Raw genomic sequence first — 72089 nt, forward strand, 5'->3', positions numbered from 1 at the left:
TACGCGACTTCAGCTACGCAAATAGCGTAGCTGAAGTCAAAGTACCTTAGTTCGGGCTACTCACCCGTCCAGACGCCACGGGAACGAAGTCTGCGGCTCCAAGGTCGACTCCGCCACTGCCGTTCTCGGTGGTGGAGTTCCGGAGTCGACCGGAGCGCGTGGGGAGTTCGAACTATCGCGTCTTGATTAGACGCGATAGTTCGAACTCCAAGAAGTCGAACTCACCGCGTCGACCCACACGGTAAGTATAGACCTACCCTTAGTAATGGAAACTTTAAAATAATACCACATGGAGCCTGCAGGAAGAAATCTTGTGTTTGCAAAATATAAGGGAACGGGTTGCAGAACAGAAATAGGTGAAATCAGAGAGATATGAAGTGGAAGACAGTAATTCCATGGAAAACAGAGAAGATGGAAATGTTATTTTGGACTCCAATATGGGCAGCCTGCCAATGAAGATTTCTGATAATGGATGTGAGGTTCTACCAACTTCATGCAAGGAGATGGATTGCAGCTTCCATATTTCTGGCAAACCGAACTTGAGAGAGTCATAAAGGAGGAGTTACAGTAGTCAAGCTGAAAGGAGATAAAAGCAGTAGTCTGTGAGTTTGTTATAAAGAATATTACATTCCTGATACATCTTGGTCTAGCTTTATACATTAAAAATAATTTTAATAGAATTTTTAGTGTCTAAAATGAGATATAGCATAAGCCTATATATGGTCATTAAAAGAACACTAGTGGCATGATTCAACACAGCATTACATCAGTGTAAAAAGCCAAAAATGCAAGATCAACGGTGAAATTGTCCAGTTAACTCACAGATATAATTATGCAAAACTGAGCTATGTTTTTCTGTGGGGAGGGCTGTCACAGGGTGACCAGCCCCATTAAGGGGAGATGGGGCAGCCAGCCCACCTGTGGCAAAACTAATTAGCTGCCTCCCAGATTGAGGGGGCAAGATTAAGGCGAATCAGATGATCGTTTAATGAACATTTGGGCCTTGCATGAGGGCTGAGAGAACTCAGTCTGACAGTAGTGGGTAGGTTTTGATGGAAGACCCTGAGAATGGTATGCCAAGGGAACCAGCTTGTGCTCTAACCCAAAGTGACTCTCAAAGTAGCTCAGGAAGGGGCTGGGAACAGGGCCCAGAGGATAGGTTGAAGACAAGCCCCCAAAGGGCAGAAGAACTTTGTTTACTGGGACTTTTTACTTGGTCTTTTGCTACCCTGGAAAGGGTTAAGTCATTTCCACCACAGAGTAGTGTGTGGAGAGCTAAGGAGTTCCACCCTGGGGAAGAAAACTGAGACAGGGAGTGGTGGCAATGTGATGCCTGACTAGCAGAGAGTGCTAATGGGCAGCCAGGAGCCCCTAATCAGGTCCAATACTGCAAATTGATCTACATGGGAAGATCCTTACACCAAGGTGGTGTCATATTCAAGCTGGCTTCATGTAGGCATGAAGATCTGCCCATGTGAATCTGACTGCAGGGACGAAGACGTGGTTTGTAGGGGCTCAGATAAATCTTTTATTCAGTGTTGGTTTCTGTGAGTCTTGTACATATTCAACTGGCAACTATAAATAAACACACGTTCACTCAGAAATACTCTCAGCTTCACTTTAGAACACAAAATTTAGATGACCTTTCATGTAACCATATGTCTGTAACTCATCTCTTTCCTAGCTGAAAAACAAGAAAACAATGTTCATGACCATTTTTTGTTTGATTTTTTTCATTGTGATGGCAATTTTTCAACCAGTTCAAAATAGTAACCAAACTATTGCCTGATATTGCAAGATATCAGAGTTTTGGTTAAAAACATGCAACAAAATACCAAATGCTAATCTAAACCCATCTGGACTCAATTTCAGATTTGTAATGACTAGTTTGGGGGTTCATTACAAAAATTTCCCACAGCTGGAAATCTGAATATTTTTGGTTGATTTTTAATTTCTGGATGCAGTTTATACAAAACAAAAAGTAGATAAAATATAAATAAAACAGCCTAGGCTTAACTACCAATGTCACAATGGATATATGGCCCCTTTTTATAATCTGAACATCATTGTTGTGTTTATTGCTTTTGTTTTTTTAATCTTGTTTCTTCATTAATTTGTGCTACTGTTTTATATTTTTATTTATATAAATGGAAAGCACCCGTGCACCCTCTAGTGGTTAACCACAAAACTGATAGCGAATAGAAAAGAAATGTGAAGATAGATATTTCTGTGTTTATTGTGCCACCTAGTGTCCACTGATTACTTTAACAGGTGAACTTCAATTGCCATTAATTCACTTTCCCCCCCATCTTGTATCTCTTGTCAGCTAAGCTACATTTTCCTGCCTTTGCAGCAATTGGAGTTCCATTTGTCAAAGTAGATGTGGTTGTCTTGTTACTCAATTTCTTAAAATTAAAAAATTAACTAACAATAGTCAAATGCAAATACTGCAGTGACAACAGCCAAATTCAAACAAACTCACTTCCAATATACAGGAGAGATAAAATATTGCCTGCCTAAGCAAAAGATACAAGCCATTAACACAATAGACAAGACGATTATGTGCCAACTCCGTTCATTATAATATTAGTGATTATGTGTTCTGACTCCCAAGGATTGCATTTGCTATTAGTTTAAATTTTAAACTAATGGCAAATGCAATTAAATGCAATCAAGACTGAGGTACAGTACGGATGGGGATTGTCAGCACCCTGATTAGCTGGCCGTTTCTGCACCGGGGGAGGTGGGGGGCTGCTCTAAAGGTATACCACCTTATAATGGTCCCTAAGAGGCCATCTAATCAAATGTGAATTGCCAGAACAGTGTTTTGTGGCCACATCGCTTTTCCCTTAAAGCCAGGGCTGTGCAGTAAAGGGAAGGAGGTGGATGCGTCACACAACAGAATAATCCTCAGAAGATTAAAGTGTTTCCGATCTTTTTGCGCAGGCACAGAAGCAACGAAGGGAGATCCAGCCGTTGTGATAACTAGTATTTATTTATATTACAGCGCTGCCTAGCGGCCCCAAGTGACCCCAGGGTATTGCACATGCACAGAGGGAGACGCTCCCGGCTAGCACAGCTCTACCAACCAGCCCGAGGGCTCGGGCTGAAACATCCAAGCCGCAGCCCTGGGAAGGGACGCACGAGGCGATCACTGCAGGAGCCTGCAGACTCGGATCTCCCGGGTCCCAGCCCGGGGCCCGAACCATGGGAGCGGCCGCCAGCCCCTTCTGCCGCGCCGGGCACCGCCCGAGCAGCGAACACTCTGCCCGAGGGGTGGGGCTGCGGGGATCTCCACGGGCTCGGGGCCCCTACGGGGGGGGGCAGCGCGAGCGACACGAGGCGGCCTGGGGAGGAAGCCACGCCCACTAGCCTCGGCGGCGCGGAGGGGGACAGGCCAGCGAGGGACGCTCCTTCCTTGTCGCCTCGCGCCTGCGCACTAGAAGCGCCTCGGCCCCGAGTCCTCCGGCTCGCCGTCCCTTCCCAGCATGCCCTGCGCGGAGCCTGCGCGCCCGGCGGGAGTTCGGGGAGATTCGTGGCGCTATGGAGGCGGCTGCCGGCGCTTCGGATGTGTTCGACGCCATCGTGATGGCCGAGGAGAGGTGGGGCTGGCGGAGGGGGAGGGAACGAACTTAGCCCGCTGCGGCTACGGGCGGGCGCGCGCCCCTCCCCTCCGAGCCGGAGCGCGAGCCCCCTTCGCGTGACGCGGCCGCAGTACGCTGGGCGGGGGCCGCACCGTGACGGGAAGCCGCCCTCAGCTGGCCGGAAGTAGCGTGTGGTTACGGTACCGTTCCGCCGCAGCCTCCGCTCCCGCGAGCCCGGCACGCACGCGCCGACTCCCTCCCCGCCGCTCCCGCGGCTGAGGTGGGGCTGCGCGCGGGGCTGCGGCCGGCTCCGGTGCAAGGTGGATCAATAACAAAGGCCTGGAAAGGCGGCGGAGCCCGAGGCTGGGGAGGTGCGTGAGAGCCGGCAGCCCTTGGCGTTTAAAGCTGGAGGCGGCCCCGAGCCAGGACCCCACCTGCCTGCTGCGGGGCCCCCGCAAACCGTGTTAAGCACAGCTGTGAAAAGCTCGGCCTAGCGCTCGCCCCATTGGGAAGGTGCAGTACGGAAGAGATTTGTCTTACTGTGTTGCCCTGGCGTGTGTGATCTGAAGGTCTGGTGAGGGGGAAACGTTCTCAATACCTAAAGCAGCAGCAGCAGCTCTCCCTTCCTCACCTACCTTACCAAAGCAGGGGAGTTTGTTTTTTAATGTAATAGGCTAAAGAATCATCGAAATTAAGATTTTATGTTAGTTTCTTTGCAAGTGTGGGCTGGAAAGAGAGCGTGCTGCACTGATTGGGATTTAAACTTTGGCCCCCATTATTGCAGACAAGATGGCTACCACCATCTATGTTACATATCTGAATGCTTTCTTTTAACACTAATTTCTGAGAGTCTCCCCTTTAGATTTTCCTTTCCCTTCCCCAGCCTTTCTACCTTAACCAAGACATCCGATATTTCAAAATACTACTGTATGCGGTGTAGTGGTAGTAATGCCAGTCCCAGGATATAAGAGAGACAAGGTGGATGAGGTAATATATTTTATTGGACCTACTTCTGTTGGTGAGAGAAACAAAGCATTTGAGCCAGAGCTGGATCATCTAACAGAAATTTTGTCATCTTTAAATTGTATTCTTTAATATATTAAACAACTCCTCTTTCACCAACAAGTTGGTCCAGTAAGTATTACCTCACCTACATTGTCTTTCTAATATCACTTTATATCAGTTAGTGTGGTGTAATTGTTACGCCACTTTGTCTCATGAATAAACCATCTGAAATTGCTTTGAAATATGTTGGAATTACGAAGACAATATTTCAGTAAAAATAATAAAATATTCAGTATTTTTATGGCCTAGTATTTCTGCATTATGCCTTTGCTGATATAAAAAATTAATCCTAATAACATCATATCTATTTTTCCCTTTACAGATTTCACGGTGAAGGGTATCAAGAAGGTTATGCTGAAGGAAGTCATGTTGGTGTTATTGAGGGAAGGAGGTATGGAGCACTACATGGTGCCAAGATTGGGTCCGAGGTAAATGTCAAAACTTTCTAAAAATCAATGTGTTGCTGAGATTAGATGGTGTTGTACTGAAGTAGTGCCTGAGCAAAGCATGTGACCTAAGTCTTGTATTGTTTGTATTTCTCCATGGCCTTCATTGCACGAACACACAAAAAACTGATTTCTAAACTGTTGTGAATCTACCATTTAATCCCATACAAAAACCTATATTAAGAAAACACGGCATTGCTTGATTAAGCACTTGAAATTCATAAGATGCCACAGTTGAGGTTGTACGTGCATGTGTGTTGTGCAGTCTTTAATTACATAATAACATCCTGTTCCTCAAATAAGACACTTTCACATTTTTTTCCTTCAATCCTAGATATACATGTGTTGTCTTTTACTACTATGCACTACTCTGTATTTCAGGCAACGTCTGTGAAATTCACTTAAAGGAGGTATTTTGTCACATAAGTGCCTAAACATGAAGCTTTAACATTCTCAGTATATGTTTGTGTTGTTTGTTTTACGAGAAAAAGAGAAAAATAAAAACATAACAAGGAGCTTTACTGTCAACATTAAAACTCTTCTGGCTGGTACATATTGGCAATAAGAGGATGTAACTTCCAAAATCTGGAGTAGTTTGGCTAGATGCCACCTGGGCATCATATTCTATGCATCTTAATAGAGAAGAGGAGAATCCCACTCCTGTGCATCCCAGGAGCTGTGCAGGATCTAGGTTCCCACCTGCATACCTTAAAAAAAGTGAACTGCCCTTTCTACTTGTTTTTCACTTTTAGCACACTTTGTACTGTAATGCTAATTTAACCAGACTACCGTACGGCCTACCTTATCTCTGCAGTTAAAGGTCCGGATCTGCTTGCACAGTCTCATTGAGATCAGGTGGATTTCTGTGCAAGATTGGGACATACATTTTGTGAAAGAATAACTCAATCAAATAAAAAACAACAGTTACCCTCCCATGCACTCAGTGAAGGATCCACCCCAATTCTCAGCTTTCTCCCTCTCAACATGTTAGGTGTAGAATGTTTACCAAAAAAAAATTGCAGTAATTATTTTATAATGTGAGCTATGTATTCCCCACCTCTTTTTCATAATTAAAAGAAAGCTTTAACCATTTTTGCTCAAATTCACTTTCAGGAATTATTCAGTTCCGAAGATCAGGGTTTCAGAAAACTGAGTGACAGAAAACTGGGCATTAGAATGAAGACTGTTATGGAACTGAAAGTGGTAGCCTTCTCTTTCAATATAATAAACAGTTAACTACACTAAGAATCTGATCTTTCAGTGTTGGCTGCAGAACTTTCTGATTTCATGTTATGGGCTTGCCTCGGAGGACTAAAAAGGACTACCGAAAGAGTGATAGTCAAGACAATTGTAGCCATGCAAAAGCTCTCAGAACTTGCTCAACCATTTTAAAAGATGCTAGATACAGATATCCTGTCAAATTTCTCTCTCAGCTATTTATAGGGAGTAAAATTTTCAAAAACACCCAAGTGGCTTAGGCACTTAGGACCCTAGGTATCATTGAAAGTCAGTGGGACTTAGGCTCCTAAATGCCTAAATCACGTTTGAAAATGTATGCTTTTGAAAATGTTACCCGTGTCTTAAGTTCAGTGCCATTATTTCGCCCTCTCCCCCCATGCAGCTGGATTTGTAATTATGAAACAGAAGTGTGGCAATAGAGGTACAAATTTCTGAGGGATCAATGCAGATGAAGTATGGTGGGGTGTTTTGCAAAACCGCACCTTCCATTGCAGTTTAAATTGAAGAGGTTCAGCACACTCTGATGCAAAACAGATTTTAGAAGTAGCATAGCAAGATGTTTCTATTTTAGTTTGTCATGTGCTAGTGATTAGCTAGAATGTATTTTTTAAAATTTATTGTTTAAATGAATACAGATAAAGGGGATTTTTTAAAATTGAATTCTTATAAATTCACAGATTGGATACTATCTTGGGTTTGCATTGACATGGCAGCGTCTACTTAACAGATCTGCAGAAGAAAAGCCCAGGTATGGTTTAAAAAAAATAGTATTTATTAATATTGCCCTGCATTTAAGTTTCTTTTCTCTAAGGAGAGGCTAAAATATTTTTATAGGTGCCCTAGCTATGGCCGGCATTTCTTTAAGAAATATACAGGAGGAACAACCGATAGTTTGTCTTTTTTCTTGGCATTACAAGAATCAAATTTGCCAACTGCAGGCAGAGTAGTTATTTTTTTTTTAAATGAAGCAAAGTAGAAACCATGACAGTATCATACCTTCAAGGATGCCCTCTTCACAGCTATGGTGCTGAGAAAAATATAAATTATTGATATAACTGTAGACATTATTTTTGAATGAAACTGCTAGTTGCAAGTGTACTGAGTTCTTACTGCTAAAGATTGAGGGTCAGAGTCTATGCAGCATCTCTTAGGTCCATTTCCTTCAGCCATGGCACACTCCCTACACTGAAGTTGTGATGGGGGTCCGAGTAGGATATCGTACTGCCCTCCTACACCATGCTTGCACTGGGAGAATTCTCTGCCCAGCTGTGGGGCAATATGCGACTGCTACGATCTGTGTGGGGCCACAGAGGAATGGCAGAATCCCTTCCTGCCTGTGTTTACCATTGCCTGTTCTTCTGCAGCATTTATAATTTCAGTGACAGGAGGAACGCAGAGCTGAAATCTTGGTTCTAAGGAAAGGAGTCTGTGGTGTTGGCCCACCCAGGGCTTCCTTTTAGTACATGACGAATCTGGTGAGGTCCATGATTTGGATCTGCTGATTGTGCCATCCATGAACCATGTAAGTTCTATACATCTAGTTGTATTTAGCCAGCAGTCTTAGATATTCAGGTCCTCTTAATATGACATGATTGACAGGCCTGCTAGATTTTTATAAATTTCCATTTATAAGAACATAACATAAGAACATATGAATGGCCGTACCGGGTCAGACCAAAGGTCCATCTAGCCCAGTATCTGTCTACCGACAGTGGCCAATGCCAGATGCCCCAGAGGGAGTGAACCTTACAGGCAATGATCAAGTGATCTCTCTCCTGCCATCCATTTCCATCCTCTGACGAACAGAGGCTAGGGACACCATTCCTTACCCATCCTGGCTAATAGCCATTTATGGACTTAACCACTATGAATTTATCCAGTTCTCTTTTAAACGCTGTTATAGTTCTGGCCTTCACAACCTCCTCAGGTAAGGAGTTCCACAAGTTGACTGTGCGCTGCATGAAGAAGAACTTCCTTTCATTTGTTTTAAACCTGCTGCCTATTAATTTCATTTGGTGACCCCTAGTTCTTGTATTGTGGGAATAAGTAAATAACTTTTCCTTATCCACTTTCTCAACATCACTCATGATTTTATATACCTCTATCATATCCCCCGTTAGTCTCCTCTTTTCTAAGCTGAAGAGTCCTAGCATCTTTAATCTTTCCTCGTATGGAACCCTCTCCAAAACCCTAATCATTTTAGTTGCCCTTTTCTGAACCTTTTCCAGTGCTAGAATATCTTTTTTGAGGTGAGGAGACCACATCTGTACACAATATTCGAGATGTGGGCGTACCAGGGATTTATATAAGGGCAATAATATATTCTCAGTCTTATTTTCTATCCCCTTTTTAATGATTCCTAACATCCTGTTTGCTTTTTTGACTGCCTCTGCACACTGTGTGGACATCTTCAGAGAACTATCCACGATGACTCCAAGATCTTTTTCCTGACTCGTTGTAGCTAAATTAGCCCCCATCATATTGTATGTATAGTTGGGGTTATTCTTTCCAATGCGCATTACTTTACATTTATCCACATTAAATTTCATTTGCCATTTTGTTGTCCAATCACTTAGTTTTGTGAGATCTTTTTGAAGTTCTGCACAATCTGCTTTGGTCTTAACTATCTTGAGTAGTTTAGTATCATCTGCAAACTTTGCTACCTCACTGTTTACCCCCTTTCTCCAGATCATTTATGAATAAATTGAATAGGATTGGTCCTAGGACTGACCCTTGGGGAACACCACTAGTTACCCCTCTCCATTCTGAGAATTGACCATTAATTCCTACCCTTTGTTCCCTATCTTTTAACCAGTTCTCAATCCATGAAAGGACCTTCCCTTTTATGCCATGACAGCTTAATTTACGTAAGAGCCTTTGGTGAGGGACCTTGTCAAAGGCTTTCTGGAAATCTATGTCCACCGGATCCCCCTTGTCCACATGTTTGTTGGCCCCTTCAAAGAACTCCTAATAAATTAGTAAGACACGATTTCCCTTTACTATTGCTCAACAGTTTGTTTTTCTGTGTGTCTGACAATTTTATTCTTAACTATTGTTTCGACTAATTTGCCTGGTTACCAATGTTAGACTCACCGGTCTGTAATTGCGGGGATCACCTCTAGAGCCCTTTTTAAATATTGGCGTTACATTAGCTAACTTCCAGTCATTGGATACTGAAGCCGATTTAAAGGACAGGTTACAAACCTTAGTTAATAGTTCCGCAACTTCACATTTGAGTTCTTTCAGAACTCTTGGGTGAATGCCATCTGGTCCCGGTGACTTGTTAATGTTGAGTTTATCAATTAATTCCAAAACCTCCTCTAGTGACACTTCAGTCTGTGACAGTTCCTCAGATTTGTCACCTACAAAAGCCAGCTCAGGTTTGGGAATCTCCCTAACATCCTCAGCCATGAAGACTGAAGCAAAGAATCCATTTAGTTTCTCCGCAATGACTTTATCGACTTTAAGCGCTCCTTTTGTATCTCGATCATCAAGGGACCCCACTGGTTGTTTAGCAGGCTTCCTGCTTCAGATGTACTTAAAAAACATTTTGTTATTACCTTTGGAGTTTTTGGCTAGCCGTTCTTCAAACTCCTCTTTGGCTTTTCTTATTACACTCTTGCACTTAAGTTGGCAGTGTTTATGCTCTTTTCTATTTGCCTCACTAGGATTTGACTTCCACTTTTTAAAGGAAGTCTTTTTATCTCTCACTGCTTCTTTTACATGGTTGTTAAGCCACGATGGCTCTTTTTTAGTTCTTTTACTGTTTCTTAATTTGGGGTGTACATTGAAGTTGGGCCTCTATTATGGTGTCTTTAAAAAGCGCCCATGCAGCTTGCAGGGATTTCACTTCAGTCATTGTACCTTTTAACGTCTGTTTAACTAACCCCCTCATTTTTGCATAGTTCCCCCTTTTGAAATTAGATGCCACAGTGTTGGGCTGTTGAGATATTCTTCCCACCACAGGGATGTTGAATGCTATTGTATTATGGTCACTATTTCCAAGCGGTCCTGCTATATATAGTTAACTCTTGGACCAGCTCCTGCGCTTCACTCAGGATTAAATCTAGAGTTGCCTCTCCCCTTGTGGGTTCCCGTACCAGCTGCTCCATGAAGCAGTCATTTAAAGTATTGAGAAATTTTATATGGTGTCTTTATCCCAAGTCTTGTGTATATAATTTTATTCATGTAATGCCTGTCTAACAGTGTATCACAGACACTTTGCAATACAACTAAAAACAAATCACTATAAATATACAAGATATAAACAATTAAAACCTATGTACAATCATAAATAAAATCAGTGTTGCTTCAAAAACTTTCTTAAACATAAATGTTTTTAAACTTGCTTTAAAATAAGCCACTTCTGTTGTCGTCTTGTCATAAAGTATGTGTGGTGGGGTAGGAATATTCCAGTACTGGAGCAACAGGTGCCAAAATACAGAATTTTTGTATTTCAGAAAATCTATACTTTAGAGTAGACCTAAGAGAGTGGGATGGTGTAAAGGGATATTTAAGAATCCCTCAATGAAGAGCCTTGGGCTATGTTTACACTTAAAACGCCAGTTTGGACACTCATTACAGCGACTGGAGGGGTTCTCCATCTCTCTGAGAGGCAGTAGGTAGGTTGACAGAAAAATTCTTCTTTTGATCTAACATAGTCTACATCTGGGGTTAAGCTGGCATAGCTATATTGTTGTAAGTTTTTGGTGTAGACCAGCTCTTAGAGATAATTTTAAATTCAGTTCACATTCATGTAGACAGCTAATGAAGTGAACACAACAGGAATATGGATTTTCCACCATCCATCCTGTGTTACCCAGTTAGCTCAGTAAACTGTAACATTCAACATTTGTTTAAATACTAGGTATAATTCTTGATCAGGGCTGACACTAAATTAGGTATCAGCTGTGATCATAACTGATTTTTACCTTAAGTGTGTATGAGGGGAATAGCTTATGTGGAAATACAGACCTCATATAGAACTTAAAGTATAATATTTCAAATGGGTTTTCTCTTGATAAGGTTTAAAGTAACTTTTCTCTGTCAAGATGAAGATTCCAGAAGATAAAGTTGTTTGAGCTATATTCCAGTTTCAGAACAGGAGGGTATTGAAATTGCCTGGTTGAAGAAATGGAGATGTTGAAAGTGATCATAAGTTTGAACTTATTTGTAATTTTGCTAAATGTTTGCTAAATTGGCTGTTTTAATGGTGCTGTTTTTAAAAAGATTTTTATATTGAACTTTTTGTAAACTGGTGACATAATGTCATCTTAAGACCTTGCTCTCAGATAAGACCATGCTAGCTTCCTCTAAAGTGGTCTCATGTATTTGGATTGTTTATATTTATTTTGGGGAGAGGAGGGGTTGGGAAGAATGGTCTCTCTCCGTAATACGAAACACAGAATATTTTTTAATAGGACTTTTCCAAAGTGATGCTTGCTAAGGGTGACCTAATTTGAACCTGATTGGGCCAAGTTTCAAGTTAAGTCTTGCACCTGATTTGTCTGGAAAGGCATTGCAAGGCAGAGCAAAGCAAAGTTTCTAAACCAATACAGTCAAAATGATTGGAGGGCAACAAAAACGATTAGGGGGCTGGGGCACATGACTTACGAGGAGAGGCTATGGGGACTGGGGTTATTTAGTCTGCAGAAGAGAAGAGTGAGAGGGGATTTGATAGCAGCCTTCAACTACCTGAAGGGGGGGTTCTAAAGAGGATGAAGCTAGGCTGTTCTCAGTGCTGGCAGATGACAGAACAAGAAGAAATGGTCTCAAGTTGCAGTGGGGGAGGTCTAGGTTGGATATTAGGAAACACTATTTCACTAGCAGGGTGGTGAAGCACTGGAATGGGTTACCTAGGGAGGTGGGGGAATCTCTATCTGTAGAGGTTTTTAAGGCCCAGCTTGTCAAAGCCCTGGCTGGGATGTTTTAGTTGGTGTTGGTCCTGCTTTGGGTAGGGGATTGGACTAGATTACCTCCTGAGGTCTCTTCCAACCCTAATATTCTATGAAATGGAAGTCTGAGAAGCTTTCAGGTCAACAAGCCATCTCCAGAAGGACTGATCTTCCAGAATCTCCCAGACTGATCACCTTGGGGAGAGGAAGTCACAACATCAACAACCAGGCTGCTCCAGCCTTTGACCAGTCTCTCCTTGCACTGGAAGAAGCCCCTTTAGTGAGAAGCTTTGTGCCAGCAAAACATCACCATCTCCTTTACTGCGGTTCCAGATCCTATTTTAGAAGAGAGAAGAAGACTAAGAGCTGAAAAGTGTGCATCCCCTTTCTTATCTATCTTTTTTGTTTGTTTTTTATTTTTATTTGTTGGGAGACACCCTAGCTTTTTATTTTCTGGGTGTGGAAGTAAATGTGTGGCTGTGCATTCACATTTGTATGAGAGCACCCATAAAGTCCACACAGCGAAGGTGCCTGAAAGAAAAGTTCCCCAGGTTTAAACAGCCTTATATATTGTCTCAAAAAATTATTAATTAAAGTGTGTTCTGTGCCCATCTAAAAGTCCTAAGAGACTTGAGAGTGTCATCTATAATTTCTGGTAAATAAGAGTTGTTTAACATCTGCTGATCAAGATTGTCCTGTTAAAGTCTCTTATTAGATCCTTGGTGGGCGGTGAGGGGGAAGAGAGGAGGAAAGGGTTAGACGCCACATCAGAATTGAAATCTGGGATGGAAACTTTATAACTTGCTCTGAGGCTGTGGTCCAGACATTAGATGATTATTTAGTTTCAGTATTAAAATACGTAATCAAATCTATAACATCAATGGTTGAATTTAGTAAAATTCTTTAGGTGAGACTCATAACCAAACAGACAGCTGCTACTTTAGACACCTCCTTGGGTTTTAAGAATTTAGTATTAATTTGGTTATTTAATTCCATTACTGTCTTGTGACTAATTTATTTTCTTAATTTGATGGTGTAGTTTAATAGTAATAGTAGCTTAGCTTTGGTGATATTTTTTAAGTATTTTAATAAAATTTATAAAAAGATGCTGAGTAATATTTCTTTCAATACCAGAACATTTGAAGTGGATACAAACCCAGTCAACCTAAAACCCTGATCAGCTTCTCCTAATTAGTTTTGGTTTGCGCAGATGCCCAATTGCAGCTGTCTTGTTCACCTGACATACGCAGTGCATGTTAGTCTAATGTGAATGCCACAACTCTATTGCACTTTTGAGTGTTTTAGAACACAGTGTCAGTAATAATGGTGACTACAGGCTCCCGTTTCCATTTTAGATGCGATCTTTAGCTGTCAGGAATCATTTTCTCAAGCCAGTGAGATGTAAGGGCATCAGTACTATTTCATGAATGATCCAGAAGTAGTGCCAAAATGCCTGCAATCTCTTCTTGCCCTACCTGGAGAATGCCTTAATTACTTTTATTTTTTCCTTACTGCAACACAAGTATGCTTTGCAAAATCTTTTTGATACAAGAGTCTGAATTTCTTAGTGCCTATCCTGCCAAGTGGGAAGTAGATTTTTTTAAACTCTGCCATGTGTACAGTAACTCCTCACTTAATGTTGTAGTTATGTTCCTGAAAAATGCGACTTTAAGTGAAATGATGTTAAGCGAATCCAATTTCCCCATAAGAATTAATGTAAAGGGGGATGGGAGGGGGGTTAGGTTCCAGGGAAAAAATTTTTGCCAGACAAAAAAAAAAAAATATATATATATATATATACACACACACACACACACACTCTATATGTTTTAAAGAAACAATTCTGTTCACAGCTATGATGATTGTGAAGCTTGGTTGAGGTGAAGAAGTTAGAGGGTGGGATATTTCCCAGGGAATGCCTTGCTGCTAAATCAGTAGTTCTCAAACTTTTGTACTGGTGACCCCTTTCACATAGCAAGCCTCTGAGTGTAACCCCCTCCATAAATTAAAAATACCTTTTTATATATTTACCACCATTATAAATCCTGGAGGCAAAGCAGGGTTTGGGGTGGAGGCTGACAACTTGTGACCCCCCCATGTAATAACCTCATGACCCCCTGAGGGCTCCCGACCCCAATTTGAGAACCCCTGTACTAAATGATGAACTAGCATGGGCTGAGCCCTCAAGGGTTAACAGGTTGTTAATGTAGCCTCTCACACAAGGCAGCACAAACATGAGGGAGGGGAGACAGCATAGCAGACAGAGACAGACACGCACCTTGTGTGTGGGAGAGAGAGAGAAATGCACACTGCCCCTTTAAGTAAGCTGACCCACTCCATTGTCTTTTTAAGTGGATCAGGAAGTTGAGACCAGCAGCTGCTGCCCCAGGCTCTCTCTGTCTCTCTCCATCTGTGTCCCCACCCTGCTCTATATGGAGAAGAAGGGGTAAGCAGGATGTAGGAGCAGGGGGGAAGGGGACAGCCTGACATTAGCCCCCGCCCTTCTCCCCCCTCCCCTGCACAGCAAGTAGGAGGCTTGGGAACAGCTCCAAGGCAGAGGGCAGGAGCAGCACATGGCAGTGAGGGGAGGGATAGCTGCCATTGGTAGCCTGCTGGGCAGCTGCTGCACAGGGAACTTAGCGGGGAGCTGATAGGAGGGCTGCTGGTCCACCCTGGTTCCAAGCCCCCACCAGCTAGCTGCAACAGGCTGCTCTTCCTGCAAGCAGTGGACAAAGCAGGCGGCTGCCAAACTAGGTTAGAAGGGAGCATTGCACAACTTTAAACCAGCATGTCCCCTAATTGATCAGCAAAGTAACAACGAAACAATGTTAACCAGGATGACTTTAAGTGAGGAGTTACAGTATATCCATAGGTCATTATACATTTTCTAGTGTCAGGTTGTGGTAAAGGTACCTTAAAGAGCCACCACCACACATACACAACTTTGAAATTTTGGCAATCTGCTTAATAATACGTTGCATTTTCATAGTTCCCTCCAGCCACTGGTCTGGAAACATGTTATAAATATTTCCTAATACTATATTTTCTAATGAGTCTAAGGAAAAATCTTTGTCAGGATATTTACAAATGGTGTAACACATAGTACACACAGTGTGTGTATTGAAAAACTGATACAGCATATGATTGACATTGGTAGTCTCATTGACCGAAATGGGGAACATTGTGTGAGAAAACAGTGGCAGGATTGGTCATGTATTTTGAAGTGTAACACTTTAATATTAAATACTCAGCGTTGTCTTCATGTGGCAACTGAAACAATCTTATTTCTGCTGAACAGAACCTCCATAAGAAAATGTTTCATTTTTTGCAGTAAAAAAATAAAGGCCCTGGAATCATTAATAGGAATGATTCAGAAATACCCTTATGAAGACCCCACTTATGACAAACTTCATGAAGATTTGGAAAAAATCAGAGGAAAATTTAAACAGGTTTGTAGTATTTAGTTGTCATCTTAGAAGGTAATAGCAATTTCCAGAAAGACTGCAGTCTAAATTGGCAGTAATATAAAGCTGCAATTATGCAGTTCAGAGTAATTATTTTTATGTAATCTTTCTGGGCTACTTGTACCAGTTACAAATGTAATGTTTATTTAACTTAGCACGGGGGTGCAAAATAAAGTGAATTCTCCAGTCCATAGCAAATGCAATAAACTCATCCTAAAGGAAAAAGGCTAAAAAGCCATTTAATACTGACTTGAGAGAGAGCTGTGGAAGGGAGAGGAGAAAAGAGTAGAAATGGGGAGGGTATCTTGTTACAAATTTACCTGAAATACACACATTTTAAAACACCTATGTGTTCATTTTTTTTTTTTAGGTTTGCTCATTGCTAAATATTCAATCTGAATTTAGAATCAATCCTGAAAGATCTGCACTTACTTTTTGAGCATAACAGATGAAGATAAACATATATGAACAAAGAAGAACGGTTAAGGAACAGATATCTGGGGGACTGATTATAATAATAATAAAGGCAGATAAAGTCAGAATATAAACAGGTTTTTATTTTACAAAAAGGAGGGTAGAAGAGTTAAGCAGTAGTGGAAAGGCACCCTTTAATGTTTGCTGTGTCTCAGTTTTATTTGTTCATTGCAAAGTCAGTGTATGTCCTGTTTAAAAAACAAACATGCAAAACCTCCATATTCATGCAACACTAATCCCATATTGATAGTTTGTCTTTAATTTCTATGGGAAAAATCAGTTGCTTCTATGATGGTTTGTTTTATGATGTTTCTCCTTTGTTTATTATCCAAAGGATGGATATTTCAAAACATGTATTGATCACTACGAATTTACACAATATGTATATTTACACAAATAGGTAGATATTTTCCTTGTCTTGAGGAGCTTACAATAAAGAGCTATGTTATTTTTGATGGTGAAAGGATGAAACAGAGGATGGGATAACAGTGAAGAGGAGGTGTATTACAGACATGGTTCTCAAAACAGCATATTGCTGCTCTGTTGTTGATTTTCTGTATTATTTCCATGAGCTCTGACACCTGATGTCTGATCCAGTGCAGAAAAAATATACTGTCAGCTGAAAGTGCTGAAAATATTTAAAATAAAGAAAGAAAAAAGATTGAGATCTACCACTTAGAATAACTAACTAATGGTGAGGTGTTTGAGGTAATATCTTTTACTGGGCCTCTTCACCCACTTTGTGTCTCTCACATCATGGGACCAAAAATACTGCAATAATTGAGTGGTAAATTGTTACCAAGATGGAAAATGTATTTTTCAGTTTCATTCAGAAAATGGATGCTGGCAGAATATGTAAGTAAATATTCAACTATGTTAGTTTAAGAGAAACAAATTATTTTGTTCAAAAGATATTCTGTATTTTGGTGCTAGGATATTTATGTAACTTTTCACAAATAGAATATAATGTGATCACTTCTAGAAAGAATTTCACTACAGTGTAGTGTATGTATATCTGTGGAGCTGCTTCATTTATAAGTCAGTGAGCAACATTCCTTTGTTCATTTTTTAATTAATTTTTCTACATACAACTGTACCAAAATTCATCATAATACACAAAGTAAATAAAGAGGATTACAACATTCCTTTTAACGTGTGTGTTCATCCTGCTTTCACATTTGAGAGATGAAGAGGGGAAATTGCACTACAATTTTAGAAGGTGAATTCTAAAAGTGATATACCAAATCTTTACCTTTTTTTGACACACATGCCTCTAAACAGAGGCTTCGTGTAATAACGATCATATTTTGACATGTTTGAATATCTGTTTACATAGCGAAGCATTTCAACAAATCATATATATAAAGTAACTGCTTTAGAGCCACCTACTGGAAGAAGATATTACATCGACTCAAAAATAAGACCTAAAAGTAAAACTTGCAAGAAATTACAAATATATCTTCACACTGCTGAAATTGAGATTATATAAAATGTATACATGTGACTCATCTTTAAATATTTTTGATTATGGTGTAAAATAGTTTTTCTTTTGAAATAGTTTTCTTAAAGTATTTATACTGCTACAGCTTGGATTGATTTAATTAATGCATAAAAATAATGAAAAATATCCTAAAATAGATAACTATAACCTATCAGAATTGTATGTCTAATCTTGTTTATGAATGTAAGTAAATGTTTCAAAACAAATATTTTTTCAGATCAATGGAAAACATTGAAAGCGCTATCATACAATACATTGATGATCAGTTAATATCAATAAAAGGGGTCTGCATGTTAAACATGTTCAGCAATTAACATTATTAAAAGCTTTTTGTATGGGTATTTGGTTGGTTGCCCTGCAGCATCTTTCACTGACAAATTTTGGAAGCAAAATACCATCCTAGAATGGTCTATAAAACAGTGTTATGGGGTGACTACCCCACACAAGCTCTGAGTAGGTAAAAAGGGTCAATTTAGCATGTGATAGGCTGCTGGAGGAGAGCCAAGGACTGATAAAGACTAATTGAGGATGAAGCCCAGCTGGGTAGGGGCAGGCTAAACTTGTATTAAGCCAGCAAGGTGAGCAGGAGAGGCTGGTGGAAAGGAACACTGCAACCTCTCCCTAGAGGAGATTTGGCAAGAGACAAAGAATGGTTCTGGTGGGGGGTAAACCCTGGGATTTGGCTTGGGAATACAGATTCTGGCAAAAACTTTTGGGGTGGAGGGGATAGTCACAGGGAGCAGAGGAAGCTCCACTGGTAAGCAGGGTGGAGGGTTGGCAGAGCTAGAGAAGAAAGAAAGGAGCCCAGGGAAGCAGTGACAGGGTGTGAGTGTGTAGACTGGTTGTTGGGGCATAGGGACTCTGGAGTAGAGGGTGGGCTTGTGTTCGTTCCCCTACCAGCCACTGTGGAAATGGCACAGTCAGGGCAGTGGATTAGAAGACTGCCTAAGACTATTTGTCCAGAGAAACTTTGATGTCCCGGAAGGGGAGAACTATAGTGAGCTGGCCAGAGGGCCATGCCACAAGGAGGGAGCAACTTGAGTCCTAGAGAGGATGTAACTTGACTCCAAAAAGACCGAGGGAGACCAGGGGCTAGAGGCAAAAGAAAGGGGTGTCAGACTGGTTGGGAGCAAATCTCTAAATAAGCCACAAGGAGGTGTGTCAGCAATGAGTAGTAAACCCTGTGACAAGCAGTTTAGTTAGTTAGTTAGTCTTTATTTAGTTTCTAACAGCCTTTTGGCAACCACATCCAGTTGTGACGAGCAAACTCATGAAAAATGCTTAATTTTAACCTTATATTTATTCAGCTTTTAATATACATTAGAGCAGAGGTTCTGAAACTTCATTACCCCATGACTCCCTGCTGACAAAAATTGCCACATGACCCCAGGAGCGGGGACTGAAACCTGAGTCCACCTGAGTCCCAGTGCTCTGGGTTGGGGGGCCAAGCCTGAGCCCCACTGCCCCAGGTGGGGAATGAGTCAAAGCCCAAGCCAGGGGCTATATAACCTGAGCCCCGCTGCCCAGGGTTTTGGGGCTCGGGATGAAGCCTGAGCCCCAGCAAGTCTAAGCCAGTCCTGTCAACCCCATTAAAATAGGGTCATGACCCACTTTGGGGTCCTGACCTACAGTTTCAGAAGCACTGCATTAGAAACAAATTAAATTATCAAAACTAACTGGGGAGAAAGGAAAATATCACTCTTGAGAAAATAAAATCTCAACTTCATATCCACTTCAATGAGATCTGCAAAATCAGTAAAAAAAAATATTTTAAACTGCATCTGTGAATCAATTTTCTTTCAGGAATCAAATCAAAAGGTTTGTTACATGTTTGTTACATGTTGACTTCAAGAATGAAAGGATGCAGACCATTTGCTGTGTGACTAATTTTGACTGCTCTAAAATGTGGTTGGTTGCAATCCCTGTATTATGTTCACAATGAAAAATCCAGAAACCAGTTCTTTTTGGTGGTATGAAAAAAAAAGGAAAAGTCAACTTACTGTTCCTGTGCACCATGGTATTTGCAGAGATAAATAGCAAGGAATGCTGGACCCTTGGAACTCATGTTTTTCAAGATGTGTCTTGCTCTTTGGGATCTTTGCCCTGGATCCACAAAGGGGATTTAGGTTAGAAAATCACAGGAATACTGTGATCCACAAAGCCTGAGATAGGTACCTAGGCTCCCTATACAACAAATGGGAGAGAGAGGTTCCTTAGAATGGGATCTACAAAGCCACCATCTCAGATGAGCTGCCTAAGTTAGCCAATAGAAGATGATGCTGAGAAGGGTACTAAGCCCCACCCCTCTGTCAGTTTGGCATCTAAGTCCAGGCTGCTTGCGATTCACAAACCAGGGGAAGATGGGCACTGACCACTTAAGTTGTGTGTGGGGCCCAATCAGATGCCACCTCATACTACACAAAACAGCCAGGGGGAAGGAGGAGCTCCCTTAGGGTACGTCGGCAGGTACCAATCGATCTATCGCGGATCAATTTATCGCGTGTAGTGTAGATGCGATAAATCGATCCCCGATCGCTCTCCCATCAACTGCTGAACTCCAGCAATGCGAGAGGAGGAAGCAAAGTCGACGGGGGAGCTGCGGCCGTCGATCCAGCCTCTCCTATGTCACTGTGGAGTGTAGATGTGTTTTTATTAACTTCAGCTTGGAGAAGCTGCGTTGTCCACTGGCAACTGTTACAGGAAGTATTAGAAGTATACACAGAGCAACAAAAGCATTTGGAAAGACGGTGGTCATCTTATTTGTGCACATATACTCCAGAACAGCCTTTGGAGTTGATCCTGCTGAAATGTATCTTGAAAGGGCTTTCAGTTCATCACCTAAATAACTTGCATCAGTACTGTGCATGTCATCATTTGTCAACACTGTCTCTAGTGCCCTGCATTGCTGGTGTAGGCCTTCGTCAGGTATAATGAGGAGTTTTGGAATATCGTACAACATCCCAAATATACTGCTGTGTTCCTTGAGCTGCATGAAACTTTCTTCAACTGATTGTATTGCACAATCTAGCACCTGATTAAAGAATTCAACTTTGAATTGTTGTTTGGGATCTTATCCCGTGCCTTGTAATCAAAATGTCTTCTTCTTCAGTGACTCTTGTATTCTTGAATGGGTGGGAAAATAGCTTCAGTGTGAAGTTCCTCTGCCAACGTCTGTGCACTCTTCAGAATGTTTTGAAATCTCTCATCTGATTGGTAAGACTGTAGGTATGACTTTTTTTGTCCAGTTGTTCCATTGCTCCAGATATATCAAGATCAACACCTTGGAGTCTCTTGTTTACAACATTTATTTCAAACAGTATGTCATGCCACATGGAAATTTGAAGTTATGTATGTTTCTGGTGATTCCATTTTCCTCTGCCATGTTCTCCCACAAACAGTTCCTGTCATAGCATTATCCTCCATAATGGCAACTATGGCATCATCTGTCTTCCCAATTTGGTGCTTGATAGGCTTTATTGCCTCTACTAAACTTTCCTATCATGTGGCACTCAGTGGTTTCAGTGTCAGAGAGGATGTTCCCAGATGTTGCTTCAAAATTTGCCATTGATGAATTGATGCAGAGAAAAATACGTAGATGCTCTGAATTACATTAACAAATTCAAACTAGAAGCTGATGCTGCATCACAGACCACCAAGTTCAATAAATGAGAACTGCATGGGACAAAAAATGCTCGAGGGTTTAACTCTCGGATCTGTGTCTGCACTTCTCTATTCTTTCCTCTCATGTTGGCACCATTATTGTAGCCCTGACCTCTGATGTCAGCTATAGCAATTCCCGTATCTTCCAGCTTTTTAAGAAGCACATTTGTCATACCAACTCCTGTAGTATCATCAGTGTCAATAAATTCTAGAAAATGCTCTCTGACAGTCACCATTGCAGGGACATTTTCACTAGGTTCTATTGTTACAAAACGCACCATTAAAGTCATTTGTTCCATATGGCTAATGTCAGGTGTGCAGTCCAGAATAACAGAGTAATATCTTGCTGACTTCAGATCTACCACAATCTTCTGTTTGACTTTTGTTGCCAGTAACTGTATGATCTCATTTTGAATTGTTTTTCCAAGGTAGTGGTGTATGTACATTTCTTGGGTGGTGACTCTTCTTAGATGCTCCTGGAGTACAGCATCAAACTCAGCCATCAGCTCCACAATTTTAAGGATGTTTCCATTGTTTGGCATATACAGCTGGTCTGAAGTGCCACGCAGTGCTAGGTTTTGGGTAGCAAGCATTTTCACAATGGCAATGAGCCTTTTCAGAACATTTTGCCAGTAAAGAGATTCTGATGCAGTTTTCTCTTGATGCTGATCATCTATGGTGGCCTTTAACCTTAGTCTCATCTCAAGCTCCTTCCACCTATGGAATGCTATCTGGTGATTTGCTGTCTTCTCATGGCATGCCAGATTTCTAGCCAGATTTTTCCAGTCCTTTGTTCCTGTAGAACCCAATGTGGCTGGAACATTAGACTGGAAGAGTTTGCAACAAAAACAGTATACAGCATTCTGGGTTTTTGAGTACATAAGCCATGGCCTCTCCACTTTGTCACCATTGGGGATTTCACACCAATAATGTGTTGGATGGAAACTTCTATTTTCATTGTCTTTGGGGAACATGAAGTTTTTCACTTGCTGTGGCCCATGCGGTACAAGGAAGTCCCTCAGGCTACTGCTCAAGTGGGTCCACAGTCCCTGATCATCTAGACTTAAGGAACTAAACTCAGCAGCGGTTGTTTCTTGCACCTCCACCACACTCTTCTCTGATCTACACTTTTCTTCAGGAATGTGCATGGTTACATCCATTTGAGATGGAGATATGGATGCTGCAGTAGCTGCCCAGTCACCTGCACTCTGACTAACTGGAAGATCAGGCATCTCCTCACCACTTACATCCTCATTGGGGCTGGAAGGCTCACCCTGAACATTTTTGCTGCCCCAGAGGGGTGTTTTCTTCTTTTACTCATGACTGCTGTTCTGTGCCAGCTATAGTGGCTCTCAACATTCAGTTGAAGGGGACAAATAAGCAGGCAGTAGCAGGGCCTGAGTGAGGGAAGATATCAGTGTCTTAAGGGCCTAAGTGGCTCCTACTACTTCAGTTGACTGCCTGTTCTCCTCAAGTGGGTTCAGAGAAGCAGCAGGAAACCGGAAGCTCCCTGAGAAGCTGGTGTTCATCAGTGCAGGCTCCTGGAGGTGCTAGAGAGGTACATAAGAAGCCCCCTCTTCTCTCTCCCTGCAGCTCCTGCTGCTTTCTGTTATTCCCTCTCACCTTTTATCCTGCCTGCCTGTTACATCTCTTGTGCCCTCCTTCCTCCAGCACAGCACTCCACCATCTCTGTGCATCTAGAGCAGAGAGAATACATATGCACCAGCAGCAGACACAATTTTCTACACTCTGGGTCCTAGTGGCGCCCCCCCCCCCCCCCCGCCCTCCCAAGTCTGGCACATGAGGCAGCTGCCTCAGTTCGTCTCATGGTAAGGCCAGCCCTGCAAGCTGCTTCCTCCTTCCTGTTTCCTGGGCATCACAGTAGTAGTGGCCAGGCTGGTCCAGATCCAATCAGTCTTATCGGAAACAAGCTAACAACTCTTGGCATTATCATGCTAACTTACTTTTGGGTTTGTAAGTAAAATTTAGAATGCCAGTTCAATCATACTGCTTTCTATCTCATGGTCTTTTGAAATTAAATTACTACTAGTAAATAAAAACTCAAGGGGCAGTAAATTCTAGTAAGAAAATCCATGGAACTTGTGCAAAAGAAACTTGGTCAGCTAACATCCCTAGCTCTTTGGAATTACTTCATTTTATTGGAAGAAGAAAATTAAGACTTCTGGTTTAAAATATCTGGGTTTGTTGTGGGTATTTTGGGTGAATAAACAAGCATATTGGGAACCACTTGTGTAGAATGTCTAGAAAAATAATCATTATTTGATTACTTTATTTCTAGATATATTGGGCACATTTATACGGTCTTATGAAATACAATTATTGAACTTTGTTTCTATAAACAATAGATCAAGACTGCTATACTTTTGAATCCTCATTCTAAAGCACTAAAATATATTTTCTTTAGAGACTTATAGTGTATTTGTACTTATTTACAGTTCATCTGTAAATACACTGTCCACCTTTGGAACAAATGGAGATAAATCAATAATAAATCCACTCACACCCTAATGTTCCAAAGTGCTTTAGGAAAAAACTGATACCCTTTAAAGGATATGACTTACACCTAAGAAAGAGATTAGATTGATCAGAATTTGCAAGGTTTTTGAAATTTTAGATCCATAAATTCTACTGTCAACACCTTTTGTTCTGTAAAAGCAACAAAGAATCCTGTGGCACCTTATAGACTAACAGACGTTTTGCAGCATGAGCTTTCGTGGGTGAATACCCACTTCTTCTTGCATCCGAAGAAGTGGGTATTCACCCACGAAAGCTCATGCTGCAAAACATCTGTTAGTCTATAAGGTGCCACAGGATTCTTTGTTGCTTTTACAGATCCAGACTAACACGGCTACCCCTCTGATACTTGACACCTTTTGTTCTGTGTGCATCTGAATTAAATGCCAAATGTGTGCATCTGAATTTGCCACGCGAAATGTGGAATTTACTTTCCAGTGTGCAGTTTAAGGTAAACTTAAATAATATCAGACTCCACACTTAGGCATATCAAAAAAGAGTATTAAATTCAATTTATATTTATAAAAGTTACGCTACTAATGTCAGGATCTAATACTGGCCTTGTGACACAAGAAATAATTAAATCTAAACCTTTTATTATATACAGTACTTCAAAATTGTGATTTAATACACCTCTACCCCAATATAACGCTGTCCTCGGGAACCAAAAAATCTTACCGCGTTATAGGTTAAACTGTGTTATATTGAACTTGCTTTGATCCGCCAGAGTGCGTAGCCCCACCCCCCCCCGGAGCACTGCTTTACCGCATTATATTCAAATTCGTGTTATATTCGGTCATGTCATATTGGGGCAGAGGTGTAGTAGTTATTTTTCCAGGTTCTTTCCCAAAATATAATACAGTACTGTAGTGCAGTTATTTTAGATGTCCTGTTGAAATTTTTGACTAGTTGTTTTAATTCTTACATATTGAAGTGTACTTAAAAGGGAATGGTGGAGATTTGAATGAACAGCGTTTTCTGGAGATGAAGATGATGGTTATCAGTACTGGGTTGGGACTCCTTATCATTGTGACTACTCCCAAAACAATTTCCACCATGATTACATTGATAATTTTGGTGTGATGCTGATGTTTGTTCTATAAATACTGTTTAGAATTACAGTATAGTTAAAAATATGTGGGCACATAGGAATTGCCAAACTGGAGCAGACTAGTCCATCTAGTCTATATGCTGTCTCTGACAGTGGCCAGTACCAGACATTCCAGATGAAAGTGTAAGAACCTTGTGGTACACAGATGTGAAGTAATCTGCTCCCAACATTCGATCTCATCCTGATCGCTAATAGTTGGAGATTGGTTTAAACCTTGAAGCATGAGGTTCAATCAATTGATGCATAGCACACTATACAACAGTGTGGGAAGGGGGGAGAACTCACCAAGCTCCTCTGAGACATGACTAAAAAAGTGTGAAGTAAAGACACAGATTTTGGAAGTTTTTCATTAACAGGTAGTACTTGGAATCACATTCTTAGCTGAAATGTGTGAAAGGTGAAAATTAGGCCATACTAATTATATATTGATTCTAAAAATGCATGATACAAAGTTTGTTTTAAAATGTTCTGTGGCTTTCATGTACTCATGCAATTAACAAATATGGTTGCTAGCATGTACACACACTTTGGCATTTCAAAATTAAGTTGACAAGATTTCTGGGTACTTTATAGAAGCAGCATGTAGCTTTTGTCTTGAAAAGGTAGAAAGTACCACTTCATTCATAGAGAATTTGCTCTGCAACTAAGACAGTGGCTTACTGTACAGTTTGACATTGGGATAATCAAAGTGACAATTATTGTTTGTAACATAATTTCAAATTAGGTTGCACATATTTAGCAAAATGTTTAGGTAGAAAAAGATTAAATTATGCCTATACACGGTCCCCATCTAGGCTTTGTACCAAACAGGATCAATACCAGCATATCTTACTGCTTTATTTAAATACTATATATAATGAAAATTTAATCTTCAGGATCCCAGGGAATAATCAACATTGCATAGAATCTTTCTTGAATGTAGGAACTGTGAGTCAGCAGCCCTTTAATTTTTTTAGTTGCAGCTATTGTTCTAGCAGCAAGCTTTACTGCTATTGTCCAGTGTTTGTCCAGCTCACGTTTACTGGACTGTGGGAACGGATTAGGTTTTCATGGCTTTTTTTTTTCCTTCTTGCATAAACTCTTGATCAAAGACATTCCTTGGATGACAAAACACTGTATACTGTGTCACACAGTCCTGACCAGACTGCACGAATGGTAGTTTAAAAACACATGCCTACATTGTTCTCTAACTGGCATTTTTTACAATATATGTGCGGACACACTGAATTTTTTGAGACCTATTTTACCTGCTTTACAAGAAACCAAACAAACCACAACTCATTCATGGTAAACAGTTGCCAGTTTTTTAAAACTTAAAATAAAATGGAAAACTGGATTCTTCATTGTCCAATGCAAATAACTGATCTATGTGAATAGACAATGGTGCCACTTTTAAAATAATCTGAAGTTACATTTGCTGTGTATTTGCTACCTGAATGAAACCTCCAGTGTGATGTGGTCTGTGAGACTTCAATTTGGGTCAAACTCATCAGGAATCTGTATTGTCTTAATACATTTTTCTGGTACTACCTATTTAGAACAGCTGAGTAGCATGGAGAATAGAGCATGAGTGGAATTTAGGATTTGGTGTGAGGGCAGAAATGGGTCGGGGCATGAGGATAAAAGACACCAGGTTATATAAATTGAAGTGCTGGGCCAGATCCTCAGTAGTTATAGTTGATGGAAATATGACCATTTTTATCAGCTGAGGATCTGGCCCATGATATCTGTATAATACATTTTTATTTTGTATAAGGTCTTTTGTACAAACTATATTACAACAACATGCTTTACAAGAATAAAATAATACTGTTAGAGAAATAATAATTGAAAAAGAGAGAAATCAAGAGTTAAAGATTAAAGAATAAGAGCATTTTTGGGGGGTGAGATTTGAACACAGAATCAATAAGAAAGGAAAGCTTTTTCAAATATCATGAGCTTCAGAGGAAAATTGCATCTACCATAAAAAGGCTGGTTCTTGCTGGGCAAAAATGGGAGGGAAGCAAAAAATGTTCAGTGAAGTAGCCTACATATTGGTAGAGAAGTTTGCAATGTTGTTGTCTATGGTGAACCTGTTTGGTGGATAAATTGGGGACACCATTTTCTATTTCATTTATTCAGGAATCTTTAACAAAGAAATGTACTTTACTTAACGTTCCTAGGTACTTAAGGTTAATCTACAAACCAGTTCCATGCACTATGATTTAATGTTCTGCTTCTGTAAGGAGATTTAGAGAAATATAAAGAATAAAAAACTCATTACAATACTCTGCTTTTTGGAAAAAAGCAAAATTCTGTCTTTTGGCAGAGACTTTCATACGAACACACACTTCTTGAGCTTGGCTAGAGATCATGTAGCCGCTCCAGACAGTTCGGATATAAATAGTATGCTGGTGAGGGTTGTCTGAAAAGACCAATGTATTCTCCATATAGATCACCACATACTGATCCAATATGTCTCCTAACACAAAGTAAATAAAATGTTTGAAAGATTGCCAAGGCATTTTTCAGCCCAAAAGGCATGACTAAATGTTCAAAGTGGCCACAGCAGGTATAGAAGGTGGTCTTCCATTCATCCCCAGCTTTGCTGTGTATGAGGTTGTAGGCTTCCCAAAGGTCCAGCTTGTTGAATATACATGTGGCTCCTATTTGGTCCAATAATTCCAGAATCAGGGGTAGTGGATACCAGTTCCTGATCATTATCTGGCTTAAGGCTTGGTAGTTGACACAGAGTCAGAGACTGCCATCTTTTTTCCAGTTGGTGAGGTTGACTTGTAGATGAACCCTCTGGCCAGGTTCTGCTGGAGGCATTCATGTAGTATAGCCAGCTTGGGTTTCAACATGGCATAAATCCACCCCAGTGCATTCCCAGCTGCAATTCTACAGCACAGTTGTGGTATCAGCACAGAGGGAGGTTTTCTGTGTTCTTCTTTTTAAATACATCAACTTAGGTGAGATATTTAAGGGTTATTTAATACATCAACATAGGTGAGATATTTATTCCAATGTAGGTTCAGCAGGTGTCCTTGCCTGAGTGATCATCTCTGCCTGAGCCCTCTGGGGTCCAGGTTCTGGGGCAATGTTAGTTTGTTCCTGACAATACTGCTGACAGAATTCTGAAGGGAAACTGACCTCCTGTTTTTGCCAGTGAATTAGGGGATTATGAAGGGTCAGCCAGCAGATTCCACGAATCAGAGGGAAGTGCTGTGCATGGATCGAATCATGCCGAATCACAATGTTTCTTGGTGCCCCTGGATAACAGCTTCCAGGAGAACTGTATCCTTGATTACTGGACATGAAGACAGAGATGCCCCATCAATAGTTTCCGTTAGTTCTGGAGTGGCCTTGCATTGCAAAGAAATCTGCAGGCCCCAAGATGCCACTGCATCTATGAAATTGTTGGCCACTCCTGAATCGATGAAGGCCCGTTGGATGGGAATCTGTTCAGGCTCCCTGGGGATGCACAGCTGGATAGGCACCTGCAAGTGGGAAGCCCCCAAATGCAGCTCCTTGCATATCCCAGGCTGGACTGAAGTGCGAGGGAATTCTTTTCTTACAGAGCCCAACCCAGTTCCCCTCACTGAACTGGAGACAACTCATTTCCCAAGTTCCTTGGGGCTCATGTATGAAAGATAGAAATAGTGTATCCAAGTTCACTGCAATGGAAGCATAGCTGATGCCAAAGGCATTGTTCCTTTTCTTAAGGAGTGATCTGTCAATGAGTCAGATCCAGCTGTATTGATTCAGTGAATGGAACCTGTGTCAAGGTAACAGTATGTGGACAGGTTGGTTTTAGGGACCCTCTCCCTCCCTCCATCCCCCTAATTATCTATGTGGATGATGAGATCAATGAAGGTGTCCTGATCCAGGTGTGTCTCCATGTGGGCCAGTTCATCTTTGATCTCTTCCCACACACCCCACCAGAATTGGTACTGGTGCACTGCCTTATTCCACCCTGTGTTCACCATGAGATGGCAGAAAATGCGGTGTAGGAAGCAACAGTACCCTGCCCCTGACAGAATTTGCTTAGAGCAGCCTCAGCCAGACATGCATGATGCGGGTCTCCAGAGATTGCTGATATAGGTTGGAGGAAGGCATTCTAATTTGAGACCACTGAGCTGTTACTTTCCAGCAAGGGGGAGGCCTAGTCCAATGTCTGCCCTGTCAGCTGATTACCAAGCCTGCCTGGGCTGAGTCAGAGGCTTGGATCGGGGGTTGCAACAAGAACTGAAGGTGGAATTGGTTCATGAAGCTCCAGAACTGCTGGCAATTCCCACTGAATTGTTCTGAAAGAGGTATCACAGGCCCCTGTTCAGGATAGGGCACAGTAGCCTGGGTCCAAAGCAGTGTTGGCTTACTTGATCCCTCAACAGCCGACCCTCAGGCCTGGTATACACTAGGACTTTAATTCGAATTTAGCAGCGTTAATTCGAATTAACTGCGCACCCGTCCACACCAGGAAGCCATTTAATTCGACATAGAGGGCTCTTTAGTTCGAATTCTGTACTCCTCCCCGACGAGGGGAGTAGCGCTAAATTCGACATGGCTATGTCGAATTAGGCTAGGTGTGGATGCAAATCGAACTTAGTAGCTCCGGGAGCTATCCCACACTGCACCACTCTGTTGACGCTCTGGACAGCAGTCCGAGCTTGGATGCTCTGACCAGCCACACAGGAAAAGTCCCGGGAAAATTTGAATTCCTTTTCCTGTCTGGACAGTTAGAATCTCATTTCGTGGTTGGACATCGGGGTGAGCTCAGCAGCACCGGCAGCAATGCAGAGTTCTCCAGCAGAGGAGTTCATGTAATCTCTGAATAGAAAGAGGGACCCAGCATAGACTGACCGGGAAGTCTTGGATCTGATCGGTGTGTGGAGTGAGGAGTCTGTGCTTTCAGATCTGCGCTCCAAAAAACGGAATGCAAAGACCTACGGGAAGGTCTCCAAAGCCATGAGAGACAGAGGATACAGGCGGGATGCAACGCAGCGCCGCGTGAAAATCAAGGACCCCAGACAAGGCTACCAAAAAATCAAAGCGGCAAACGGACACTACGGAGCCTGCCACCACTGCCCCACCAGTGACTGTGGATTCTGACGATGGGACAGTGTCGACGGCCAGTTCCTCGGCGATGTTCGCGGACGGGGAAGATAAGGAAGGGTTTGTGGAGGATGAGGCAGGCGACAGCGCTTACAATGCTGGTTTCCCCGACAGCCAGGATCTCTTCAGCACCCTCACGGAGAGCCCCTACCAACCCTCCCCGGCCGTTAACCCGGACCCTGAATCAGGGGAAGGAGCAGTCGGTAAGTGCTTTAAACATGTAAACTTTTATTATTAATGGAACAGGAATCTGAACTATGTGTAAAGGAGGTCTCTATATATATGGGGATAGAACAGAAATCCTCCTGGGAGATCTCCACGAAGCTCTCCTGGAGGTAATCGAAAAGCATCCGCAGGAGGTTCCTGGGGAGAGCTGCCTTATTGGGTGCTCCATGGTAGCACACCTTTCCACGCCAGGCTTTCATGAGGTACTCAGGGAGCATTGCCTCCCCGAGCACGGCTGCATAGGCCCCTGGTTTGTGCTGGCTTTCACGCAGCATGCGCTCTCTATCTCCTTCAGTGACCCTCCTCAGGGCGATCTCGCTCTGCGACTCCTGCATCTAATTAGGAAAATTACCGTAATGTTACGCCTGGTCCAAAGTATTTTTAAAAAATCTCCGGACAGACGGCGTAGCAGAGAGTCGGCACGCTGCTGCGTGACAAGCGTAACGGAAAGCCAAAGAATCAAATGGACGCTCATGGGGGCGGGGGGGAATGAGGACGCAAGCTATCCCACAGTTCCCGCTGTGTCCGAAAATCATTTGCATTCTTGGCTGAGCTCCAAATGCTTCTAGGGTCAAACACAATGTCCGCGGTGGTTCAGGGCATAGCTCGTCAATGTACAGCCACCCCCCACCCCCAGAAGGAAAAGGGAAAGAAATCGTCTCTTGACTCTTGTAAATGTTACCCTATGTGTACTGAATGCTGCTGGTAGATGCGATGCTGCGGCACGCTACGGTAGCATCCTCGCCCCCCCTTCCCCCGCCTCATGGGTGACTGATGGTGCAAAATGACTGGTACCCATCCTCATCATCAGCCTTGCGATAGATGGTGTAGTGCAATAGGACTGCTACCTGTCCTCGTCATCAGCCCATAAGTAGACGGCCTGCTAACCGTCTTCATCATAGCAACAGGGGGCTGAGCTCCATCAGCCCCCGCCCTTCATGTGTAAAGAAAAGATTCTGTACTGCCTGGACTACCATAGCAGCTGGAGGCTGCCTTACCCTCATTTCATTTCCCTAACAAGTCACTGTTTCTTATTCCTGCATTCCTTATTACTTCAGCATACAAATGGGGGGACACTACAACGGTAGCCCAGGAAGGCTGGAGGAGGAGGGAAGCAACAGGTAGGGTTGTTGCAGGGGCACCCCCTGTGAATGGCACGCAGTTTGTCATTCCTGCAGGATCTGACACAGAGCGGCTGTGCTCTGTAGTTCTCTGATACACTGCAACCCTAGTACAGTTGCCCCATATTCTAGGCGGGACTGTTTCTATTTTTAGATACCATAAAGGAGGGATTGACTCAGGGAGTCATTCCCAGTTTTGTCTTTTGCGCCCCCGGCTGATCTCGGCCAGGGGCACCTATGACAGCAGCAGAAGGTGTAGTGCAATAGGACATCTACCCGTCATCACCTTGCCAATTTACATTGGCGTGGTTGATGGTGCAATATGGCTGATAACCATCTCTGCTGTCATGCAAAAGCAAATGAATGCTGCTGTGTAGCACTGCTGAATCGCCTCTGTCCGCGGCATCTAGTACACATATGGTGACAGTGACAAAAGGCAAAACAGGCTCCATGGTTGCCACGCTGTGGCGTATGCCAGGGCAATCCAGGGAAAACGGGCTCGAAATGATTGTCTGGCGTTGCTTTCCCGGAGAAAGGAATGACTGACTACATTTACCCAGAACCACCCGCGACAATGAAATTTGCACCATCAGGCACTGGGATCTCAACCCAGAAGTGCAAGGGTCAGGGGACACTGCGATGGGGTGGAACAGGGGCAGAGTTTATGCTTTCAGGATTGCCTGCTGCAGGAGTGCAGACGAGATAGGTGCTGTGCATGGTGTTGTTCACAGACACAGACTAGACTGTGTTCATTGTTCGGAAAAATGTATCTTTGCAAGGAATTCACTACCTTTTTCCCATCACACAGCTTCGACTGTCTCCAGACCTGCCACAGCATCCCCCTCACAGAGGCTGGCAAAGATTAGGCGGCAAAAGAGAAAGACACTGGACGAGATGATCGCTGAAGTTATGGGGTGCTCCCGAGCCGAGGCGGACCAGCAGAGCCAGTGGAGGGAGACCGTCTCTCTGTACCAGCGCTCACACAGCGAACGGGAGGAGAGGTGGCGTGAGGAAGACAAGCAGGCGACTCAAACGCTGCTTGGACTAATGAGGGAGCAAACGGACACACTCCGGCGCCTTGTGGATGTTCTGCAGGACCGCAGCCAGGAGGACAGAGCCCCCCCGCAGTGTATCTGCAACCGCCCTCCCCCGCCACAAAGTCCCATACCTCCCGTCACCCAAAGTAACCAGAAGGAGTGGCGCCAGGGGCCGTGAAAACTGTCACTGCACCCCAGCAGAGTGCTCAAGTACCCAAAAGCTCTCATACCCTAATTTTTGAGAATTCCTTCCCTTCCTGACTCACCCTAGCCCCAATCCCATCCCCTGACTGTCTGGTTAATTATTAAAAATACTTTGCTGTTAATTACTGTTTCCATCATGCTTTTTTACACAACGCTGCATTTGAAGGGGTGGGTGGGGAAGGGGGTAGGGTATTGCATAGGACAGTCACCTTTAGCAGGGTACAGAGATGGGGGCAGGATCAGCAGCAGGTCACACACACAGTACAGTCAGTAGGCACCCTGGTCGGTATGGGAGGTGGTTTGACCCACTGTGTGGGTCGGGGGGTACGTGACTTTGTAGCGGGGGAGGGTGGTTACAGATCTCATGCAACGGTCCCTGTCCTGGACCACAGAGCCACGCAGCAGAGGAATCTGTATCCATCCTCCCCCGCCACAAGGCCACATAGCCCCCGCACACAGAGTCCCAAAAAGGAGGGATGGCAGGCTCCGTTGAAACAACCAGTCCGGCACTGCAGACCGCTCTGGGAGCAGGAGCCTGTCATTCCTCGAGTTTAGAGGTGGTCTTTACATCACCGCACACCCTACCCAGCACAGTCTGCGTCCCAGTTTCAACCATTTAATGCAAAGTCATCAATAAAGAAACCTTTGTAAAGTTACAGTGGAACATGTATTTTATTTTTAAACGTGTGTTGGAAGTGGGGGAAGCGGGGTGGACGGGGTATGTAACTGCAGATGCTAGTCAACAGTAACTTGGTAAAGAAACAGGGGCAGGTTCAGCTTCTCTGTAAAGAAACTGAACAGTCACAGGTCACGCTGCTCGCTGCTCGCTGGTACTTGAAGAGTTCCTTGTCGCTGTGCAAGGCGCCTGCATAGGGCTTCACGAGCCAGGGCATTAGCGGGTAGGCTGGGTCCCCGAGGATCACTGTAGGCATCTGCACATCCCCAAGAGTTATTTTGTGGTCCGGGAAGAAACTACCTTCCTGCAGGCGTCTAAACAGAGCAGAGTTCCTGAAAACACGCGCGTCATGAACTTTGCCTGGCCACCCGACGTTGATGTTTGTAAAACGTCCCCCATGGTCCACCAGTGCTCGCAGCACCATTGAAAAGTAGCCCTATTTCTCAGCATCTGACTGTGGAAGAGGTGGACGATAAGGTGCAAGGAGTTGACAACGGCCATAACTGCAGCGGGCTCCGTGCTCGCAGTGCTGTGGCGCCCGCGCTGTCACTGAGCAGAAAAGTGCACGAACAGATTGCCCGCAGGCGCTTTCGGGGAGGGAGGGAGAGAGGGAGGGCGTGATTGACGGTTCAATGATGACAGTTACCCAAATCCACCCTCGACACATTTTTTCCCCCAGCATGCATTGGGGGGAAATCCCAGAATTCCAATGGGCAGCGGGGAGTGCGGGAACTGTGGGATAGCTTCCCACAGTGCACCGCTTCCAAAGTCGACGCTGGCCCCGTTACTGTGGACTCACACAGTCGAATTAGTGTATTTAGTGTGGATACACAAATTCGACTTCATAACGTCGATTCCACAAATTCGACTTAAGTTGATTCGAAATAGTCTTGTAGTGTAGACATACCCTCAGAAGTATGCTGCATGACTTGGTTATCTGCCTGGAGGTGGGCGGCAGTAGTTGGGCTGCTGGTTCCATACCTCTCACACTGTGCCCACCCTCTTGGGGATTACTATATGGTCCATACAAACTGTCAGGACTGGGACATATATGGCCAGGTCTAGTGCTTAGTGCAAGGTCTGTAAGACAGTCAGAATTCAGAACCAGAGAGTTAAGAGCTGAGATTAGGAACCAAGAGACAGATACCAGGAATCAGGCCAGGTCAAGAAACCAGGATGGTCAGGATTAGGAGGCAAGAAAGAGACCAGGGACCACGAGTCTGATCCCAGGAACATGGAGATCAGAACCAAGAGACAAGAGCAAGTTGCACTGGGTTAGCAGTCCAAAGCATGGTGAGTCCAGTTTTACAGACTTCATGTTCCTTCTTCTGGTTTAAGTAGGGAGAGCAGGCGAGTCATGAACATCGGTGTTCCACCAATCAGGGCCCCAAGGTGGAGTCTCCTATCTAAGCTGGGTTTCAAGGAGTCCCAGTTCTAGCTGATGCCAGCAAGGAAGGTTGTAGTATGATGACCCCCAGGAACTCTGCAGACCTGGGTATGAGAAGCATGGGTCGTGACAATGGTACCCGATCCTGCTCCCATTGAACTCAACCTAAAGATTGAACTGGCTTTCGACACAACCTAGAACAGTCACTGGGCTGCTCTGACTTGTGCTGGGTAGAACAGTCCCCTGTGGTCATTTCCTGATCATGGATCAATGGAGCACCTCATCATCCCACTCGGACACATTCCCAGCACCAGGGGAGACACATCTTTACAATGAGTACAGCTTTACAGTCAGTACAGTCAGTGCCACTGCCAATGTAAAATGACCTTAATAGGGCCAACGATTTGAGCCTAGGTTTTCATGGGGAGAGTTCATAGATTCAATAGATTTTAAAGGCAGAAGGGATCATTATGATCATCTTATCTGACCTCCCATACAGGACAGGCCCAAGAACCTCACCCAGTAATTCCTGCATCAAGCCTATTTGTTTTTTTTAATCCTTTAATATGTGTTACATTGATTTATTTTTATCAAAATGTCATTGGTGACTAGGTCAAATGCTTTACAAGAATCTAAGTATATTATGTCAACACGGTCAGCTTTATCAACCAGTCTTGTGATCTAATTAAAAAAATGACACGTTTGTCTGACAAAACCTACTTTCCATAAACCAGTGATTGGCATTAATTACACTGCAGTCCTTTCATTCTTTACTCATTGTATCCCAGACCTTCCTTGCCATGATTTTGCCAGGGTTTGATGTCAGACTAATCAGCCTATAGTTACTCATTTACTCCTTTTACTCCTTTTGTGGCATGAGTTTTTTTTCCTGTCCTCTGGAACTTCCCTGGTGTTCCAAGATCTGTTAAAAACCAACATTAATGGTTTGGAGAGCTCCTGGGCCAATTCTTTTAATACTCTTGGGTGCAAGTTATCTGGTCCTGCAGTTTTAAAAATGTTTAACTTTGATAGTTGCTGTTTAACAATAGGTGCTTTTTAATAGTGTCTGTGCATTTAAGTGTAGATTGACAGATATTAAACCAAATTCAGATTCAATATAGAAGGTGCTATAAATTAACTCCTTCCCACTCAGCTAGACACCTAGATCCATTTACACCCACTTGCTGATGAGTGTAAGGGAGTCTAAGATGTACTTAGTATCTTACTTTCTAAGTAGTGAGAATGTAAGTGGTGTAAATTAAGTTAGGATAAAAAAAATCCTGTGAAAAATAATAGGTTTGACCATTAGTTTAGATTCCTTCAGACCTATTTAAACTCATTCTGAATTTAGCTTAGGTCTTCTCTTCTTCCATCATGCAAATATACCCCCCACCAACCCATCAGCATGCCTTAATCCTTTTAAGGAGGGACCCTTTCTAGAGGAAAGTGCCAGTGTAGACCACATAATTCAGTCTCTCCTCTGTAAGGGGAGCCAGTAAGGGAACCAACTAGTGACACTTGTAACAATTTTTGTGATGGGGATACCTGTGCATTGGGTAACTGCAGTGTGACCAAATCATTTTGCAACAGGTTACCAGATTAGATGACAACTTTCTTACACCTCTTAAAAGTTTTGGTGTAGTTATTGCATGAAACCTGTAGTGTGCTATGAAGTCTAATTGGCACTGATGCCAGTTGCCCAGGAAACTTATGAGTCGGGCTCTAGAAGTTTTCATGATGGGATGGGGGAAAATGTACATCTGCTTTTAGTGTGGATCCTTTGAGAGATGTAGCTAGAGGGGAGGGATAGCTCAGTGGTTTGAGCACTAGCCTGCTAAACCCAGGGTTGTGAGTTCAATCCTTGAGGAGGCCACTTAGGGATCTGAGGCAAAAATTGGTCCTGCTAATGAAAGCAGAGGGCTGGACTCAATGACCTTTTGAGGTCCCTTCCAGTTCTAGGAGATTGGTATATCTCCAATTATTTATTTATTTATTTTTTTAAAGTGAGAAATAACTTCCCCAATTTTCAAAACACAGATAAAAAGAACTCTCCTTTAGGACTTCAGATTGGGAAATGATCATATATAATTCAACCTAATTTTAGTTTGGTATTCATATATATATAAACAATACATTGGATGTACACACACACACTTAACTTGCTAAATGATCCAGCACATATTTACCAGTGTTATTTTTTCAAGCCTAGTTCAATTCTTTTCCTATTTTGTATATTGCCCTTTACTAGTGTTAAGCTCTGCAAACAAAAATATGTATTTTTACTTTTTATACCCTACTACTTTATTTGAACTAACAGTAGTAATACACAATGGAGGCAGGTGGGAAATAAAAATCTAACACTACTGTCTTGGAAACACACTAATCATTATCTAAAGGGGACATTTCCATTACTCTGGTAAACTTAAAAGCTAGAAATAATTTTGTAGCATCAAAATCCCAATTTATTTTACTTATTATTGAAAATATCTACCAAACAGCTGGTTAGTTGAGACAGAGGCATAAAAGAAAATCTTTAAGCCAGGGGAAAAAAAAGGGTGACATTTAATACATACATCTCTATGAATTTGTGCTGACTGACCCATTGCCAAAATACCTGTCACTTCCTAGAGATGTTGAAGAATGAATTATTTAAACACTGCAAACTTTAAAGCATGGAGTGTCAACACAAGAATATGCCACATGGTTTGCCCACTACATCAGATTCCAGTTGATTAAAAACTTCTGTGTGCTGTTAAACTGCAAATTTACATTCATGAAGCTAATAAAAAACACAGCACACAGGCATTGAGTTTTACAAATTTTATTTCTAGACTTTAGTTCTTTTGCTGGAAACTTGTCTGTTACAGGTCTGTTGGTGAAAATGTGCATTTCAGACCAGTGATGCCAATAAGTACAATATAAAAAAATGTACAAATCTGAATTGCTTGCTTACTATAGATTGTTATAATAATGTGACAAATAAAGCATCTCTGTTGGCACATGAACCTGTTTATCAGGATTTGGCCTTTGAGTACATACATATTTAAAGAAATTTGCAGTATGCACTGCCACTCAGTGTAACACATATAACCAACAACCACTAATGCAATAATCATGTTTGGTTCAGAGACACAGAGATGCCACAAACAGAAGTGTTCATGAGGTAAGCAGTAAGAAATGTTCCTGAAATTTGGACAGAATGTATCCAGTCCTCCTGGGTCCTGCGACTGCTAGTAGCATTGCAATGCTTTATTGATACACTATGTAGGATCTTAACTGCATTTGCCCTCAAAATGAGTTCTAATTCTGTTTTGGTTTAGCAGCATACAGGCAACAGCTAGATTATTCTTCAGCATACAACTCTGTTAGCTGGCTTATTTATGAGATTTACAGGCTTTTTTAAATTAGCATTATGCTATAATTAACAAAAAACAAAACAAAAACCCCTAGTATATTATAACAGATTAAACACACAAAATACTTAGAGTTCCAGAAGATAACCTATCACACCAAATGATGAGTCCCAGCTGATGGGAAACAACACCAAGTGGCATATAAGAGTTATATTATAATGCACCTTTCATATATCAATGTGGCTAATAACACATCTTAAAACTACTATGATAATAAACCCCAGATCAGACAAAGAATCCAGCTTTATAAAACGCATAACAAAAAACTGACATTACTTGATCTTCTGAAATGTCTGTCGTTTTTAAATTAATGCAACCTAGTTGCGAATCGCGAGACCCATTCAGAATAATGTTCAATGCATTTCAGTTTGCAGTAGAACTATGAGGCACTGTGTACGAACATTAAAACCTGGTCTAAACATGGTTAACTGAAGTATGAGGTATTGTGAAACAGGAACCTTTTTGGAATAGAGCAGTAATAATCACATTAAGTAAAAATTGATCACATAAAAAATCTACAAAAAATGATGTCAATAATATAATTTTCTATGAGAAAATTAAAACCTATAACATGGCAGTATATGACATTGTATAACAACAAAAAACAAAAACAAAAAAAACTGATCAATAAAATAGCAGCAAAACACAATGACAAAGATACAGAAAGCAATGTTAATTTTTTTTTCAAACCATGCTGGGAATTTATCCATAGCAGCTCAATAAAAATGGAGCATCCACTCCTTTTTTTTCTTTTTTCCTTTCTTTTCTTTTTTAAATTTTTTTTACAATCAACACCTTAGCGGCAGTTTTCTCACATACATTTCACCATCACATTCTCCTCGAGCATCAACTTCAACAGCTATGTCCACGTCCCTTCAGCTACTTTCTAAAATAATAATAAAAAGATACATAGCCAAGATGTGCAAATTTTCTATTTGTAGCTAAATAAAAAAAAACAACTGGGGGATATATTGGAATAAGAACTCCTTTCAAGTACACCAAATCTATTCTTTTTTAACTATGGCGTTTCTCATGGTTAGATAGTTTTTGGAAATGTCTAAGAAGGGGCCAAATACACTGTTTTTGAAAAGAGTGTCTTTTTTTTTCTTTAATAAGCTGTGTTAAAACTGCAACATCAAGGGTAGAAAGATTTTTTTTTTTTAAATCAAGGGGCGATTGCGTTATTTTACAAATCATACTGGCCTTATGAACATCCTCTGCAATAAATATTCTTTTTGCCTTAACTATAAATTATATATTTTAGTGTTTAAAAACCTTCAGTTGTAAAACATCTAGAGACAATCCTTAAACTATGTGTCCTATAAGTGAACCTTTAAGGCCCCTAATTTACAAACATGAGTTGGCATCAAAGGATTTCTAAACTTCAACTTTTCTATAGAAAAGGATAGGAAGATATCCTGGCAATTTGTGAATGCAATTTCTCTCACTGAAACACAACCTTTGAAAAAAAATCACCTTTCCTCTAACACCATAGTTAAATGCACTTGCTTTGCAATTCAAAGTTTGCGCACAAGCACTTATATATTTCCAAACCATTCCATTTAAAAAAAAATTTCCACAATAAAAGAACGTATTTCCTATATCTAATGGACTGAAAGTGCTTTGAATGGAATGGTTTTAGAATATTTAAAAAAAAAAAAAAAAAAAAAAGACTAGGCTGTGGATTGAACCTGACCATAATGAGGCTGAATATCTGTTGGGTCAGACCAGCATTTTATACACAGGTAACTACAAAAATATGAAGATTACAAAAATATAATATATTATGTCAATATTTCGGTTTCTCTTTATAATAGAGTATCGTATGAGTAGTATGTTGGCCCTTCCCCGACAATGCTAAGCTGGAACCCTACAAAAGCCTTATGCACAGGCAATCCACAGGTACAAAAGATTAACATATAATAATGCAGTATACTAAAATACACTAACTTATGGGTTACGTTAACCATTTATAAGGTGAAGAGGATAAAAACCTAAGAAAATAAAATAAACATTTACAGATGAATTATAAAGTGACTAAATGCATAAGCAAGCAAGATACAGAAAAGCCTAGAACTGCGTTAAAGCTATGCTTTTTATAGGAAAAAAACAAAAAGAATATGTCATTTTCTATTTAAAAAAACCCTCTTCTACTTTAAAAATGGTTCGTTGGTTGGTTTTGTTTGTTTTATATGTAAGAAATCAAATCTAATACCTCCCCTGGAGACATTTTGTGTGTTAATGTCTATTTTTACAACATACAGACAAGAACACTTTAACATAAAACTAGTTGATTATTATTGTATAAAATCCTCTATTTTTTGTAGCACAAACCCCTTGGGGTCATGCAAATATTATTTTTCTTTTTTTTTTTTAAGACAGTTTTGGGGTATTTTTTGTTTGTTTGAAGTCACAGATGGAAGGGAGAAAGAGCAAGGAAAAAAATAACAAGAGTGAAGCTTTCCCTTCTTGTATAAAAATGTCCTGGAGAAAAGGATTTCTGGGGGAGAGATCCTGATGCTGATTCCTTCTCAGATGCCCTTTCTTTGTCTGCTCTCATTGCCAAACAAACCGATTTGTAGAAGTCCTCTTAAATGTTCACGTCTCGCACATCGGTGGGTGTGCAGGAAAGGTCTGCTTCATCCTCAACAGTCTTTGTTTCTGAAGATATGTTGTGTTGCTGTGCCTGGCGTAGACTGGATTCGAGGAGGGATTCAATCTGTTCTTGGCAAGCTCGTAAACAATCCTAGAGAAGATTAAAGGGGAGGGGGAACATAAACCTTTAGAAAATATATAAAACCATGTGCCTAATACTATTTTTGTTGAAGGCAAATAAAAGTGTATCACCATGGGGGGGAGGAAAGAGAGAGAGATGAAGACTGGATAACTCAAGGGGTTGGGCTACAGGTTTTTGCCATCTGGTATTCAGAGGATTATGTCAAATGAGAGTGTAGTCTCAGTTCATCTCCCAGTGGGATAAGTGTGCATCTCAACAAATTGCTACCACAGCTAACCTTAACTGGCCCAATGTTGTCAGTCTCAGCAAGAAGCCAATGACTGAATGGGCCATGGAGACTAAACTATAATGTCACCACTGGTAATGGTGCCTCCATCCCTAAAGTCACATTGGTGAGACAATGTGTTGAAGCTTATGATACTTCTGCCTGTACTATAAGTGTTCTGTAGAGGGCTCTGTCTCCAAGGCTGTCAATTGGGCATCTTTCATTAGTATGAGAGTTTCATGCACCGTGTTTCTGGAAAAATTCTAATAGCCTCATTCTGATCTCATAGCAGTGTGAATCAGGAGTTACTATCTTGCAGTCAATGCAGTTACTGAGCATAAAACTGGAGTGAGATCAAGAATTAGGCCCAAGACTGTGGTGCTATGTAATTTTGATCTTTACAACAGAAATGCCTTGGTACTACAATCCAATAGAAGTGATATAGGCCATTTCATAAACAATGGCTTCCTAGCTAAGGAATGGCTAAAAAAATTTTAAGAAGAGCTTTTCAGATGAAAGGTGCTCTATAAACACAAAGTATTAATAACTAATATTCTGATTATATTCAGCAGTGGCCTGATCACGTTAGCTAATTGATTACTAACTCTGCAAATGTCTAAACAAAAAATGCAGCATTCCAAAAGACCAAAATGGATGCCTTTCTGCTGAATGCAGGTCTTTCACAACCTACCATCAAACAGCCAGTAACCTCATGGCAACGATTTAGAAAGTGTTGCCAACCTTTTAGCTTGCCACTGCACTCACCGTCACAGACAGAGAGACCAACTAAGAGTGAGACAAAATCTCTCTGACTCATGGCTCAATATGAGCTTGATCTTGCTAAGTGCTGAGCGTCTCATGTCTCCAGGAAGGTGCTGAACAGTCTCCACTCCCGTTGACTTCAATGGGAATTAAGACCACGAAGCACCTCACAGGTTCAAACTTCATATGGGTAAAAGAACCGCCCCCGGGCATCTAAGTGTACAGTTAGGAATCGGCACATCAAGCATCCAAAATCTATTTATTCACAAAATCACAGAAATTAGAGATGGAAAAGAACTGTTTGAACATCCAGTCTATCTTCCTGCAAATGCAGGACTAGATATTCTTTAGTGCCATGCACACCCATTGCACGGGCATAGACCTGGAGTGCCTTAAACAAGCAAAACAATCACACACCATATTGCCAAAATTCCTCCAGCACATTGTTTACTCATATATTTATAACGAACATCATAAGCTTTTCTCAACATATTTAACTTTGTGTATTAAGGACTTTGAAGTTTTCTTTTAGTATTGCCTTTTCTGATTTAACCTATGACATGTGTTAGCCCTTGCGGTGAACCCAGTCTTCCATGATAAATTGCTGTCAAAAGTGTTAGGATGTGCATGACTGAGAATGAATGTTGTTTTCCTGAGAGGGTGACCTGCCTGCTGTTTTCTTTATCTCCCAGTTTCAATTCTGCCTTCATTCAGAAGCTTCTTGTGTGATCTACCAGCTTTTCACTGATTCCACTACCACAAGAACCTTCTCTGCCACCAATAAGGGCACATGGCATTTGGGGTAAAATAAGATTAGAAACCCAAGCAAACAATTCTCTGCAAGTCCTTTCTGAGAGAGGGGGAGGTTAATCCTACCTCTAAGCAGATCAGACCATCAGTTACAGCTCACTGAAAACACATAACCTATGACCTTTTCTGGTTTAAACCCTAGTGTAATATTTCCTCTTGACAGAGACACACAGTATTTTAAATGACAAAAAGAAACGCCTCATATCCTAAAGTCATCATGCCTTTGACTCCTACATACCTCTGGCCTTCCCAGTGAGATCTCTAACAAGACTCCCCAAGATATGACAGATGATTTCTGACTTCAGATCCCACAGGACACCCATTTTAACTCCTGATAGCACGCATGCCATGACACACATAAATAGATATATAGAAATAATAAGTAAACACGGGGTTTTTTCGCTTCCAAAAAGTTCAGGCACTTTCAGGTTGACTCAGCCATAACTAGGTGGCAAGTTTCTCACTGAAAGCCAATGTACAGTTGTTTCAGAGCAATTCCAACACTGGCTCTGTTTTTTTGGAAACACTCTCACATACATGTTTGACTCTGAAAACTGAAATGTGAACTAGTTTTACTCATAAAATTGAACAAGCAATGAATATGTTTTGTAAACAGTTCAGGAGGGGTTTCTATAAATGATTATTCTTTTCCTTTTGGGTATTGATAAAAATCTTCACTCTGAGACTGCAGGAGTGGATTGAGTTCGGATTGTATGTTGTTAAATAACAAACAGTCTTTACAGCTTACTGTAAACAGGCTGTCTGCTAAATTGCAATTTAATGAACAACGTGATGTTTGAAATGTTTTATGCTTTTGTTCAAATTATTTTTTCACATTGATATTAAATGAACAGCTTCTCTGCAAGGATATTACATTTCTCAAAAATGCTACATACAAAAAAAACTTACTGTGTACATTTTCATCACTAGCATAACATTACTGATGCCCAGTGTTACACTTATTTTGTTTTTCCATTCTACTCACATCTTCTGAATACTGGGAGCAAATACAAAACTTGTGTGTTAGTCTGATAACTTCTCCCAACAACTTTTCTGCTTCACTACCCAAATTTTCAATGCCCACAGTTTGTTCAAGGTCATAAGCCCTTCCTGGATTAATTAAGCTTCTCAGTGAAAAAAAAAAAAAAAAGGCCTACTAGCTTACTGATGTGGTCAAATACCTTTATTTAACATACACAGTGGACATGATCAGATTGAAATTCAGTACAGCATAAGACTTAAGGTCAGATCTAAAGGAAACAAACAACAACAAAATCTATTTGGAAATCCTTTGTTATTGCCTGGTTCATTAAGAATAAAAGACACGTTTGAAGGCATCTCTGGTGTGGGCAGGCAAGAGAAGCAAATTCCAGTGTATTAACAGACAGCATGGAAACCCAATCTAATCTAGTTTAGCAAATTTCTGGCCTGGAAATGAATGTCAGGCAAAATTCAGACCATTTGGATGATGGGGTCAGGAACAGAATGATGGAAGACAGCCCAAGACTTATAATTGTGATTATCTGACTTCTAATTACCACTGATCAAAGGCAAAATGGGAAACTGGACTCCTACCAACATAAACATGAACCATAAAAGAATTTCAGTCAGGTGATATTCATTTTACTTTAGACTCAACTTGCTTGAGACTAAGGTAAAAATTATCAGTATGAAAACTGAAATCCAACAGACCATCTGCTCCAGCTAGCAAACAATCAGGAAAAGTGTTAACCATTTTGTCAAAATGCATCAGTCTAATAAATACTTCAAAACAACCGAATCCACATGATATTAAATGTATGGCAATATGTGCTATCACTTGTGGATCAGCCACCCAAACAAAGTTATTAAGAAAACTTTCAAGATCAGGATTAGTGTTTGATCCATCAGTTAAGTTAATTTGTTTCATAAAAAATGTGTAGTAAGCTCTAAGGCCAGAGATCTCTCTTTGTAGACAATCAAGTAATTGTCTAATTCACAGAATAATTATTAGCAGAGGATATTTCACCTTTATTATAAACATGGGAACAGAAATCATGTTAATAGAGAAGACAAAGAAAGAAACAACAAAGATTTAGGTGATCTTTCCTTTTTGAGGGTCCTTAAAAAAATTACATATAACTTTATGATATTTCTTATTTTAGCTAGAAAACTATGTAAAAATCTTAATGTCTAGTTATTGTTATTTTAAGACATAAACATAATTATCCAAAAAGTTTCCCTCCCACTCACCTTAAAGATCTTCCTTTTAAGTTCAGTTCATACAGACTGTGGCCTTGCAGACTATTTATGAATAATAAAACTCAGTGTCCAAAGTGCTTTTACTTCTAATTAAAAGTACTTTCCTGTTTCAAAGAGCTCTGACATTGACCAAGTCAAGTCATGTAAGGACATGTTGTAGTTCTACATGATACAGAGTTCTGCCACGTGATACAATCTAATTCAGGCTATAGATCAAAAAATTATAAATAGTATTTTCTTTTAAATCAGACATTCACTATCGGTGCTGATAGCAGGTCGCTTGCTTCTTCCTAAGTTCCTGATTCAAATTTCTTGAATTGGATAGAGTTCAGGTATACACTTAAGCACCTGCATGGTCCTAACAAAGAAGCCAGAGTATTACAGGTACATACCACTTCAGCAGTGGGATACTTAAAGCATCTGTAGAACTTAAGAGCATTTAACGTTTCAGCACTGAATCAGTACTACTAAATTCTGCTTCAAGTAATACTTAGAGCAAAAATAATTTGCTGAACTGTGTGGTATAGTATCTTGAACTAGTTAGGATAGGCAGATAATAAGCAGCAGTGAAGTATTTGTCTGTGTTGGCATCACCTAAATCTATCAAATATCACAAAAATATTCCCTTATATGGGAACTAATCATTACAATGCTTTCACGATTTGCTAACAATCTTTAAAATTCTACATATCATTGCCCCTTATATTAACTTGGGTGTGAGTTGTTTGGTTGTTAGAATAATTATATACCTTCAGTTTATGAATACATAAAATGAAGGGTTTTACAGCATCTCAAAGATTCTATTGCAAACCACAGGATTGTCTTTATTTGAGTCATTGTCCAGAGCTTGGAGACCTCACAAGAACCTTTTTAAAGCATCTATTTATTGGTCTTCCACATTGTTACAAAACAAAGCTAAACTCTGCCCCAACTTCACACACCATTATGACATGGATCATTGACTTTAGGTCTTCCTTGTAGGCTCCCTTCCTGGCCCATTCACTCATGAAAGGTTTATTGCTCACTAGTTACTGATGTGCATCTCCTGGAAGCTGCAGGGCAAAATGAGAGTCCTGTGAGGACCATCTACCTTGTCAGAAAGTCGTGGGACAAACATTTGTTCCAAAAGGGAATTCAATACCAGCTACTGTGCAGGTCTAGCACGTAATAAACTAAATTAGATAATTAGAACCCCCTTAAAAAAGGCATTTCACACCACTTGGCACAATAAAGGGTCTCAGGAGTGGTCAAAGATAAGGTCAGAGATACCATGAAGTCTATTTATTGCAATCTTAGTAACTATTTCCTTGTCTTATTTTGAAGGTTTTTGTTCTACATAGGCTGCTGGTTTAATAACCTGCAAACCGAATACAGCCTCAGCAATTGTCCTAAATCAATTTAAGAGTTTTCTTTGCTTTGTTGATATGTCTGTCTTAACAACATTAGAACTGGTCATGGTATTCATATCAATGAACTGCAGTACCGTAATCTCTGATTTTTAATGTATATAACGATGACTAATTGTCACTGGGAAGAACAAAAGAGAATACATTTGAAAAACCACAGCCAACTTGTACTTTGATCAGCGTTTACTGTCAAATCATATACTACAGTGAGGCACTCAAAAAACTCTAAGATAGAGAGACTGAAAGAATCACTTACCGGGTCACATTTGATAACTTGTGATAGGAAATGTGTGAGACATTGATAGGAGAGGAAAGTGTTAGTGTTTCCCAGGTGAAGGCCTTGCACAGCTGCTACCACACTCCCAGCTGCGATCATGGAAGGTGGGTTTGAAATAAACTTAACATCTGTTTAAAGAGAGAAGGGGGGTGGGGGAAAGAGAATTGATTTCTTTAGGATGAGCTTGCTTGTGTTACATCTAAGAGTTAGATATGATTGCCAGATAATAAGTCTTAAGAGACTGTAGGAATGTAAACAAAGATTCCTCCTAATGTAATTTAACAATATAGGCAATTATAGGGCCCAATCCCACAAGCACTTATGCACATGAATAACTTTACCTGAGTGAGAAACACTTTTTAGAGAAAGGCCTGAAAGGCTAATAATTCCTTTGAGGGATTTTTAGGATATTAGGGCCCTAATCCTGCAAACACTTATAAATATACTTTACTCCTGTGAGTAGTCCCATTTAAATAAATAGGATTACTCACACAAGTAAAGTTATTCACATTTTAAAGCATTTGCAAGATCAGGTGCATTATGTGATGTAAGCAGTCTCTGAATCATATACCATTTAAAACATAAACCTTTAAAATTATGTTAGAAAGAGAGAAATGTATAACTTTAATATAAAACAAAAGCAAAAACAAAAGGGATTGAGACTGCTTAAACCTGTCAGTAGGTGAATATTCCATATTTAAATTAAGGTTTCATCTTAAAAATGCTTTGTCTCAACCTAGTCTCTCGTCAGTTGCTGCCATCCATCCTGGCAACAGGGATTTAATGTAAATGTGGCATAACTAAGTGACGGGGGTCCCAAGAATTGGCGGACAATCAGTTACATTCTGATGTGACACCATGCTGACAAGAGGCTGGGCCCCCTTCCAGACTGCATTGCTGTAGGTCTCTCTACAAAGCCACTCCCATGATTCCTTGAGGGGCCTATCTCTGCCATTAGAATGTTATCCCTCCCCCGCCCCTTTTTTTTAATAAGGGCAAATAATGTGGAATAATCCACATTTTAATGCTCTTTCTGCTATACAGGAATGTGTTTGATTTTTGATTCATGGCAAAGTGCACCCTAGACCAAGTATTAGGAGGAAAAGAAATGTGGTACTAGTAAATGTCTAACTTTTTAGGGGAGAAAAGGGAAACGATACCTTATATACAATAACTTGAGATACGTTCCTTCACCTATTATTAAATGTACAACGTCTCCCTCGCTATATAAATATAAACCATCTGTCAAACCCTTGAATTAAATCAAAGGCATGAAAAACTTAAGCAGGAGGGGAGGGAGATTGAGCTCTACGAAACAGTTTAAATATTAAATCATTCATCTCCTTTATGATTTAATATCTTTTGTGTAAAGGCTTTAATTAACTATTAACTATGCATCAGGATTCTCTCTCTGTATATAATCACCTATTGTTGTAGGTATTATAGGTACATTTTGGGGTTTATATCTCTGCCACTCCATCTGTACCCCGACCTATCCCATACCCACCTTCCAAAGGGAAATTTGCCCAGAGCTCTATGAAATTGAAAGTGCCTTCAAAATTAAATTGATGTGATTAAGTATGGAAGGCTTTTTATGTGCTATGTTGCCAGCTAAAAGCCAATCTGTATCTAAACTCATGTCACATCTTGACATATCTGAAATAGGTCTAACTTACCTCTTCCCTTCCCTACCTCTCCCCAACTCTTTCCCCAAAGATATCTAAATAGATTCAGTTTGATCATTGCCAATAAATGCATCCCAGAGATAGTATTTGATCCATTCACTCAAACAAATCACTAGTGTGTTTTCTTAGGTATACTTAAAAATGAGAGGCTTCTGTTGGTTTAAACAGGTCTGAAGATTTGATACATCAAAATTTAGTTGTATATACATACACAGTCACAGTGAATTAGCTCCAGTGTTTATTAGTTTCTGCATAATTATCATCCCCAAAAATGGCCAAAATTGTGTAAGTTTAATGAGTCCATTCAGACAGTAGCAAGTTTGGGATTCCTATTTGCTTTTTTCTTTTAAAGGGGGCAATAAAGAAGAACATGAATTCACAGTCACACCCTTAGTATGTCCAAGGTGGAAAAGTAATAATGAAGTTTAAATGACCAGTTTGTGTCTGTCCCCATAACCATTCCAGACAAGCAGCATGGACAGTCTTTTTGTTGCAACTCAACAAGGAATTATTTGTGGCAGAGGCCACTAATTTCAGCATATTAATCAGGGGGCCCCTCTGGCCTGTAATTGGATGCCCCCAAGTGAAGAGTGTGGCATCATTGTCAGCCTCCATCGCCTCATCTTGCGCTATTGAGCGCTCAGGAACAAGGGGGCTTCGGTGAGATGAATTAGACCTGACACAGCCACAATGGGGAAGGGGGCCCCATCAATTGAAGCACACATCCCCAGTAGCCTATCTGAGACTTCATCCAAAAAGAATAAACAACTTCAGCGTTGTTAAAAAGAGAGAGAGGGAGAATGAGAGAGAGAGAGGGGGAGAGAGAAAGAGAGAGAGAGAGGGGGGAGGGGGAGGAGAGAGAAGAATGCCAGCCACCCTGAAGGGAGGACAAAGCAGGCATCTAGGCGCTGCAGCGCTTTAAAAAAAAATTCCTAACAAGGCGAGTCACCCCTTTTCCTTTTTAAATGGAGCAGCAATTCCATCCGTCTGGAGAGCTGGGGGCTATGAATGAAAATCTTTTCATTGAGGCAAATCAAAACTGTGAACATAAATCACTTGCTGCAAGATGCAACAGGTTCCAACTGGTCACATACCTTGAGTCTCCCAATTTTATAAAGGCTAGAGAATAGAAGAATTGTAGCAAAGTTGTTTCAAAGGGAAGTCTTTTTTCTCTCTCTCCACCAGGGAGGAGGAAAGAGAGGAGAGAAGAACAATAATAATAACATAAAAGGGCCTGGTATGTTTAGATAACCAGAGGGCCACAATGAAACGCTGAAGCTCCCAATATTTGTTCCTTTTCATTGTTTTGCTTGTATAGAGCTGGAGTTTTTCCTTAACTCCAGTCTTAACTTGGCCCCAAAAAAGGCCTGTTTCCTTTTGAGTTCTCCCTGCCTTGCTTGGCAACGCCAAAGCCCCATTCGTTAAGATCAATTATGTGTTAACTTCAAACAACCCCTGGTAATTTTTTCTTTCCTTCTCTAACCTAGCTCAGCAAGAAGGCATCCTTTGGTGAAAATATATTTAAAAAACACAACAAATCCCCTTCTATTAGGCAGACAATTGAGGAGGGAGCATAAAGGGAATTCCACTCAACATCACCTTTCTATGTAATGTTTTCTATCAGGAGCAAATACACATACACATCTTCGAACACTTCACCTGCCTTCACCTTGTATTTCAAGTAGTGCTCACACAAGGCCTGACCCAAAGGCCACTGGAGTCAATTTCCCAGTGGCTTCCATGGGCTCTGGATCAGGCCCACAAGGTATTCAGGGAAGTACAACAGGTTTGCAATCCACCTAGATTAGGGCTGGCCAGAAAAAAATATCACACATCAAAAAGTGAAGGTCAGATGCTGCTGACGCCACATGTTTTTCATCTTGTCTGGGCATCACTAGCCAACAAGGGAGTCATCAAAAGAGAGACAAAAAAATCTTGGCATCCAAAAATGAAATAAAAATCCAAAGCTGCTCAAACATCTCTGTTCAACACTCCTTACTCAGGTAACATTCCCAGTGACTTCAATGGAGTACTGAATAAGTCCCATAATCTTGATGACCTCCATGCTAATTTTAAAAGCTAAGTAAAATTCTCTGAACATGGGTCACATTCGCTGATCCATTTTCCAGCTACCCATGCGGTGAGGCACATAGTGTTAAATATAGACTCTGGATGTGCTTTCTAAAAGAACCATAACAACACTGACAGTAGATCAAAGTACTGGACTCCTAGCAAGGCTTCAACCTTTGAACTACTCTTGTTTTCATCACTATCACTGCCAGCACAACCACCTAGATTAAACATCCCCATATCCAAAGGGGAGACTGGATAGCTATAAAGAAACACCAGATACAACTAACAACTTAGGTAGCTTCAGACCAAGCAATCACACATTAGAATTCACTGCAATCACATTGTTCTGCTTGAATCTCTGGCTAGGAGAAAACATTTGATTTTCCACAAATGTTTCAAATCCTTTAAAAGCTGTTTGGAGAGGTTCTAGTACTCACATATTAGGAGACATGCACTGAGTCAATCAAACGTGTGAGCTGCCTGCCATTCTGTACTTAGGCCTACGATAAAGGCAAGGCTGAAACCTACCAATAATGTATATATTTATCTTCAGAGATTCTATGGCTGTATCTCCAGGCCAGACACTTCAGTGGGAGTCACTATGTGAGATCAATACATTATTTTTATTTTTTTAATGCTTATTATTTTTCTTGGATCTTTTGACCAAATCCATCCCTTGTGTAACACCACTGAACACTAATTTACATCACAGATTAATTTGCTCTTTGGCTTTAAATACACCCTAAACTTTCAAGTACAGCGAGATAAGAGGGGTAGCCGTGTTAGTCTGTATCCACAAAAACAACAAGGAGTCCAGATCCAACTAACAGACCTTTTCTTCAGACTGAATGACTCAGTGTCATGCAGGCATGACCCCTCCTTTCACTTAACTATTATTGGCTAAGAAAATATTCATATTCATAAAGGCAATATTACTCATTTCCAGTGAGTTTTTCTTAGTGTCAACACGATCCTTGACATTCATCTTTATGTGATGCTACAGGCTTCCCTTCAAAGGAACATTTGCTTTGGCTGCCTTTGATTCCTTATTCTTTTGCCACATTTGGGTTTCTCGTGCCACACTGAAGGGAATCACGTGAAGTGGATTTTAAGAAAAACAGATCAATCCTTTAAAAACCACCTTTGTCCTGCCAGCCCATGAGAACAGTGGTATCTGGAGGAGATCATAAAGGCAGTGTTGCTCTTCTGATCTCTTGAACCCCATCTTATTCTTATTATGATTCAATGGATAAAATACATGCACGTCTGCACACCATTTGTGCACGTGGGGTTTCCAGGAATTAGCACAAACACACACACAGTGCCCTTGAAACCAAAGATCAGGCCTCTGGAAACCTGGCCCGGGGAACAGTCAGTGTCTCTGGCTCCTCTGCAGTCCGCCCCTGCACATGCCTCCAGCAAAGCACGTGGCCAGCTGGGTGTGGACAGCAGACTCAGCTCTGTGCCAGAAAAGCGTCCACGCCATGTGCCCCTTCTGTAATCCACCATCTACCAGCATGGGAAAAGGGGAAATTTGAATGAGGGAGATTTTAAACATGCCAGTGAAACGCACCCATATACAGAACTAACCACATGCAAATTCTTCCTCCTAACGACTTTCAAAACTGCCTTAAAATGAATTCACAATGAGGGAATCTGCCTCCAGGCCAGAGATTCTTTGGCAGGCCTGCATAGGTCTAGATATACACTGAAGAAGGATCTAGTTATAAGCTATAGGTTTATTTAATCACTTTCCAAGAAGAGTTTTATATATTTACTTTATGTTAAACTCAGGAGAGAGGCATCTTCTCAGAAACTTACCTTCTGCAAAGTAATCCACCTTCTGCAAACAACAGGGACAACACTCAGTGCTTAAATTATCTGCACTGAGTTCTGTGACCTTGATGTATGGTAACTCTACGGGAAGTCTTAGGAATTGGGAATAAGGGTGGGTGTGCATGTTGGGTTAGGGGAACACGCCATTTTAGTGTGCAGGGCATACCTGTAGCGCACAAAGCCACAAAAGTCTGGGCATGTTTACGGATGATTTGCTTGGTGTCCTCAGCAACAGGCATTTTAGTAAGGAAATGTTCAATGAAATCATGAGGGGTCATTGCTGCCAGATTCCATTTCAGCTTATTCACCAGAAACAGCTCCATTTGCTACAAAGACAAAAAGGAGGAAAGGGGAAAAAGAAGGAAAACAGTTAGAAGCTCTGCTTATAAACAGCTTTGAAATGCAGCAATTGCTTCTGAAGTAGTTAAGGTGAATTTCATCTGTTTGTACTGTATTCTGGAATCTTAATGCACTGGCATCTTTTTTGATGCACTGACTTCTGCATGATTGAGAGACTGATGATTAAAATACTACACTTCCTCACCAGTGGTGCTGTGATGCTGTTAAGGAGGATTACTAGCAGGAGCGTACCAAGGTGAGGTTGCCTTTATGCATGAAACTACTGCAAGACTATCCTCACCCAGCAGCCCTGAAATAAAGCACTCCATTAACCGGTCAAGTTGCTGAACTGCACATTAGGAACGCAAGAGGGCGCCAGCCACCCACTTTTTACCCGTTGTACTGTACTTTCTCTTAGGGTGAGGTAATAATGAGAATATTAGGGGGGTTTTCATTCGAATAATCTACTGTATCATTTAGTCTGCAATCGCTGAGAGTTTTCACAAGCCCAACTTTCGCTGGCTAAGAAGCACGTGGAACCCCTTCATGCCATCTTACTGGAGCTGAGGGGGTGGGGAAGGGGGGCAGATCCACACTCTGAGATAGCCGTGGAAGTTACATCTGTTGCTCCCATGTGCAGTAATGGAGTTAGCCTGGGAGCTGGAGGTGAACGAGCAATAATTCTACGGGGTGAATTACGCATAATTATTCAGGGTGAAGTAGGGGGCCACACTGGGCAGATCTGGAGAAGGAGCCTTGCGATTTTCTCTGTCGGGGTTGATTTTTATTTATTTTCCTCTCTCCTGATCTTGCTTTTTTCCAGATGAAGTAAACATGAAATTACCAGTAATTCGTCGGGTCTAATGGAGTTATCGGTGTAAATGCACAGTTTTTCTGCGGTTAGAGGAATAGTTTCCTTCATTTTTGAAGCCACAAACATGCAGGTAGCTCCCAGAAGTTGCAATCGGTTTTTCTTGAGGGGTTCAAACGACAAAAATCTGTCCAAATAATTCATAGCCAAGGGGAAAACTTCCTCTTCACATTTCTGCTCCTCGCAAACCTGGAAAAGGAGAGAGCTCGTTGAAACGAATGGTAATTGTAGCAACTATTAAATCTAGTCATGCCTCCTCCCCCCAACCAAAGCTTGAAGGGCAAGGCAGAGTATGGGGGGGACGGGGGAGAAATAAATTTCCCCCAAAAGAGTAGAGAAAAGACTTAAAAGAAACTGAAAGAGAAAGTCGCAAACGGAGAAAGTAGGGAAATGTGGCGTTAGAAATCCCCAGCCGAGCTTTGGCAAAAAGGGGAAATCTGGATTCTCTCAGATCGGCAGCCCCTTTAAAAAAGGCAAATAAATTGCAAAATGATGTGGGGACAGAGCTGGGATCCCAGGTTTTTGTTCTTATTTGCCTGGGTGCTGCCGATTCTCTGCTTTGCTCGAGACACAAAGGTGGCGTCCGGAGCAGCAGCAGCAGTACCAGCCCCATTTCCCCAGACGTCATCTTTTCAAAAAATATTTAAAAATATTTAAAAAATCAGCCGAAGCTCCAAAAAGGGCTGAAAATGACCCGGCGGGGGTCCTTTACTGATCCCCGTGCTGATGAGACACCTGGGGGTGTCCAGGGAGATACCCCGAAAGCAAACTCACAAGGTCCCCCTCACCCTCTTCAGAAAAGCAACGTGCGACATTTCGTAGAGCAAGGGCAACGTGCTGCGCTTTCAAAAATTAATTAAAAATAGATCGCAGGCGCCCAGGGCTTCGGAAAAGGCATGAAAATGTAGCCCCGGCTCCCTAGCTTCTGCTGGGAATGCCCTGAAACATGTCCTGCCGGGGGAGTGGGGCATTTGAACTGGATTTTGCCATGCGACCTTGCTGAAAGTTTCTGCAGCACAAGCATGTCTTTGAGGGGTGACCACAGCTCGCTCTCTGCTCTGAACAAAGAAACTTTCACCCTGCATTTCCCCAAGAAATGACAGAGCCCAGCAGCTGAGCCTCCTGTCCAGAGCCCCAGCAGGGACCCCCGTTTCTGGAGCACCCCCTGCCCTCCTTGGCTTGCTCCTGGGGACTTGCTAATTTTCTAATTATTAATAAACACTTTTGCTTTGCAATAAAAGAACAAAGATGGCGCATAATACTGGCACGGGCAGCACTTGCATACGTGTACATGGATATTAATTTAAAATAAAATCCCAATAAAATAACTGGCAAGGTTTAACTGCAGCCCTAAGACAAGAGTGGGGCGTCGGGGTGCCTGGGAAGTTGCTGTGCTCATCTGGGATCCCAGAGAAGGACTCTTAAGGGGGCTTTTTCCAAGTGAGGCTTTCAAACTTTGTTTTCTCTGGCACTGAGTTCATTCTAAAAGGTTCAAGGGAGACCCCCAGAATTTATTTTCTTTAGAGATGGGGGTGTGGGATTTGCTTTCCCTCTATTGAAGACACCTCATTGTTAATAAGTAAATAAAAGATAAGGGGATAAAGCCATCACACGCTTGACTGTCAATATATATCGGTAGCAATATGTCCTGTACTTAAGGAGAGAGGGTTTTTTTTGGGGGGGGGAGAGCTGGGGCTGGAATGGGGGAGTCATTCAGGGTTTATTCATTAATGCAGAAGCTTGCAAAGAAATCTCTGAAACATACAAACCTCCAGCATCCAAGTGGCAACTATTTTCCTCATATATGGCAAGATTTCCTTCTGCACGCACTTGAAGTAGGATACAGAGGGCGAGCAGGTCTCCTCTGCCTTCAGCATTGTCTGCAGAACCCTGTCATTTAGTAGGTTGGCATCTAGATAGGCTCTTCTGATGGTTTCCACTTCACAACACAGCAGCTGATGTTCCATGTCTGTCTCCTTCTTCTAAAGTCAGTTTCTAAAGGACTGAGTCAGTCTCTCTCTCTCTCTCTCTCTCTCTCTCTCTTTCCCTTCCAGGAGTCCCTTGGATGCTGCTTGCTGCTACTGCCGCTACAGCCCTCTGGAGGCTGCAAAACTTTCTAACTTCCAACAAAACTCTCCTGTATAGTCCCTGTGACGTTACTGTTGTTAAGCAGAGATCAAAGCACAAGAGAGAATGAGAAAGAGAGTGAGAGAGAAGCCAAAAGCAAGGGGCAGAGCCCTAAAGCCATCCCATAGGCTTTAAGTCCTTCCCCTTATACAGAAGCAGGGGTTTAATGCAAATGAGACAAGGGCTTGCTTTCTTCAAGGGAAGCAGAGAGGTGGGGGAAACCCAAATTGTCTCTTCAGTGTATCATGCATAATTTTGCAAAATGGAGAGAGTTCTGCAGTGGGAGCTAAATGATGAATGGGACTAGGCCACACACAGTCAGGCATGGATATAAATACAGGGAAACTTATTTATTATTATTTTAGTGGGGGAGGGCAGCAGGACCATATTAATTATTATTATTATTGCCCAGCTCTAAATGAAACTAGTATTATTTAAAAATAAATAATGTCCTTTCCCCTTTCCATTCCTTGTATTCCCCCCCCCTCAGCATAGATTTTTGCTACATCCCTGAATTTGAAAGGAATTAAGTTCCCCCTACAATATTTGTTTAAAAAAAAAAACTTTAAGCTTTTATCCTGCAAACGGGGTGGGGAGGAACATGGTGATAGCTCAGAAAGCAGTTAACCCTAAACAGGCAATAGATCAGGTATCAACACCCCACCCCCACTACACACACAACCACCCAGAAAAATCCCAGCAGTGCAGCAAAATGGTGGCCAGCATTTCTTCTAGCACAGTTAATACCTAGAGGATGGTGCTGATATTCACTGGGGTTACCAAGGGCCTGAGCCAAAGCTCATTTAAGTTAGCGCAGCCTTTCCGCTGTTGAATTATTTTGTAATGTGTTCCCAGCATGGGTGATGTTAGTTTCCCAACAAAGTTAGCCTATTTTATACCTATGAAACCCTTTCAGGTTTTTTTTATTAAACACTTGTTAAAGTTCTTCCCTTTAACCTGAAACATTTTCAGAAAAGAAAGCTGAGCAGGCATTTGGGACTGAAGGGATTTGGCTGCTTCTTGCATATGGGTGAATGCTATGAGTGAAATCCTAGCCCCATCCAAGTCAATGGCAAAACTCTCATTGACTTCAGAGGAGCCAGGATTCCATTGCGTCTCTTGACTGTTTTGGGGGGATTGTAGATGTGGGGGTCCACTTTTGTCTCCTGCTTGCTGAAATGGTTCTCCACCTGCCTAGTGTGGGCACATCTTAATAAAAATGCATAATAAAGTAATAATAAAATAATAATACCTACTCTTCTACAGTGCTTAGCAAAGCATCACCAACTGGATTAGACTGCATGGGTGCCAAACATATGTATAGGACATGGTATAATTCTGTGTCCCTCTCCCACACACAGATAAGATATATTGGACATATTGCTACAGATCAAAAGACATATGGCTACAGTTTTATTTATGTATAGTCTATATATGATAGGTGATTTTCACATCTGACATTTGTCTTTTCTTTGTCTTATCTAAAGGCCCCAATCAGGATCTTAGCCCCTATTGTACTAGGCACTGTCTACCTATGTGAACTTATAAGGTCCTGCCCAGAACAACTTATGGGATTTTTTTTAACATGGGAAGAAACTTCAACTTATATAAATTACATTTCTTATTTGTTATTGAAAAGTAGCAAATACATTTCAATTTTTATTAAACAAGTAATACACTCACCCCTTTAAATTAAATAAACTATTAGTCCATCCACCATGGCCAAGTTTAGAGTTACATTTTGTTTCACAAATACTTAAATCCCTCCTCCACCTCAAAGGTTTTTTTTCTAATACCTGATTTGTTCCTTTCAAGCATTAGTGACATTTTCTAAGGCATTACAATTTGGAGACCTACCGGGCATCTTTTCTCCTCCCCTCCCCCATCATGATCACATTAGTTTTTGTCTGTTTGTTTCTTGGTCGCTTTTGCTAATAAATCTTCATCAGTGATCAGCTGCACTTATTCTCCTTCCCTCCCCCCCACTATATTTGCTTTATAGAATCATTGCTTTCCTGATGCATTTGCTTTTTTTTTTTTTTTTTTTGGTCCCCTTGCTTTTCACGATGCGAGCAAAGTTTTTTTTTTTTTTTCATTCATAAAAATCCACGTCGGTGTGGCAAGAGCCCTTGATTTATGAGGCGGAGTGGTATCAGCTACAGCTTTTCCGGAGCCCCCCTTCCAACACCACCCTCCAGCTGAGACTGCTGCACAGACTGGCTTCTGCTGCGTGTGGCAAATTATTGCATGAACGAGATCGCCCACTTAAAACAAAATTGGCTCTAATTCCTGGAGGGAACCCCCGCCCCTAAAATGGGCTGAAATACAAGAGGAAACTGGAATTAGCATAAGCCAATAGGGGAATAGATCTGTTACCAGGCGGATCAGGCAGATCTGAACTAGGAACTTGGTTGATTTCTCTCTGACAAGACAAAGGGGACTGCTCAAAAGTGCAAGAGCTACAGAAAACCGTGAAAAACTTAGATTGAGGGAGGAAAAGTTTTATGACACTTTACATGCAGAGGTTCACACCACTACTGCTGTCACTGATAACCAGTGACTACTGCTCTTTTACAGAAATAATTCTCAAACATCAAAGCAGAATCATCAAAGGAATTAAATTATTTATTTGTGCACACTTTAGAAATCGCATCCTAACGCCGAGCAGAGAGAATTCTGAGCTCATTGTAGAGCTTCAGGTCTGATGTTTAAAAGCTCACTTTGTTCTAACACAGGTGATCTGCAGCAGATTTAGCGGTGTTGCAAAGAAGCATTCAGAATGCAGTTTAATTCCCTTCAGAAAAAAAAAAAGCGTTGCAACATTTTCGGAACAGATTGCGTATTCGTGCCTGTCCCTTTATTATTCAAATGCAGGAAGGACTTAGAAATTGCTCAGATAGGGGGTAGTTTTATACCTCTGTTAAAACATCCCTTTGGGTTAAGTTACCCACATGTACATGACTAGTGCTGTTCATTGCTGTCTCTCCTAAGTGTGCACTTTTTACTCGATCCCAGACGGAGGGAACCAGCCTTCTTTTGTTTGTAAGAATGCCATAAATTAAACAAACCACTTCCCACATGTGTAGGTGGAATCTCACCTTGAGCCAGATACCTGATCGGCAACTTTAAAGGTTTCTTTTTTTCCCCCGCCTCAGTCAATGTTTTCCATTGTTAAACTTTTTCAATCTCTCATTGAAAAAAAAAAGAAAGAAAAAGCTTCTTCCTCCACGCTCAGTCTCCTTTTTCACATCGCAGATTTCTGAAGTTTGTCTAAAACATGCGGCGAGTCCCAACCACCCCCAATTCTGTCTCGCGTGTTGCCTTTCGCAGCACGTCTTGTTCCTAGGCTTATATTCTCCTGGCAGTTTCCACCAATGCCCAAAGCAATCTGCCCTGTCCATCTCTCAAGCTACGCACGCGTCCCATGGTTTAAAAGACAGAGCGAGAGTGCGTGGAGAGGTGGTGTGGGAAGGTCGTTGGAGTGTGTTTAAAAGCAAAGCTGCCTGTTTCTTTTGGATCATAGTCACACGAGGTCTTGGGCACCAAACGGCTTTAGCAAGGGCCTAGTACAAATAGATACAATACATCCCAGGAAGGCCCTGGATTGGGGGTAGCGGTGCAAGGTGGGAGTCCCGGTAGTGACCCAGGTCCACCAGGCCCGGGCTAGAGCAGCACTAATGGGTCGAACGGGCCTTTTCTATAATCACACGTTTGCCTTTGACGTTCTCCTGTGCAGGAAAAGTCCCATGCGCGGTTTGTCCCATAACACCAGGGGCAGCAGCAAGCAGGGATCCCACACACCCTCAAACTCCTCAGTGGGCTACTCGCCGAGCTGAATGAGCACAAGCAGTCTCACGCAGCAGCAATGTGCTGGCTTTGCTCCTCAGCCAGTCACTTTCCTGGGTTGAGTCACAACCTTAAATTAGTTCTACTTTCCATATATATATATATATATATATATATATATATATATATATATATATATATATATATATATATATATATAATGATTAACAGGAAGCAGGCTTTGGGGAAGGGGCGCTGGGCACTTTTTAGATCAGATCAGTAACCAATAAACCATATAGTGCGAGAGATTTGTGTGTTCCAGGATTGCCCAGACACTGTTATTGTTGCTATTTAGATAATAACATTTTCCATGTTCCGACTTCTTCTCTCAAAGTACTTTTAATTTTTTTAATTTTTTTTATTTTTTTATTTTTAGACAAAGGTACCTTAAAAAGCCCATGAAGGCAAGAGATTTTTGTCTTAGACATCTAACCTCCAGACTGCCTGGCGTAGCAGTATATGTCCCCCTGATCTCGCCCCTCTTCCTCCAGCACACACATGCATGTTTTCTAAGGGCTTGCTGTGTCTTGCCCTTGATGTTGAATTGCATTGTGTTCCTAGCGATGAGCATTTCTATCACTTATCTAAGGAGTTTGAAGAGATTTGGATGTTTAATGTGCGAAATATTCGCCGCCTTAGTCTGCTGCTTTTTTTCCTACAGTAAGAGGCTCATTTATTTAACTATCGTGCGGAATCGAAGAGGTGTTTTTTGTTTTTGTTTTTGTTTTTTTTGGGGGGGGGGAGGGTGATCCCGCAAGCCAGTTTCTAATGATATAAAGATCATTCCCTTCTCCTGGGCAATGGGATAATTGCCGAATATAAAAACTCAGAGGGCTGGCAGTTCTCTGAACTGTGTTCCTGTTACACAACGTGGGCAAAGTGGTTGCACACGCTTCCATATTCTGGAGGTCTCAAGTAATAAATACTGGATTATGTTTTGCCTCAAAAACAGTTTCCCCCTTACATGTGGGCCACTGGTTACATTGTACTCTCATGAAAGAGGATGCATCCAAAGAGGACAGGATAATGCAAATAATTGTTATTGTATGAAAATCTGTAACCTTAGGTATTGTAATGACAAATAAAAGGCGACAGTTTGTAACTGCATATTTAATAGATTCTGCATGTTTGTGCAGTGCCGCTGAATATTTTGGTATAAAATAAGTAACCTTTTACTTTCTTCGTTTAGTTTTTAACAAACTCTTTAAAAATAAAATAAAAAATGGTCGTAATGATCAATCTCTAGTATCCCATGATACTGTCCAAAATCCAAAATATGTTACATCCTCTCCCTCCCCCCCCCCCCCCCAAAAAAAGAAACAAACCATAGCCCGCTAGCTAAGTTTTTTATTTTTTGGTGAGTTCTGCATTGAAGCCAAGGCTGGGGAAATATAGTATGCTATCGCTTTAATTGAGGCTTCTGTCTTCTGATCATTAAATGGAAGCGCTGCACATTCTTCACATTCCTGCCTGTGCCTAAGTTAACAAGCCCACATGGTTTCTCTTATCACCACCGTATGTCGTAATCTTTCTAAGAGGCGGACACATTAAACGTGAAAAGTATACAGCATCTTCTTAGCCACATGATTTACTGTTTGCAGGTTTTATTTATTTTGGAAGCTTTGTTAACTCTGAACAAAGTTTTATATAAGTAGAGGGTTTGCTTTTTGCAGCACAACAATTGATGTAGCAGTGTCAATGATTTACACCTGAAAAACATATACATTTATTGAAAGTTGTATTGTTAGAAGTGAGAAATTCAAATCACAAATGAAGAGCTAACCACATTTATATAAATATCACAGAAATGAACAGTGAAATAACAGACCTATGCACTGATGTCTGACTCAGGAATAAGAGGGTCACATCACAGACAACATATTTTAGAAAACTGAACAATGTATCTTCACATTTTTCAGAATTACAATATTTAACCAACATGAGTATTTTCTTTAAATTAGCTTGAGGACTTAGGCTTGTTCTGTCTGTTTTCCACTATTTTCCTTATTTAACTCAGTGCTATTTCTAATTATATTATATTACTTTATAGGAGCACATGAAAACCCTCTCAATGTTGGGGTCCCATTGTGGTATGCAGGACCAGCTCTAGGCACCAGCAAAGCAAGCACGTTTTTGGGGCGGCACATTTCCAGGGGTGACATTCTGATCATCCTTTTTTAGGGGGGCAGTTGCGCTCTCGGAGCTGCACCACTTAGATGGGGCAAAGGTGCCACACCCCCAGCCGCAGCGGGAGGGGGAAGCCCCAGCCCCGGGATGCTGAGCTGCCAGGGCCCAGCCGCTACCTGGGGAGGAGAAGGAGAGTCCTGCTGGGGAGCCGGGGCTGTGCCGCCTCATCTGCGCACTGGCTGCTGCGCTGCCTTGTGTCACCCCTTATATCGGGACTTCTCTGTGCGGCCGGGTGGGAGAGGGGGTAAAGCCCTTGCAGGCACTGGGAGAAGGTGATATCACTCCCTCCGCTTCCAGCACTGCCTGTGAGCCCTAGCCCCACCTGAGCTTGGATTGGCAAATTTTTTGCTTGGGGCAGCAAAAAACCTAGAGCCGGCCCTGGTGGGATGTGCTGTACAAACACATAGTAAGAGACAGTCCCTGCCCTGAAGATCATACAATCAATGCCCCCAGTCTTGCAAACTAATCCATTCAAAAAGACCCTTGAAGTCAATGGGGCTCTGCACCAGCTCATGCAGATCAGTTTGCAGGATCAGAACCTATATGAAATAAGATATAGAAAAAGGAGGAAGGACAGAGGGAAGAAACGGGTAATACAAACAGAATCATACAATTACATTGGCAAGGATCATGTGATTACATGGACTAAGATCACATAGATACATTCTGACAAACCAGAGAAATGGTCTGAAATAAATAGGATTAAATTCAGTAAGGACAAATGCAAAGTGCTTCACTTAGGAAGGAATAATCAATTGCACAAATACAAAATGGGAAATGACTGCCTAGGAAGGACTGCAGAAAAAGATCTGGAGGTCATAGTGGATCATAAACTAAATCCGAGTCAAATAATATTATACTGTTGCAAACAAAAACAAAAAACAAAAAACCAAACATAATTCTGGGATATATTAGCAGGAGTGCTGTAAGCAAGACAGGAAAAGTGGTTCTTCCATTCTACTCAACACTGATGATGCCTCAACTGGAATTCTGTGTCTTTCTTCAGGAAAGATGTGGACAAATTGGAGAAATCCAGATGAGAGCAACAAAATTGATTAAAGCTCTACAAAACATATGAGGAAATCTATGAGGAAAGATTGAAAAAAATTGATTTGTTTAGTCTGGAGAAGAGAAGACTGAAGGGGACATGATAACAGGCTTCAAGTACATAAAAAGTTTGTATAAAGAGGAGGGTGATAAATTGTCTCGACAGGACAAGAAGTAATGGGCTTAAATTATAGCAAGGGATATTTAAGTTGAACATTAGGAAAAACTTTCTAACTGTAAGGGTAGTTAAGCACTGCAAGAAGTTACCTCAGAAGGTTGTGGAATCTCCATCACTGAAATTATTAAGAACAGGTTAGACAAACACCTGTCAGGGATGGTCTAAATAATAGGATGAATGCTTGTTTTTTCCCCACTTCATGAATATGCATATCTAGTTTCATAGATTCCAAGGCCTGAAGGGACCATAGTGATCATCTAGTCTGTTTGATCTATAACAAAGGCCACAAAGCTTCCTCAAAATAATTCCTAGATCATATATTTCAGAAGAACATCCAATCTTGATTTCAAAATTGTCAGTGATGGAGAATCCACCACAATCTTTGGTAAATTGTTCCAGTGGTTAATTACGATTAATTACTTACCGTTAAAAATTTACACTGTATTTCCAGTCTGAATTTGTCTTGCTTCACCTTCCAGTCATTGGATCATGTTATAATTTTCTTTGCGACTGAAGGGCCCATTATTAAATATTTGTACCATGCATACTTAGTCCGGCCTCAGTGCAGGGGACTGGACTAGATGACCTATCAAGGTCCCTTCAAGTCCTACATTACTATGACTTCTATGTCAAGATCATGTGATTACATAGATTAGGATTACATGATTACCTGGGTTATTTTATGTGGGCTAGCATCATGCAATTACATAGGTGAGATGTTATATAAAAATTTAATGGTTCCTAATGGCTCCAAAGAGTCTTTAAAATAAAATTAGCTATCTTGAACTAATACATAGTCAAACTCTTATTAGTTGGATGACTTCTTGTAGGTGTCACAACTGAAGTGAATCTTGAGGAAGGTTCTGAAGGAAGAGACAGAACTCGCAAGGTACTGGGTCAGGGATGTTAGTCTATGTACAGTGAATAGCATGGGAAAAGAGTGGAGTGCTTGTAGGAGTACAAAGCCAGCATGTAAAGGAGCTGGGTTTGCATAGTAGAGTTTTGAGAAAAATGAGAGCTGAGGATCTAGCAGAGCTGTATAGGGCCTTTAGGGGGAGGATGAGTAGTTTCAAGAAATTGCAACATTGGGAAAGGGATTTTAGCAGGGAAATTACATAGTAAGGTCAGCAAGAAAGGAAGGTAATTTTTAGTAACAGCATTTTAAACAATTTGAGGGACTGTGGTAAGAATAGGTCAGAGAGTAGGAAATTAAAATACTCTAGGTTTATATCACCAAATTGTGGAGAAGGGCTTTGGTAGTAGGAATCAAGAGGAAGGGATACATTTTGACGATGTTGTAGAGGAACAATTGCTAGACTTTACCAAAAGCCTGTAAACTGGAGGTAAGTAGAGAAAGAAGACAAGTATGATACCAAAGTTGTGAGCTCAGGAGATGTGGTAGACAGTCCATTTTCTGTCATGCTGGAGAAGGCAGTGCTTGGGGATGGTCTTGTGCTTTCGCAACGCCAAAACTGAGTGGTGGTAATGACATCCAGGAAAGAAAGCCAGAGAGACAGTGGCAGATGTGAAACTGAGCAGATATAAAGATGTCAGATAGATCTGGAATCATCTGCATACTGGACATGGGATATCTGGAGAAGAGCAGGGAGACCAAGAACAGAACCATGAGAAACGCCAATGGAGATGGGAAAAGCAACAACCAAGGGAGACACACTTCTTTCACTGTGTAATGTTTGCACAGTGTCTAACAAAACTAAGATGGTGGCCTCTTAATAATAATAATAATAATAATTAATAATTAATAAATATAAACAACCCTCTTCAACGTTTATAGATAAGATATGACTTTCCGTGAGATATTTCCTAAAAATCCGTGAGCAAAAGAAAAGTAGAAAACCTTTTATTTCATTGAAATTTGTTTTAAAATATAGACTACAATTCTAGCTTGTGCATTGCAATGTGTGGGTTACTGAAAATCCTTTATTACCAGTCTATTTTGATAACACATGCATGCAGGGCTGGCTATAGGAAGTGCGGGGCCCAATTTGAACATTTTCGGCAGGGCCCCGGCAGGGATGACTTAAAAAAAAAAAACATGTAAAAAAAAAAAAAAGCCTTTCATTTCTTAGCAACCAGTTCCCTATAAAAAGTTCTGATTTAAGGGATGTGCCACAGTAAGTATTTTTTGTACCAATAGGGTTACCATACGTCCGTATTTTCCCGGATGGCGATTTAAGAACCAAAAAGCCTGACATGTCCGGGAAAATACGGATGTATGTTAATCCTACCTAAAGTTCTTTTTTAAAAAGATGGGCCTGATCTAGAAATGAGCTCCGTTTCACATGTGCGGGTCCCCGCCACTCCATGGGGGTATGCTAGGGTGACCAGATGTCCAGATTTTATAGGGACAGTCTCAATTTTGGGGTCTTTTTCTTATATAGGATCCTATTACCCCCCACCCCATCCCAATTTTTCACACTTGCTGTCTGGTCACCCCAGGGTGTGCACATGTGTGGGTTCCAGCTGCTCCCTGCCCCCCTCATTGAAGCAGGTGTGCAGGGTTACTGCCCTGGGAACTGCAGGGCACCAGCAGATATGGGGCTGGCTGCAGGCAGGGCAAGGGGTGCGGGGCTGGCTGGAGACAGGGGGCGTGTGGGGTGGGCTGGCTGGCTTCAGACAGGGCCGCAGGGGGGTGCGACAGGGGTTGGCAGGGCTGGAGACAGAGGAGTGTGGGACTGGCTGGCTTCAGGCAGAGGGGTGTGGCAGGGGTTGGCTGGAGACAGGGCAGGGGGTGCAGGGCTGGTGGAGGTAGGGGGTGCAGCAGTGGCTGGCTGCGGGCAGGGGGTGCGGGTACAGGGGGACAGCCCACCTTGTACAGTGAGTGCCCCCTCCTCCTCCTCCCTCCTCCACCGGGGTAGCAGAAGCAGCCCCGGGCTTGGGGGGCTATTTAAAGGGCCCGGGGCTCCCCTGCTTCCACCACCCCAGCCCTTTAAATAGCCATGGGAGCCCTGGGGAAGCGGCGGGGCTCCAGCGGCTACTTAAAGGGCTGGGACAGTAGAAGCAATGGGAGCCCCGGACTTCTTAAATAGCCCTGAGAGTCCCACAGCCCTACCCCAGGGCTCCAGCAGTGGGGCTCTGATGGCAATTTAAAGGGCCTGGGGCTCCAGCCCCTTCTGGGAGCCCCAGGCCCTTTAAATTGCTCCCTGGGGAAGCCGGGCCACTCCAGTACAGCGCACCAGCTCTTGCCGGTACACCGTACTGGGGCTTGGGTGCGGGGCCCTCTTAGGGGCGGGGCCCAATTCAAGGGAATTGGTTGAATCGGCCTAAAGCTGTCCCAGCATGCATGGCAATGGCAAATGTAGATGACCTCGATTTGTGAGCTATGTAAAAACACATATTAGCCAAGCTAATACATTTAAACACAATCACACAGCACAATTTAGAGGTAACAAATTTCCCCCCTCAGAAGTGTACAATTTTTTCTGTGTAATATAACAGGATGATTAAAAAACCATATAGTAAAGTCAAATTTGATTTTTTTGTTGAACTAGATATTGATGATTTGCTCTTTAATTGCTTTTATAACAAAGAAATTGAAGGGAGATGTTCAGTTTTTCATGTTAGGGTCTGATTCTGCTCCCATCAAAGTCAGCAAGAGTTTTGCCATTGACTTCACTCTGAACAGAATGGAGCACGACCTGTATGCAGAATACCTGATGGTGTGGTAGGGAATCAAGGTGTTATTGGAATTAAGTTAGGTTGGCTGTGACTCATAATTTCACAGCCAGGAGTGAATGATGCAGGTCATTCCAATTGTGTGCGGGTAAATTCTTTATCCCACAACATATCATCATATATTAAGTATATGTCACATATCTTACAGAAAAGCTGTTTTAGCAACATTTTAGAGATTTTAAAAATATTTTACTGGGATTATTTATTGTATCCTTTTGCTTGTAAAGCCAACTGCATTAGTAATCATGGACCAGATCCTCAGCTGGAGTAAACTGACATATCTCTATTGACTTTAATGATGGATCTGCCCCTGTGCAGATGTACAAGATTCAGAAGTAGTTAGCTAAACAGAAATCAACAGGTGACCAAAAACACTTTTCTAAACATAACAATGGCATGACTTTAAAGACTTTTATCTCCAGACTTTCTGGGACTAAAAACAAATGAGACATGGCATATTTTTGTCAGCAGCTCAACCAATCATTCTTCGAGAGAATCTTTGGGTGTATAGCATCTGGGCTTGGGATTTGTTGCCCCTTTATTTCTGTACCTGCTCTTTTGACACCTTAGAATCTGACAATATCTCATCTTTATTACCTGAAAATGGCATATCTGCTGTAGGTAACTCCCTAGCACTCTTATGGTGAAGAGTGATGCAAGGCATTAATTTAAGGTCAGATTTTCAGAGGTGCTCAGCACCTACAACTCCAGTCCAGTCAGTGGCAGCTGAGAAGGCTCAGTACTTCTGAAAATCAGGGCCTTGGCTTCTCTGCAATGTCCTTACATTCTTTAATCACACCATCTGCCCTTGGTAGTCTGGTGGACCCACTAATTCTCTGGCAGGCTTCCTGAACCCTATGTATTTAAAGAATTTCTTGTTTGTTTTTATGTCTTTGACTATTTGCTCTCCAAATTCCCTCTCAGTCTCACTGAGTTTCATCTTGCATTTGACCTGCCACATTTAATGCTCCTTTCTATTAACTTCACTAAGGTTGGTTGTTGTTGTTCACTAAGGTTGGTGTTCCATTATTTGAAACCTACTTGATTGGTTTGAGTAACCTCTTGAACACTGACATTTGAACATACTAATTTGAAAGAATATGACAGATAACCAAAACAAGAGCAAGAATTAATCTTCTCTTAACCTGTAACATACTGTTCATATATCATGTAACATTCTATTACAACTTTACTATATAAAACCAAAGAAAGAAAGAAAGAAAGAAAAGCTGGTAAATGCAGAATTCATTTGTGGCTTTACACCAATGCAGCTCCATTACAAGCAGTGTGGTTGGATATTGTAAATCACAGAAGATAATATTTCTCAGGATGTTTTCTTTAAAGGGTTGTGGCTAAATACTCATATCCAAGGACACTGGAAAATCATACCATTTTCACCTGACCTCTGAAACACCTGTCAAAAAAACCCCTTTCTTCTTTCTAAATAGTCACCTTAGGGCTCCCAATAAAGTAAATGAAAATTTTGTTATTGGCAAAGAAGAAATGCATGACATTAATGGGAGTTTTACAATCAACAATAAAAGGAGCAGAATTGGATCCATAACTTACAACACCAGTGACTAATGTCAACCAAAAACTCCATGGCTTTGCACCATCTCTGTGTGGGCACCTTTATGTACATGCCAAGTAAGTACTACCATTTTGATTTGGTATAATTTTATATCCAGTTGACGCAGGTGTAAACAACTATACAATGTGCAAAGCAGTGGAAAATCTGGTCCATAGGTTTCTGTAGGTCAGTTTGAAACCTTGAAAGATGAAGTATAGTCACCAGGCAGACTTTAGAAATATTTAAACTTTCCTTTTGTTAACTGGTGGCTTCTTCCTTGGTTCTGTGTCTACATATTAATTAAAAATAAGTTCATAGTATCACATCCTAGGGATACTGTGTATTATTTTAGCTCCATCTTTAGGATTAAATTGTTTACTTTTGCTGTGTTTGGGGGATACCTGCAGTTTTCCAGCACTGGGTTAGCAGATGGGTTGTTTTCTCTGTATCAAGAGTTCTTACTTGATCAATTGCCCATTGAGCTCTAGTTGTTAGAGAGGAGAATGCAAGGTATGATAATAGCTTCCTATTTAACTTAATTAAATTTCTTTTGTTAAGTAATTTTCATGTGCATTCACATTGTGTACTAAATTGCTCAGATTTACAACCTTAAACTGTGGAAATATCTAGTTGAAAAAAGGAGTCTGCCTTCAGCATGCTTCCTATTTTTCACTGGGACTAATGATAGACAGATACAGCAAGTGAGAGTATTTCTACAACTTGAAATAAAGTTAGAATGTCAATGTTGATTAACAGCTGCATCAAAGAATACTTTGGTTCCAAAGTACAAAATATTTGTGCATGGAGCTCACAGATGGAATTATGATCAGATAAAATAAAAAGTAGCTGCCAATATATCCGCACTGAACTCCTGACTTCACAAAAGCAAGTAAATTCAGAAATAGGGTTGCCACACAAATGGGATTTCTAACTTCTCCTGTCCATTTACATTCTTTGATTCCCAGCTTAGGGCTTACGAGATCTTAAATAAATGCTGGGCCTTTAGCTGCCCCATGATGGGATTTCAGTTCTTCGCAAAATTGTAGGGCTCCGTCAGCTTCTTTAAATCCATTCATAATGCAATTATTTCATTCGATGGGGGTAGGAAGTGTTTTTAATACTAGACAACAGATTCAGAGTGGAAACCAAGCTGGACTGGTCTGAATTTTTCAGTCATGAGTGCATCAGCCTGCTTAGAGGCTAGCCATGGATGGACCTAGTGGAGCAACTGACAGAGATTCTCAGCTGGAAAATGGTACCATTGCCAAACCCACAAGTTTAAAAATCTGAAAACAAACCAAGATAAACCCATAATATTTATTTCAAACCAGAAATACTTAGAAAATCCATGCCAGTGCACAAGTCTGTATCCCTTGCATGCGTGCTTGGCTTCACTGTGAATAGTACCATGTCTTGAAAAGACCAGGAGACTTACAGAAAAATATTCTGATGGATAACTGCAGGATGACCAAGTTTTTGCTTCTCATTTACTCAGGGTTGTCTGCTACAGATTTTGGAGAAGACTTCTGACCCTCCTCAGAACCTCTTCAGAGGTCTAATTTTTTTTTTTTGCTACATCCAAATTGCAGTTCAACCAAGCTTTGTCAAGTTTAAGCCTTGCATATACACCAGAACTAGTGGGGGACTTTGAGTGGAAACAAAATGTCAATGGAAAAACAGGAAAAGTTTTTCACAAGAAATATTGAGAATATTTTTTCTGTTTTTTCTCCAACTCTAACATGTGACTCAAAAACATAACACAGTGATTCTCACTGGAAGAAATGGGCCTGGATTCTAAATGATTAAGAATGGGACTACTCACATGTTTAAAGTTAGAATACTCATGTGCTTAAGCATCTTGTTGAATTAGGACCTAAATGTAGATCAACTTGGGCTCCTAAGTCTGAGTGATATTTACACGTGCAAGTCAGACAAGCATTTACCTTGACCTAAATAAAAGAACTTAAAAAATACAAGTTGGAAGGACTCATCATGTATTAAAAACCAATGACAGTGCAATCTGTTAGGAAAGGAACAATTTTTATGTTGAGAGTAGAATATACTTGTTTCTTTCAGCTTGTGATGGGCTACCTCATCTTCTCAGCTGTACACAGACATGTGGAGGAGGAGCGAATGCCAGCAAAATTTGGCCTGTAGCTAAGGAAATGTGAAGGAGCATGGTCTTCAAAACATCAGCCTCTCATCCCTCAAGACTGTGGAAGGTGTTCTGCACAAGTCAATGATTTCAAAGGGGTCAGATTCTGGAAATGGTGGCCATCTGGAGAAAGGGCAAAGCTGGGGAATTCTTCTAGAAACTGTAATGTGGTAAACTGGCTGATTTTTCAGGAGCAAATCCATGAGGACTTGAGTGCGGCTCAGGGGAGCTGATATGAAGACATGTGGCCCTTTCACAAAGGCTGTGCTTTGCTGAGGATACACTGGGCTCTGAGCAGACCCTGGGAATGTGTGGAACTTGGCTGGGATATGTCAGTGGAATCATTGTCCATTATGAAGGTTGTAGTGGTGGCAGATCTTCCCCTCTCCCAGTGGAAAGATTTGGGGAAAACTCTGTGAAGGGCCCTTCATGCAGTTTTGTGCCTCCAATATCCTTTCCTGCATGGTTTCTGTGGAAGGGGAAGATCTGTTAATCACTGTGATATCTCAGCACTTTACTGTCTGTCATGGTTTCACAATAAGGCCCTAAACAAAGATACATGTTTTTCTCTCTGGAATGAAAGTTTCCATTACTTCTAATGTATTGTACACACCAGATAATTATCACTCAGCAAAAATCCAGCCTTTGATGCATATTCTTGTTTACCCATGATTCTAACATGAACCCACCTCTGTTCTTATTGGCTTTGGTTCTGACTGTATAGTCTAGTATGTTTTATGTGGGTGAACAATGAGTCGGGGTGGAGCAACTGAGCCAAGGAACATCAGACAGAAAAATACAGTCTTGATGACATATTTCAGCTCTTGTAGACTATGGGTTATCTGATTGTCAAGGTCACTGCTATAGCCCGGGATAGTTTGAAAGAACCAGCTCCTGTTTCAGACATAAAGGATCCCTTTTGAATATTTTAAGCCTCAAAATCAGTTTTTTTAAGTATATGTTGTCTGTGCCTGTGTGTGTGTTTACAAAACCTATTATGATTTTTTTCTTTTCTTATATAATTTCAATGAATTAAAACATTCATGCACAGCATTGGAAACCCAACACAGCAGCATTACTTTCTATAAACAGAAAGCAAAACTGGCCGTAATCAGGCCAGTTTCACTGTCTAAACTGGGGGGGGAATGGAAAAAGTAAACAAGCAGCAGAAACAGTTTAAAAAGTTGATCTTTAAATTTCACTTTCAGTTTTAATAATTAAATCTGTTATTAGTAGCAGGAGTAAGGAAATGTGTTTTAGACGTGATTTTTATCTCAGCAGTGTTTTTTTAAAAGAGAGAAAAATAAGCAAATGTTTGGAAATAAATCCACCTCTAAATACATTAATTGTCTGGATAATTATTGCATCAGTGACTTAATGTTCAGTGTTATACTACAGTGCCTTGCTCTTGCTTTGATGGTCTGTTCCTATCACTTCGATAAATTGTTTATCTTGTTCTGCATGTGATAGTGAGGGTGCCTATCACAGCTCACACAGCACTTAGAACAGGCAAGATTGTGCAACCTTTACACACTGTGGTGAGCCCTTGGGTCTGATGGTGCAAAGAGAGCCATGTGGGTGGACCTTTGCACCTGCACAGAGCCCCTTTGAAGTCATGGGGTCTCCATACAGTCACAAGAGTCTGCTCCTGTGTTTTCTGTTGCAGAATTGGGGTCTTACATTGACTTCAGTGGGATTACTCCTGTGACTCAGCATTCACTAAGGTGCGGAAGGGTTGTCCAACCTAGTCTATTATAAGTGCTGCTGTGTTAATTGTGATAAGCACTCTGGCTATCATTATGGAGAACAAGATAAACGACTTATCAAAGTGATAGGAACAGACGTAGTTAA

General features: G+C 41.4%; 2 protein-coding genes across 3 annotated transcripts; one reads left to right on the forward strand and one right to left on the reverse strand.

Annotated features, from left to right (window-relative positions):
* Positions 1-3288: 3288 nt before the first annotated feature.
* LTO1 (LTO1 maturation factor of ABCE1) lies at positions 3289-17308 on the forward strand. Its single transcript, XM_039535159.1, has 5 exons — positions 3289-3602; positions 4972-5077; positions 7012-7082; positions 15560-15677; positions 16063-17308. The coding sequence occupies exons 1-5, from the start codon at positions 3544-3546 to the stop codon at positions 16129-16131; spliced, it is 423 nt and encodes a 140-aa protein (XP_039391093.1). The 5' UTR covers positions 3289-3543; the 3' UTR covers positions 16132-17308.
* A 20214-nt stretch (positions 17309-37522) lies between these two features.
* Positions 37523-55614, reverse strand: CCND1 (cyclin D1). Of its 2 annotated transcripts, XM_039535157.1 has the most exons (5): positions 55202-55607; positions 53406-53621; positions 52389-52548; positions 46608-46756; positions 37523-40876 (listed from the first exon to the last, which is right to left on the reverse strand). In XM_039535157.1, exons 1-5 carry the CDS (start codon positions 55397-55399, stop codon positions 40721-40723), a joined length of 879 nt encoding a protein of 292 aa, XP_039391091.1. In that variant the 5' UTR covers positions 55400-55607; the 3' UTR covers positions 37523-40720. The 2 variants fall into 2 exon arrangements, with proteins under 2 accessions (XP_039391091.1, XP_039391092.1); XM_039535158.1 differs by lacking the exons at positions 37523-40876; positions 46608-46756 and adding an exon at positions 46772-51895 and having other exon boundaries at positions 55202-55614.
* Between the last annotated feature and the right edge of the window lie 16475 nt (positions 55615-72089).

The sequence above is a fragment of the Mauremys reevesii genome, linkage group 4 (genome assembly GCF_016161935.1).
Source record: "Mauremys reevesii isolate NIE-2019 linkage group 4, ASM1616193v1, whole genome shotgun sequence".
Classification (NCBI taxonomy): Eukaryota; Metazoa; Chordata; order Testudines; family Geoemydidae; genus Mauremys; species Mauremys reevesii.

What these genes read in the sequence shown, in the direction of transcription:
- LTO1 (XM_039535159.1), top strand. Translation starts at nt 3,544, where the DNA reads ATGGAGGCGGCTGCCGGCGCTTCGGATGTGTTCGACGCCATCGTGATG. An exon ending in ATCGTGATGGCCGAGGAGAG is followed by an intron (nt 3,603 to 4,971) that starts GTGGGGCTGGCG and finishes TTCCCTTTACAG; the next exon opens with ATTTCACGGTGAAGGGTATC. An exon ending in TCTGCAGAAGAAAAGCCCAG is followed by an intron (nt 7,083 to 15,559) that starts GTATGGTTTAAA and finishes CATTTTTTGCAG; the next exon opens with TAAAAAAATAAAGGCCCTGG.
- CCND1 (XM_039535157.1), bottom strand. Translation starts at nt 55,399, where the DNA reads ATGGAACATCAGCTGCTGTGTTGTGAAGTGGAAACCATCAGAAGAGCC. An exon ending in TTAGACCCGACGAATTACTG is followed by an intron (nt 52,549 to 53,405) that starts GTAATTTCATGT and finishes TTGTCTTTGTAG; the next exon opens with CAAATGGAGCTGTTTCTGGT. An exon ending in TGTGGCTTTGTGCGCTACAG is followed by an intron (nt 46,757 to 52,388) that starts GTATGCCCTGCA and finishes CTCTTTAAACAG; the next exon opens with ATGTTAAGTTTATTTCAAAC.